Raw genomic sequence first — 72,089 nt, 5'->3', positions numbered from 1 at the left:
GCAAGAGGGATTGCTGCGCAGCGAAAGCAGCGATCCCTCTTGCTGTTCTGGCTTCTGGGATAGCTGTGCAGCCTGCATTCGCTCCATAAGACGCACACACATTTCCCCTTACTTTTTAGGAGGGAAAAAGTGAGTCTTATAGAGCAAAAAATACGGTAATTCTGCAATAGCATTAGCCATTAAGACAACCCACTGGATTGTGCTATCGTAACTTACGCTCAGTGCTACTTTTATTGTATTGTGTTGGAAGTTTGCCTTTCTTTTTCCCCCTTGAAGGACAGGGCATTAACTGTTTTAAACAATAAATGAAGCAGACAGAGCACAGTGTAACATTGGCCCTGCCCCATGTTGTTGAACTACAACTCTCATCAGCCTCAGCAAATACGGCTAATGGACAGGAATGCTGGGAGTTGTGGTTCAGTAATATTGGAAGGCCAAAGGTTCCCCCAGCCCTGCTCTGATGTCTTTCTTTTAGATTTACAATTCGACTAAGCTAATTCCCTTTCACAATGCCAACTGGATAGCAAGGTAAACCCAAAACACAATATTCACCAAGAATGGCTAGATGCAAAAGACAACAGGGCTGCTCCTGCACTGCACCTTGGGGTTTCCCCAGCATGTTCAAGGTTGCATGCTAAGTTGAATTTCTCTCTTCTGCACAATTATTAAAGGTGCAGGAGTTTGATCCTCCTTTGCACCTGCCACCTCCCTGAGCTAGAGGGACTAATGGTCTGACTTAACATAAGGTAGCTTCCAATTTTCCTTTGGGATGAAGTGGGACATAAATTTTATTAATGAATGGCTATTAACCCATTATGGCTTCACATTGGCTTCCAAAAGATAGCTAGTTGTTTGTTTGATGGGGGGGGAATGCCAGTACTTCCAACAAATAATTAGCCTTGGGTTCCGTTGAGTATCCAGGAATAGGGAATACAGCTGTACCTAAAAATCGGAGTTATCCTTCCTAACCTGAACTGGTGTAAACTGTCTCAGGGTCTACCACTGCCTGGAATTGCTATCACAGATGGCACCTAAAATTCAAATACAAAACTCAGTCCAGATCCCTTGGACAAGAGAAGGAGCTGGTAATGGCTGGGATCTGTGGATGGCTCCAGCATCTCCCAAGAACCCATTTGTATATAGCCGAAAATAATCTTGTGGATTAGATACTGGACCAGTGGACCAGTTATGTTACTGCATTTGTTAATTGTATATCTGACGTTATTGCTCAATTCACTCTTTTTACATGGTTTCGTTGCATTTTATGACCTCTCTGTTATTTACTGTACAGGCATTCCCACCCCCTTATGCGGGGGTTATATTCCAGGCCCCCGCACACAGAAGCAAAGATTGCATAAGTGGGGAGCCCCCTCTAAACACCCTCTCTGCTGCTCTCTCTCCAATCCAGTCCAAGAATACTGTATCCAAAATATGCACACCAAGAATTGAAGCTCTGGGGATGGCTGGAGGCTGGAGGATGCACAGAAATGTGGCTTATGATGCTTCCCTACTCTGTGCACATCAGCTGTTAGGCGGGGAGGCCGAGTAGCCTAAACAAAGCCCCACTGCAAGGCAGTGGAGCAAGCTGATCAGGAGCCTGGGGTGGCGCCCATGCCCTGCACCCAAGGGTGAGGCCAGCCGCCAGGGGGGGCAGCCGCCCATGGGGCAGGGAGCGCTGGGGCAGGACACTCCGTGGGGCCTCAGAGGAATCTGCCTGCCTTCTCCCACTCAGCCACCCTACCACTGAGGGGGAGGCGACAGGCAGACATTTTGGGGTAGCACAGAGCCTGCGGGCACCCAAGGAATTGTGTCACTCCCAGGAGAGACACATGCCGCCCGGCATTTTATCACCCCCCTCAGGGGTGACACCCGGGGTGCATCACCCCCACCGCACTCCCCTTCCTCCACCCCTGCCGCTGCACCTCCGATCTCTGTGGAACTTCCACCACCCTCACTGGCATCCTCTTGGGACTCTGGGAAGTGTCTCCTCATGAGCCACAAGGACACTCCAGCTCTCCTATAATTTCCAGGTTTGAATCTAATTATTTATTTCCCGGCACTGCACAAATACACATTTGAGTGCAAGTCAATGGTGTGTAAGTGGGAGGAACGGGGACACTTGTAATTGTAGAGAGTGAATTGTTGTTTCATTATTATTTGGAGAGTGAATTTTACGTGAGATGATACCCCAACTGAGCTATCCAGGCTATTATTCTAAATGCATAATTGAACATTACTTTATTTGATATAACTTGTTTATCTCAAAGTCATATTATTTATGATGACTTACTGGCATTGGATCAGATCGTTATAGGATGTGTGACTTTTGCTATATATTTTGTTGTTTCCACGGCTTGTAAAGCACCTTTAGTGCAGCAATATAGAAAGGCAGTATACAAATTAAAGTGAAAAGAGTGGGAGGGAAAAGAGAAAGAGTTCATCCTGAACACCTAGCTGTCACAGTTGTGCAGGATATAGAACTTTTCAGCGAGCAGAATCTATAGGAGAGAGAGTATTGTATTTTTGGAATGTATGTGATCCTGTTAAGGGGCCCAGTGAAGACGCAGAGAGGAGTTTCAACTGATGCCGGGTTCATTGGCTTGCAAAACAAATAGTGTGGAACTGAGGCCATCTGACATCATAAGCAGCCATCCAATACCCGAGTGAAGAACCAAAAGGGAAATCCAATCGCATGCCGTGGATCTTTGCTCTGACAGCTTTGGAGAAGTGACCCCTTGGAGAGAGAGGAGAGAGCGGCAAAAATCACTTAACAAGCGCAAAGTTCAGGCTGCACAAAAGCTGCCTCCTGTTTGCCAAAAGGGGTTACAAAACAACAGAGTTCTTAGAACAGCAAGTGTGGTCAGTGAGACTCTGTGATGCCAAATTAATATTATTATTCTTTTTTTTAAAAAAATCAAAAACCATGGGAAAGGGCAGACTGGAGACATTTTATAAAAATGTATCCTGACCAGGCTGTTTCGCCACAGTCTCCCATGAAGTTAGATGCACAATGTCCACATATGCTGAATGAAACCTCAGGTGAACCCTGCACATGACATACAGTATCTACCTACCATCTTCAGGTGGACTTGAATCGAGGACCTGTGCTGCAGGCTGCCAAAGTGATGTAATGTTTGATTCAGGATTTCATCAGCTGAACAAAGGTGAAGCCTAAAAGGTACTCTTGGGTGGTTATTTCTCAGTGATTGTAGCAGCCAACACAGTTCGCGATCAGAAGTTTTAAAAGAGGAGTTCGCATGATTATGGGTAGGATTGTGGTGCTTGGTGGACTGACCATCTCTCCCATCACCCAGTGAGCCTGATAATTGTCTGTTGTTGTTGTTTAGTCGTTTAGTCGTGTCCGCCTCTTCGTGACCCCCTGGACCAGAGCACGCCAGGCACTCCTGTCTTCCACCGCCTCCCGCAGTTTGGTCAGACTCATGTTTGTAGCTTCGAGAACACTGTCCAACCATCTCGTCCTCTGTCGTCCCCTTCTCCTTGTGCCCTCTATCTTTCCCAACATCAGGGTCTTTTCCAGGGAGTCTTCTCTTCTCATGAGGTGGCCAAAGTATTGGAGCTTCAGCTTCACGATAATTGTCTAGTGATCGGTAAAACACATATGTGAATTGCTCTGGATGTGCCAATTGCTCTCGACACACTGCAGTCAGTATTTAAAGAGCTGCTTAGTTTCATGCTACGAATTTCAGATTTCCCCCTCTACTTGAAGAGTGGAAAGTATGCCTTAAAAGAAGTAATGTTAGTGAGTCCTCTCTATAAGCAGAAACGTAATCTTGGTTGCATTCCTCTCGAATTGTCATTTTCGAACATTTTTTGTGGGGGAAAGAGATGTATCAGAGATATAGTGTAAAGCTATACTAGATTAAAAGGTAAAGGTACCCCTGCCCGTACGGGCCAGTCTTGCCAGACTCTAGGGTTGTGCGCTCATCTCACTCTATAGGCCGGGAGCCAGCGCTGTCCGCAGACACTTCCGGGTCACGTGGCCAGCGTGACAAGCTGCATCTGGCGAGCCAGCGCAGCACACAGAACGCCGTTTACCTTCCCGCTGGTAAGCGGTCCCTATTTATCTACTTGCACCCGGAGGTGCTTTCGAACTGCTAGGTTGGCAGGCGCTGGGACCGAAAGACGGGAGCGCACCCCGCCGCGGGGATTCGAACCGCCAACCATGCGATCGGCAAGTCCTAGGCTCTGAGAATTTACCCACAGCGCCACCCGCGTCCCCTAGATTAGATATCCAAATAATTATGCCGAAGGTCTTCTGAGTCTCTTGATTTTGGTTCTGGATACACTGCTTTTACCTTGTGTTCACATTCTTATCAGTAGTCAACAGGAAAAGTTAGCTGTGGCTATTTCTAAAATTAAATGGGAAGGAGGCTATTTCCGAACTTATTAGTCCTTCATGTAATAAGACTGATATACACACAGAGAACTCCTCGAGCTATATCTATCAGCTACATTCCACAAGAACGGGCAGAAACATTCTTGAATGACATTTTGCTTCATGTTCTCTGGTTTCTCAGCCCTGTCTTCCTTATGAAGGTTATCTTTCCCATCTTTAGGTGAACATCTCCCTTGTCACCTCAGCTGCGATATATTTATTTCAGAGACATCTGTACCGCTTTTCAGGACGGTTACTTCCCAAAGCAGTTTAGAACTGGTGAAATGCACAAAAGCAGCCCTCAGTAAGATATAACAATAAAGATGTAAGATCCCATGATTGTCAAGAGGCCCAGAACAGAGGAGATATTTTATTAAGATTTGAAACGTATGGAGATGCCAGCATTTTGGGGGCCTGTGGACACATTTGAAATCTTGAGTGTGTGCTGTGGGCCCTGTCTCCTCTGATTGCTTCCCTCATCCTTCCTCAAAAGTTAGAAAGAAAACATCACACACACACACGAAATAGTTCACTGGGGTAAAAGTTTGATCCAGTAGAATTAAGCAGATCTTCATAAATTTCTGTGATTATACATGGAGTCCCCTTCAGAAACAAACAATCCAGTTAAAGCTTGTAAAAAATACAGTAAAAAAACACAGATTCAGAGCCTGCTAGCACCATAAAAATATTCATTCAAGGCACTGAACTTTACATAATAGGACCACAAAACTACCAGCAAATCAAAGAACACATCTGTGAAAACAGAGATAGCGATGATAGTGGTTTTGAGGGGTTCGGTCTCTTATAAAAAGTGTGAAGACCTGCAAGGATCTGTGACTTGGATCCATGTTTTTGCACTAAAGGAGGCCTGGAAAGGGCTGGATCCATCTCTGTGGACACAGATGCAACCTGCAATTTGAGGGCCATGATTTTGAGGGGAAACCCATGAAAAATTGAAAAATTGAAATTTACTGGAATTGACATGCATGTGCACACAGCACATGGCCTTTCTGTCCTGTGCACACCATTCTTTATTCAGCCTAACTTGTGCAGCGCCCCACTTTTGTTGCCTGCCTCCTTCCCCAGCCCCTCCATTCCTCAGCCCAGTCTCCCAGATCACTCTGCTTTCTCTTCTTTGCATTGCTCTGTACTTGCCAAGGCACAGAGAGATGAAAGAGCTCCTTGAGCTCAGTGTACTTTTCAAGAAGGAAAAAAGGCCCTGTGGGTTGACAATCATGGGACCTTACTCTCTCCATTTCAGAAGGAAAGGGTTGAGGATGAGGAACCAGAAGCTTTGCTGGCACGAGGGGACATTCTCAAGGGCACAACCGTGTACGCTACAGCAGCAGCAAGAATACTCATTGCAAAGTATTGGAAGACACAAGAATGACCCACCTTGGAAGAATGGCAGATGCAAGTAATTGACTATATGGAAATGGCTGAGATGACTGGCAGAATCCGAGACCAGGGAGAAGAGTTGGTGGAAGAAGATTGGAAGAAATTTAAAATTTATTTACAGAAGTATTGTAAAATGTATGAATGCTGATGACATTGAAATAAAATGAAGGGGTTCTAGTAATAAGAGATAAAAATTTGAAATTATAAATTTGGGAGGTAAAATATATAAGGACAAAGTAGTAGGATACGAATTTGCTGAACTAATTGTTAAAAAGGGATATAAAAAAGGGAGGCGTGAGGAAGTCAGGAAAATAAGTTAATTGAAGATGAATAATTAGAAAAGAGTGATTTGTGTTTTTCTTATTTTATGTTTTGTGTGTTGATTGTTCTTTCCCCCCCCCTTGTTAAATGTTTGTATTTTATGTATTGTGAAAGTTTGTATTGTTGTGTTTTATATTTTCTCTGTGTTTTTATTGTTCTACTTTTCTACTGTTAAACTTAATAAAATATTATTTAAAAAAAAATCAAGGGCACAACGGAGGCCACAGGTGTCTGGCTGGCAACCCCAGAGATAGAGAATATATTTAGCTCTAGCTGAAAGCCCTTCCAGTTTGCCATTTTAAAGTCTCCCCTGAAAATTGTTCATTGCTTTGACTCTTGATGAATGTCTCTTTGGAAAGAGTTAATCTAAAATAATAGCTCTGTTTGCTAATGTTTAATAGCCACACAGTGACCTCACTGCTGAGGTTGAATCAATTCTAGATTATCCACTCTGGAGGTATTATTACAGGGTTTCCAAGATGCCCTTGAATGACCGTTGCACAAATTTCCTTTAATTAAAGTATTAAACTGTGTGGGAACTGTGTGCCCAGATGTGTATTACTGAAGCAGACACTTAAACAGTTATATTATCTTGGAGCAATATGCTTTTGGTTTGCTGATTTGTCATATAAATGCTTTGACATTAAAGACACAGGAGAACATGGCTATCCAGTCATTTGACTCAGACCAGATTTTTGTGACATAGCAAACCACCTCATCACTCATCTCTGACATGTCAAGGCATCCACACAACTAGTCATTATGGCAATAGGGAGCCCTAGTGACCTTTGTGTCACCGTTTGTGTCTGAAAAGGAAGAAGAAGAAAAAAGAATAATTATTGCATAGAGAGAAGGCAAATTATACCCATTTATATTTATGTTCCTAACATTCATATGCTAGGATATGCAAGTCATATTTCATTGATGAAATGGTTTGGGTACTTGCAAGTTACACCACTGGAAGTTGCGTTAAGTGCAGAGAGATATATTTCTAAACAAGCATACAGTAGATTATTCTTTAAAAAAAAAACTTGACAAGTTTATGATGTTCTGCAGGATTCAAACCTCCCAGTTGTGTTACTAGCAGCTAAAATATGCTGCAGTAATTACATATGATTATATTGTTGTCCGGGAATGCTGCAGGGCCTGAAAAGACAGTTTGTGTGAGGCTAAAGTTTAATGAAACACTGTCCAACCGAAGGTTCCTAGATTATTTAGAGAGTGAACTGAAGCCAAGCCAACGTTGCAGTGACCCAGCAAGAGGAAGCCAAGCCATACAATAGAAGAGGAGGTTTGTCTCAAGATCTCCTTTGCTATGTCTCTGGTCCTTTTGAACATCCTTCTGTGCCACTTACAGCTAGTACACAGAATTCTGGAGTTGGTTCTCAAAGTGCCGTATTTTTCGCTCCATAAGATGCATTTTTTTCTTCCTAAAAAGTAAGGGGAAATGTCTGCGCGTCTTATGGAAGTGGGTGTTGAAACAAAGCCACTGATCAACAGGCGATCAGGGAGGGAGATAAGGGACGCTAGCCATAAAGGAGGCTGCCTGGGAGGGGGGAGGTAAAGACAGCGAACTTGCAAGGAGAGGAGACAGGAAGGCTAAAGCAATGAGGAGAGAAATTAGAAGAAAAGGAGGAGCAAAAAACTGCTCCAGCTAAGGAAAAGACACTAAGGCAAGCAAGAGGGAAGGGAGTGTTGAAAGAAAGCAGCTGATTGGCAAGTGATCGGGGAGGGAGATAAGGGACGCTAGAGATAAAGGAGGCTGCCTGGGAGGAGGGAGGTAAAAGCCCATGGATCCTCAGGATTTTTGCACTGGGTCACCCCAAATTCACCATCAGATCACATAGCATGTCCATGGCTACAGCCTGCACCAAAAAACCACACATCCACTGTTTCGTGGGACCGCAATGTTGCAAAAATGTGGTTACAAAGCACGGATCCACATGGATCCTCAGGATTTTTGCATTGGGTCACCCCAAATTCACCATCAGATCACATAGCATGTCCATGACTACAGCATGAACCACAAAAATCATACATCCACTGTTTCATTCAGAATATATTTTTTTCTTGTTTTCCTCCTCTAAAAACTAGGTGCGTCTTATGGTCAGGTGCGTCTTATGGAGCGAAAAATACAGCATTTTCCCCTCTCCTTTCCTCATATTCACTTCCAATCTTTCAGTGCAAGTTTCTTCAGCCAGCTCAGCCTCTTTCTAATATATATATTTTTAAAAAACAACAGGTATGGAAATATCAGTGCTGTAGCCTTTTAGCAGGTCTTGTAACATCACCCCCACCTCTTATTCCTTTAACCGAGTAGCATCCTCTGCTCTGTTTTACCACGGCCCTCCCTTTTTCTATTTTAAAATAAAGATGAGAATAGTAAAGGATATTTCAGAGAACAGACTGATTGAATAACTGTCTCCCCATGTTGCCTCTTAATACTTTGAATTAAAGCAGAAGACTGCGGCGTTGCACCTTTCTTTTTTAGAAATTAAAATTCCACCTTTGCCTTCCCTGGCAGTATTCCAAGAATGCTGTTGAAATATTCGCTTGAAACTTAAAATGGCTTGGGACCAGAGGAACTGAACCACCTGTTCCTTTATGAACCTTCCCAGCTTCTAAGATCATACTCAGAAGTCCTTGGGCTGGTCCAAGACCTTTTTACTGCCTGAGAAGGAGCAGCAAATCCAAACACACACAGAGAGAAGTCAAAGCTCACCAAGTTATTTGGGCACCTGAGGCAGAAAATCTCATAAGCACCTTCCCTAGGGGTAAACAGATGGTATACAGCAGAGCTTCTGCACCTCCTTCCTGCAGCCAAGCTGGGACTCAACGTCTTGCTCCGCTTTCCTTTGGACCACATCAGCAAAGCTGAGAGGGAGGTCTTGTCATCTGGGCAGCCCAGGACTTCCAGACACACTGCCCAGGCTTTAGTGATGCTAAGGCCTCTCCTCCATCCGGAGGGGAGGTGTTGTGAGCGGGAAACAATTCCTGCATCATGCATGGGGCATTCTGCCCCTTGCCCCACTCACATGGCTGGTGCGCCACGCCCCCTGTTGAGCACCCAACCAGGCGGCTTGGTGGGGGCGTGGTTTGCTGCTCAAGATGCAGCTGCGCCAGCCATTCTGCCACAAACTGGAACGTGTCCAGAGGAGGGCAACCAAACTGGTCAAAGGCCTGGAAACGATGCCTTATAAGGAACGGCTAAGGGAGCTGGGCATGTTTAGCCTGGAGAAGAGGAGGTTAAGGGGTGATATGATAGCCATGTTCAAATATATAAAAGGATGTCACAGAGAGGAGGGAGAAAGGTTGTTTTCTGCTGCTCCAGAGAAGCGGACACGGAGCAATGGATCCAAACTACAAGAAAGAAGATTCCACCTAAACTTTAGGAAGAACTTCCTGACAGTAAGAGCTGTTTGACAGTGGAATTTGCTGCCAAGGAGTGTGGTGGAGTCTCCTTCTTTGGAGGTCTTTAAGCAGAGGCTTGACAACCATATGTCAGGAGTGCTCTGATGGTGTTTCCTGCTTGGCAGGGGGTTGGACTCGATGGCCCTTGTGGTCTATTCCAACTCTATGATTCTATGATTTCCTCACCTTTTCGCCGCGAGTCACCCACCCACCACTCCCTTAGGGCTTAGGGCTTAGCTTTTCTCTTGACCTTGCTATGGACCTATGGTTGGTCGCCCAGGTTGCCCAGGGGGCCTGGTAGGAATTTTTTTCCAACTGGCAAATTGGCACCGGCCTTGTGGTTTTTTTCGCCTACCTCGTAGCAATCGTCACAACTTTCTTGGTATTTGGCGGTTAGGCATTGGAATGTGTTGTTGGTGTGTGGAAGGGCAAGGTGTGGCCATCGCCTACCCCTTCAAATTTGGGTATTCCGTTAAAGGAATCCGGCGGTTGTGGATTCTGTGTGGCGGGGGCCATGGCACGACCCTCAGTGACATCAGGGGAGAGCTTATAGTTGTATTTGCATCAACAGGCACCCCCTACTGGTGGTTAACCCCTCTTCAGACTCACCCCTCTCCGAGTGGGTGGAGTCAATCTTCCGTGGTCCAATGCCTAAGCCAATATCTTCTCACTTGCTGTAATCAATAAAGTTGTGGCCTTTTCTTGCCCATTAACCTTATACACTGCGTCCACGAGTCTTTATTCCTCCAAGCAGGGATCTGGTCCTCGAACCACAACACAGCTGTTTGACTTCACCCCCAGAGACGCACTCCATTGTCTCTCAAAACAGACAGATGCCAACATCAGCAGCAGAGTTTTGGTTTTTGTTTTCAACGCAGCACATGCACACACAAATAAAAATGGTACCAAACATAAAGATGGTGCTAGGCAAATCTCCTGAGGAGCCAAAATTGGGGTGCAACAACAGAAAAGGCCCTTAGGGTGGCATTTCTGCCCTACGGATGCATTTTATGCAGGTAGATCATAACTGGACATATCCACTCATTCGACCATGGACTTCAGCCAGAAAACTCTTGAATGCCTTGGGCAGCTTCACATTCACACTCTCCCTGAGAGACTAAAATGGGGGGGGGGGGCTTGATTTCACTGTAAAGTAAGTTTTGCCTTCCTTTGAACCTCCTTTTGTTGCCAAGATCCCGTCTGTTCTATATCCATACAAAACGTATAAAAAGCCACCGACACAGACTTCGATGCTGCCAAGCTGGCTGCAATAGGAACCCTGGGAGTCACACCAAGTTTGCTCCAAATGGGCTCTCGGGGGGGGGGCACTGTAGTCCCAGTCTGTTTGGCTTTTCATTGGCTGCTGTGGAATCACCTCATCGGCAGCTGGGATGAATCCAATGGCCAAGGTTAGGGCACTGAACTAAACAAGACTTAGGAATTCAGAGCTGTGGGAGACAGGACAGGAACTCCAATGTCTTTTATTGTTGGTGAACGGAAGGTACCACACAGACACAGCAAGATGCTAAGTGCAAGCGAAGGTTTACTGCAACAGGAAATAGCATCTTTGGCAAAACAGCACTATGGTTGGGTGATGTGTTCAAACCACGAGGGTTTCAAGCTGCCTAAAAGCCAGGCGCTGCAATTCCAGTTGTTTGTGTGTATATCTAGAAAGACACATTTACTCTGCGCTGAGAAAGGCTCTCCGCAGGTGTTTAATCCTCACATTTACATTCTGGCTCTGAAAAACGTACATCTAGGATTTTGAGCCTCCTTAGGCTTACACAAGGAATTTGCACGAGCACAGTGAAATGTTTGACTTTTCCATTGAAGAGCCGGTGCCCTTATGCACACTATACAGTGGTACCTCGTGTTACATACTCTTCAGGTTACATACGCTTCAGGTTACAGACTCCACTAACCCAGAAATAATGCTTCAGGTTAAGAACTTTGCTTCAGGATGAGAACAGAAATTGTGCTCTGGCGGCACGGCGGCAGCAGGAGGCCCCATTAGCTAAAGTGGTGCTTCAGGTTAAAAACAGTTTCAGGTTAAGAACGGACCTCCGGAACGAATTTAGTACTTAACCTGAGGTACAACTGTATTGCTTTTGAAGTTATCCATTCCTTAAGCAGTATGCCATGTTTCCTCAACCTTGGCCCTCCAGATGTTTTGAGACTACAATTCCCATCATCCCTGACCACTGGCCCTGCTAGCTAGGGATCATGTAGGCCAAAAACATCTGGAGGGCCAAGGCTGAGGAAGCCTGCGGTATGCCATGTGACACCTGAAGCAGCTATTCGAGACAAGTCTAAAGTTCCCTTGGGCTCACACAACATGCTACAAAGCTGTTTGTTTTGGATTCTAGGCAGGTTTCAGATTCCTTCACTCAAATTTAGCCTCACCCTTATAATGTTCTGTCTTTTGCAGTATCTATACTCAAAAGGTTTATTAGCATAGTAAAAGAAAAGAAAGAAATCAGCACGATGCATATCTGATGTTGGGGCAGAGTTGCCCACTCACAGAACAGAGGAAGGCCAGATTCTGCTCTTATGTGGTGCCTTGATATTTGAAGCATAAAAGAAGGAAGGAAAGAAAAGAGAGCTGGCTGCAAGGAATTGGCAACCAGAACTTAAGCACAGCTCAGACCTTAGTAGGCTACAAAGGCTGCTTTTCTGAAGCTGCCTATTGTTCCCAAAGAGCCATGGATTCATTACTAACCCAAATTTATTCCCTGAGTAGAGAAAAGGGTAAGACTGTAAATGAAGGCAATCTCCTCTTCCTGTCCCAAACATTAACAAGCACTCCTCTCCACTCTGCCTGCAAGGTTACAATAAGTCCTTCTGTATTTATTTATTCATTTAGTTATTTACTGTATTTGGAAGTTTAGGACACGGCTAATAGGAAGTAGTTTGTGCACTTCTGTAGCCATTGAAGAGAGCACAGAAGATTTAAGCAGTTATTTCATCTGCTGGAAGTAGGTTTCTAAAGGACTAAAACCAGACATCTCAGGATGCAGAGAACACTACCACCTGGTGTTTAAACCGAGGTAACGCTCCAGCTTGTAATGTTTCGGACCAGTTTGATTTCACACTGAAGGAAGGATGCCACAGGCGCTGTGAGAAAAACCATTTCTTCAGATAAGGGCTGCCTGGCCTTCCACAAAAATGGATTCAGAAGGCCAGGGAATCCCCGAGAGAAGCTCCAGGGCCTGCAGAGACAGAAGCTAACTGGGGTCTCCCCATACAACCAGAACTGCATAGCAACATCTTTTGGATCCAAGATGCTGTAAGAAGTTTTTAATCCAATGACTCATCTAAAGTGAGGTCCCTTCAGTGACCCTACTTGACAGAGGTCGGCATTATACCAGTAATCAAAGGCGGTAGGCCAGGAGGCACCAGGAACCAGTTCTTTAATATTTCCAGTGCTGAAAGGAAAAGCTATCGCTTAGCGACTTCCAGAATTAGAAAGGGTAACAGCACAAGACTCTCATGCTGCATATATTATGCTTCTTTTCTTCCTATATACCGTATTTTTTGCTCTATAAGACTCACTTTTTCCCTCCTAAAAAGTAAGGGGAAATGTGTTTGCGTCTTATGGAGCGAATGCAGGCTGCGCAGCTATCCCAGAAGCCAGAACAGCAAGAGGGATCGCTGCTTTCACTGCGCAGCGATCCCTCTTGCTGTTCTGGCTTCTGAGATTCAGAATATCTTTTTTCTTGTTTTCCTTCTCCAAAAACTAGGCGCATCTTGTGGTCAGGTGCGTTTTATAGAGCGAAAAATACGGTACATAAACATGGAAGACTGTCATCACTCAGCTCCCACTGGAAGATCTGTAGTGCCTCATCACAATCCTGGATTCGCAGGAAGTCAGGATGGGGTAGGGAATCAAATAAGAGAAGGCAGGCTGCACAAAAACCAGCAGCCAGCGCATGAAAGTGAGAAGGGGGCTAACAAAAGTAGTTGCGATTTATGTGTAGATCACAGAAAATGTACTAGATATGGTGGGTAGAATTAACTGCACCATTTAAAACACCCCAACAAAGTTACGAGATCGGAAGTGCTACTGGGAGATTTCTTTCCTCTTCCCACATTCTCATAGCCCAGTCTCTTTTGCTCTCCCCTTTACACCAGTCAAATATTTTTTGTTGCAATTAGTCCCTTGCCTTGGACAAGAAACCACCCTTTTTAGGTAAGTACATGTGTTGTGGGAGGGGGTTTTAATTGGCTTATTTTTATTATGGTGTTTTTGTGTTTTTTATATTGTACTTTTACGGTGTGAACCATCTTGAGATCTATGGATAAAGGGTAGTATACAATTTTTAAAAATAATAATAATACTTGTGTAGACTCACCATTCAAGACTTGACAAGTGGGTAGAATATTTTAAGGGGTCAACTCATCCCCAGTGATGATTAACATAATACCCCCCCACACACAATAATACTGTGTGTGAGAGCCACAGTGCCAAATAGTACTTTAAAATACTGTAATATAAAACCATTAAGACTCTGAAGCTTACATTTCAGAAAGGGAAGAGAAGACCAGAGCTCTAATTTAACTCTGCAGATTAGTAAATTTTTCCTTATTGTTGGAAAACTTAAGTCTTGAAACGGTTATTCTGGTCTTCACTCAGTAATTCTATACAAGTACTAGTGATAAACATAATAATTATCATGCAAATGCAGTTTAAGTGGAGTAACAAATTTTAATAATGCATTACACCTCAGTACTTGGATGGTATTCTCAACAGGGGAATCAAAATGTTTCTAACGCTTTGCAAAGCAAATTGCTGGATTTTGCAAATCAAACACGCCCCAGAGCATTAATAAAACTTAGAAAAGTGAAGTCGTAACTTTAGATAGTGTTCAAGCTGCATCATAACAATAGATTTTAGCTGTGGTCGTAGTTGAGCTGCTTCTTGTGTATTGTTTCTGGAGTAACATCTCAATGAGCAATAATTACATCAATAATCACTTAGCATTTACATTCAACACAGAGAATATGGATTGAGCATGAAAAGGAAGAATGGAAAAAGTTGCCCCAGCAAACAGATCTGACAAGTGGTTGCATGCTACTATGTGCTCTTCATGGCAAGTTGTGGTTTTCGGGAAGAGTAGCACCCCGCTGCCTGGGAACTTGCAATTTGCTGCTCCCTGCCTGGAGCGGAGTGCAACAAACCACGAGCCTTGGTTTTACAGTGGTGTCTTTTTTTCAAAGAGGGCCAGATTTGATGAAGTGAAGGGCCATGAGGGCCGACCAAAGGATTGAAGTGGTTGAGGGGTGTTTTTTTTAGGATTTTACCCCAGGAAATGGAACTGCCACAGGGGCCGGATTAAACCGACCTGCAGGCTGGATTAGGCCCCCGAAACAGACTTTGGACATGCTTGGTTTAGCACTATGTGCAAACCGGTGGTGAAGGTTTCTCTCCCACCCAAACGCAAGCCCTGGTTCTAACATAATGCCAAGTCGTGGCTCATGGTTTGTGTGCTTAGAAGCACACTGCCTGTTCACTGTAAGCTGGTGTGTACCGTCCTAGCACAGGTTAGATTAATGAAATTTTTGGGTTAGTAGTGGGTAAAAAAATACATTCAGTATTTTTTTAAAAAAACACCACCACCACCTTTCTCATCATTTCAGCCTGCTGCTAGACTTCCCTATTACGAATGCAGTTTCCAAGTTACCACCTAGCTATTACCACCTTTCTCTCAATAGGAACCATTCTCAGAAATATTCATTTTCATTGGCTGGTAAAGTACAAATACATCCTAATAGTTTTGCTGAAACTATTTTTAATAACAAATCTATGTTCTTGCTCCCATGGCATATTGAAAAATGTATCCGAAACCTACATGTCATGAAACACACACACACTCACACAACCACAAACACGTGTGCATGCAAGCATTTGTAAAGCAAATCCTTTCATAATTGATATAAAATTGAAAAGCGGAATATTTGTTAGAGTATGTTAAATAAACATGCAAAATCAAGTTTCATCTTGCTAAATGATCATGAATATTTTGAAGAATTCCAGGGAAAGTCAGTTCAGGTAAAAGATTAGTTATAAATGTTTTACTTTTAAAAACAATAGAAAAAGGGAAATGTCATAAATTCTATTATCCAAGGATAAGATAATCCAGACTTGAGTATGTTACATCACAACATTGTTTATTATGTGACTTTTTACAATACAAACAAAAATACAGAAATGCAGTATATGAATACAGCTAAATGTAAAATTGTGACTTTTCTCTCAAGAGGCCATGATTCTCTTTTCTAGTAGAAGACAGACCGCACACAGGTAGAAACAGGTTGGTAGTTAACTCCACATTTTTTCCTAGAAATGACCTATAAATGCATTTTCCTGCTACTTACCATAAAATGTAAAAAGGGAGTTAAAGGAAAGGTTTTATCAACTGGTTCCTACCATATGAAAGAAACTACATTCTATTTAGCAGGGCCAATATATGGAAAAATATCTAAATTATATGTTATTACAAAAATGAAGCAGTAATGAAATTATTCTGGCTAGAGTAGTTACTAAATGAGAATAGCATATATTTAAAGAATCCAAAAAAAGTTGTTTTTTAAAAAAAGCTTTTAGGTGCCCCATAAGCCTATAAGTTTTGTTTTTCCATGTGTATTTTCAAACAACGGAAGTGTCAAAAATAGGGTCAACTGTGTTAGACTAAATTACATTATTATATATGCTGCACTGAATGGAATTTTTTTTATATAATAGAAGCATAGTTCGTATTATATTATGGCAATGTATCCTTATGGAAAACTTTCCCAAGTCCTTGTATACTGGAATATCCTGTAAACAAAATCAAACCACCAGAACATGATTGTACAACAGTAAAATGTTATTTTGCAGTAAAATGACTTGTTTTCCCCCCCTTTTTATTTTAAAGGGGTAACTTAGAGCTGGTTTGTTTTCCTAAGTATACAACACCCTAAATAATTCAAGGCATCTCAAGTGCCCTCAAAATTAACCAAAAAAAAAAAAAAAAATTTTTTTTGTCATGCTGTTAAATCCAAAGATATGGACACAACTGGTGCAAGATTGGTCAAACAGATCCAACACACACATGTCCAGGCTGGAATATTGGCAACTAATACATAACTGGTGGTCATAAGTATATTTAAAATATCTTCCCTTTCTTCTTGTTCTTTTCCAAAGTTCTGTAAAAGAAGAAAAGGAAAAATCATTATTCAGATATGTTTACATATGTGATCTTCTGCTTGTTTAAGCACAGCACATTACAGTAATTACCGCATTCTTCAGCGCATCAAGCAAGCAGTGTAGGGGTCCCCAAACTTTCTGTGGGCATTCACATAAAATTAACGTCATACAGGGACTTGGCCAGTCACAACATGGCTGCCATTGAAGGTGTATTATTGAAAGTGGCCCTCGCTCATTTACATTGTGTTTGTGTGTTTCTGGGTACTGAGAGGGAGGAAACACGCGAACAAAACACGGACCTGCAGACCCCAGAGAAAAGGATAAGCACAAGGGCACAGTCCCTAAGTGAATATGAAGCAAAAAGCAGAGGGGAGTAACAAAGCAGAAATTCAAGAAGGGCATTTTCGCTGGCCAGGTTTAATTCAAATCCATCAAACCTCCTTTGGGGAAGGTTCTCAGGCAGGGTGGAAGGAGAAAGAACTTGCCCATGTGAAGAGCACCTGGTGGAAACCTTTACACATATGGCTCTTAATTGTAAACTATATGCTGATCTCCGTCAGCAATTTCTAGATCAACTCTGTACCCCCAAATGGAAACCAGAGTTGGAGGTCATACATTTTCTATTACTGGGGAATGATCAGGAGCTCACCAAGTTACTGGCTAAATATCTCTATTTGGTTTTTTGTCGTTGAAATACACTGCAGACGTCTGATCTCCCTGGAGGCCTAGAGATGTGATGATAGACTGCTCTGCCTCCTTTCTTTTAGCAAATGTTTTGTTCCACTGGGGGAGTAGTAATGATGATGGTGGTGGTGGTGACAAAGCAAAGACCCTCAAAGAAGAGGGAAACAGCACCAACTGACCCAGAGAGGAGCAAAGGGGAGAAATACACAAACCATTCCTTTCCTTCTCTCCAACTGGTTGCCTGTCCTCAACCTACCCCCACTTTCCCCAGCTAGGTTCATCTTCTTCTCCTTTTCCTCTCATCACATTTTTTCTTCCTCCTAGTCACTCTTGTTTTCTACTGGGAGGGCAGCAATCTTAGCCTGGAAAACTAGTGGAATGAGGAAGGAGGAAGGAACAATACTTTGCCCTCTTCTCTCCGAACTCTCCATCTTTTCCAGGCTGAGATATACATCTGCGAAGTATATTTACCATGGCCATTTTCCAGGATAACTGTACATGTGGAGCAGTTCATAGCAAGGACAAATATGATATGTCACACGCGCGTAAGATGGCATTTTACCAAAATGAGCAGAGATAACGTAGTTAAATCTGAAGTGGGAGCTTCCTGTGATAGCACAGAACCAGATGGTGGAGAAGCAGAAAATGAGCTGGTGAGAGTGGTTTAGGAAGTACTGTTATGAGCAGGGTTGGCAGTCCTAAGGAAGGAATTGCAAGAAGTGGTTTGACAACAGAGGAGGAATGGCGATTCCAGGCATAGACTGGACAGAACGGAAAGTGGAACAGAAATGGGAATGGGCCATGGGGAATTTCCCCCTTCAACCAAGCAGCTTAAACATTTCTAAGGGGCTGCTTCTGGTGATACTGATATGGCCAATATGATGCCCTGTTTCAGGAGCCCTTAGAAACAACATAGGATGTGGGGGTTGGCTGGGAGGAGAAAGGCAAACTGGTGAAAATAGCCTCCTTCTCTTTTCTACTGAATGGAGCCTCTGCTGTATCAATGTGTCTTCCATCAGCAGAGGGACTCCACTGGGATGCAACCCACAGGACTATACACAGGTAAGCCATTACTTGCATGTGTTATCCCTGAAAGGGATTGTGCAGGAACAGGGTATTGACTCCTGCGGTGGGGGAAACTGGTAGGACCTAAAATCAGAACTCTTTCAGAAAGGACTGCAGTTACGACTCCAACGCACCTCGAAGAATTCTGTTGTTCCAAAATACGTTGCTGAGCTTCCCAGTTCGCCTTTTCGTCCTCGAACTGGCGGCGTTTTTCCTCTAATTCCTTGTGTTGTGCCTCCAAGTTCTTTTTCATCTGCTCATGACGCCGCTGGAGCTAAGGAACAAGAATGCAAAAGATGGTAAGGTTTCTCATCTGTGTTCAAGGGGTCGGTCAGAAAATGAAAAAGAGATCAGTGATGTTGTAAGTAAAAAACAGACAATAAATGAGCACGTTGGCTTGGACCCAGACCACATTACTTGCACTTAATAACCACTGAACTCAATGGAAGGTGAGCAATGACTAACATTTCAACTTTGATTTCAGGGGGACCCAAATGCAACTGACAATCTGGATCCAGCCCCGTATTTATTTTATTTTTAGCAGGCATTTTAATGTTAAATGCTATTATGTTCAGACCTTGGACAAAGCACTGTCTTATTCTCACCCCTTCTCCTTTGTGATCTAGTTTGACCTTTAAAGCAAGTTTCGCTACTGAATAATTTCCCTGTCTATCCAAAACAGGAAGAAAAGCTGCTGTGGTAGGTAAGACCAAGGGTCAAACCATGGCTGAACTCTACACTACGTACTGGCTGTTGCTTTTCAAGGAGATATTACAATGGATCTTAATTTAGGATGAATTTTTTAAAATCTCAGCTTAAGCAATCACGACAATCCTACATTCTTGAAAGTTATGGATCTGAGTTTCTCTTGGCTTCATGGAAGATCACTATTTGATACATAACACGAGTTAAAAAGGTGCATTCAGCTCAAGTTATATCAGTGTAAAAATAAAAATATTGCCATAATGGTAAAATCATGGCCAAGAACTCCACAATGTGAAAAGTCACAGAACATGATGTGCATTTACAGTTGTTGGGCACACACGAATAGGGATTTATTGATCACCCACATATATGTCCACTTGAGCTCATCTAATTTCCCCGGGAATCCACTTACAACTGATTTTCTATTGACTCACAGTGCTAAATAAATATTGTCCTGTAATTCAAATATTATAATGTTTGCTTTATCCAGTACATGCTGCCACAGCAATACATACCTCTGCTTCAGAGTCCTTCAGTTTCTGAACTTTTTCTTTGACCTTCATCTCAAAGACTTGCTCCATTTCCATTTCCATTTTCTTCATCTTTGCCACATGTTCTCTCCGCTCTTCCTCCATTTGCGCCAGGGGGCTCCTGCCATAAATGAAACAGATGCTTGGTTATTCAATTTTCATTTGGAAACACAAATTCAGTGAAAAGCCAATAGACACACACGGAGACAGGAAGCAAGCTACTTTCGGAAAGTGAAGTAGTGCCAACGAATAAATGAGGGTGATCAAGTGCTTCCTTGTCACATTTGTTTCAAGTTTACAAATTGGCGTGAACATCTAGTCTAACAGAGGATGAAACCACGTGGCTGGGGTCTGTGCTTCACCTGCAATGGTACAATTTCTTAGAAATAGCACTTTGTGAAGAAGGAAAAAACCACACAGAGGTAGTGAGATTTAACACCACAGATCAGGTGCACATGCAATGGATAACCTTGGACAACAATATATTTCAAGGAATAATTCAAGTGTGTTATGTTGAAACAGGGCTACATCCAGAAATGTTCTTTATGGGGCTCCAGAATTTCTGCTGGGGTGTATTTTAATACACATGCATTGCACATGCCACTAAAAAGAACTTTGTAATTTATATGCATGGCACACAACACTGAAAACCCATGGTGCATTTACTTTTTGTATTTGTGCACACATGCTTTGTCGCTTAAGAGTCATTTAGAAGCCTGCACAGAGTGGCAGAAAATCCTCAGAACTGGGAGGGCAGCCTGGACCATGTTCTTTACTTTTTATATATATTGTTAGCTGTTTTCATACCAGCTAACCATATAACTTTTTGCATGGCTTGAATTTTGAACTGCATAAGTGCTTCTTTGGAATGCTCACTATTTTCCTGGAAGCACACTCATTGTCTGGCTGTGGATTTTAAAATTCTCTTCTATAAAGAGAGCCAGGATAAGGCTATCCACACACACCAGTTGCCTGATTTCCAATGCAAAGCTGCTGTCACTTTCAAATTGGAGAGGCTCCCTGGCTTGGAAGGAGCATTGGGACATAGGATATAAAAGTGTGTGTGTGTGTAGGAAGGAGAGAGGAGAAAAGGGCAGAGAAGTGCCCCCGGGCGCCTTCCTTCTTGTCTGCTTCTTCTTTCCTTTCCCCCTTCAACCTTCCCATCACAGCCTCACTTCTGACTGCTGCATCCCTGTATGCCTGTGAATTATGCACATCAGGACCACCATCAGCAGCTGCTGGCACTGTAGTTGGGGGCAGGCTGGGTTGGGAAATGAGAAGGTACTGGGCAGACTGCAAAGCTGAGGTGCACCTGAAAGGGGTTTGAGGCCTACTGGTGGTTCCAGGCATGCAGTTTGCAAAACACGGATTTACAATCCTAAAGAATACTATCCACATGGCAGCAGCGTAACTCAGACCAAGCTATAACTATGTGCACTACAATAAAAGCAGCAGCAAATCACCTACATTCAGAAGCCACAAGAAAGTGAGCCAAGCCACAAGTTACAGGTCATATCACACAAGATATGCCTTATATGATGAAGGAATTACATACATAGAAGGTTTTTCTTTTTAGAAAATACATATCCATTTTAGAGATGGGGTTCATAACACCATAGCCCACCCTACTGCCAGCCAGCTCTCCTCAGTGCCCAAGGCCTATCCTGCACACTTGTTTTCCCCACTTAGTGTCATAGCAGAGGGACCTGTTGGTCTTCCCTCACTTCTTGCCTGAATACGTTCTTCAAATAGATTCCCTTCCTTCCATTCCCCCACTATATTCCCCCTTCCCAACACTCTCATGCCTCTTAAAATTATTTTCCTCTGCCCCTATCACAGAGTTCAGTGGGGCTCACACTGGTCCTGAGTAGAAGACTTCAGTCTTAAAGGATTTAACAGCGATCAAGAGATCAAGTTACATACGTACATAGCATTTTTATTTTACAGTTTGCCTTTGAGAGTCACTTCACATTAAAAGGTTCCATCTTGAAAACTACTTGGGATTTGTTAATGGGTCATTTAGAGCAGGCATAGGCAAACTCAGCCCTCCAGGTGTTTTGGGACTACATCTCCCATGATCCCTAGCTAACAGGACCAGTGGTCAGGGAAGATGGGAATTGTAGTCCCAAAACATCTGGAGGGCCGAGTTTGCCTATGCTTGATTTAGAGCTAATGGAATATTGTCCATCCCAAACTTTTGGAAAATATCATTTTTTTCGCTCATTTTGTTCCTTTCTAAGGACTCGTCTAAGGACTTGACTCTCAAAGGGGAATTGTGCCAGTGGTGGACTCTATGGTCACTGCTGCACTGTGACAGGGCAGCTTTAAGGGGACCATCACAAAGAAGTAAGACGTGGTGATGTAAGAGCACGTGATTCTTGTTGATTTGAACACAGGTGGACAATTCTTTGGCTCCAGGCTCATGGTAAAATAAATTACTCAATGAGGTACTTTGAAAGGGTTTCCAGACACTTCGTTTCGACGTTATAGAAGCTTTACTAGAATTGGGTTCTGGGGCAGCTGCTGCCAGAAATGCGGGAGAAGCAGTACACTATGTGCACATGGGCTGAAGTGTACTCAGGCCTCTCTAGGACCTTCTCATAACTCTAATCGTACGTTTAATAAACAAATCTGTGGCATCTTACTGACCCATATTCAACATATTTCATTTCTTACTAATTGGATTGGATTGCTAATGAATCCACTCCAGATTCCAATCAGAACATGCTATGATCTAGTAACATCTATATTATCTGAGGAGGAGGAAAAGAGTGATGTGCCCACCAGGCCAAGTGCACCAAATACACGTGTTTATCATTACTAGGCAGGACATTCATGCAACATAAAATGTGGGAGCAAACTGTGTAAGTGGACAAGTAGCAAACAACAAAATCAAATCCAGCCTTCACTCAACCACCTAGAATTATATACAAATGAGATTACAGCGGAACCCCAGACAGTATGATTCCATTTAAAACGGCTAAGGCGTGACAGGAGGGATTCATCAGCCACAATGAGACAGCTCTTCTGTTTGCTGTGGATGTGGTAATAGGAAGCACTGGTTTCTCAGTAATTCCACATCAGCCTGGATGCTAAGAAACTGATGGGGAATGTCTTCTTGAGCAATTTTGTAGTGGCCACTCTACTGTAAGAGTCCTTAAATTCTTCATCTGGTCAATACAGATTACTGTATAAGGAAACAACTTCAAGGAGCTAGAAAGAAGCAGCAAGTGAATTCAAACCAAGTTTATGAAGGACGGTGAATGGCGGACTGAGCTTAAGAGTTACAAAAGAAGCTAGAAAGGAAGACAATGTGAAGTTAGGAGAACCTAAAAGCAAATGATCATTTCATGGAAGCAGCCTCCATGAGTTCACATGTCTGAGGTTCTGCTGTAATATAAGTTAAACCACACCCAATGTTTATTTGAAAGATTTTGTACTTTTATCCAATGATGAAAGGGACAAGAAAATTAAAGAACTAATTAAAACCAGTCCTGCTGTGAAGAATTTGCACATGGAGAGAGAGAATACATGGTGTAATCTATTTCAATGCAGCTACTACGGTTAACTTATATTAATACAGAAACAAGCCCTCTCCATGGAATATTATCAGGATGCCTATTATCATCACTAAAAGCAAAAAAGGATTTCAATAAATGGAATTTTATTGCAAGGTTGCATGTTTACGTATTTGTCCAAATAAATGCTGTTTTTAAATGCACGCACTGAATATAGATGTTTCCAGTGCATTTAAATATGAATAACCCCCCCTCCCCAGTTCAAAAATGAGAGCAAACCTCAGGAACTACTCAAACAGACACACAACACCTATTTGAGTGTTATGTTCCAGAGAGGACACTTGACCTGGTGAGAGTCTCTGGTTCTTTAATGCTCCGGAAGATGGAAATGAACTAGGCTGTGCCATGCTTGAACATGGAATCTCTCAGAGCCAATCTGTTCCCTGGAAAAAGAGGGGTTAAAGGCAGACAGCTAGGGACATGCCATGTCCAAACAGGATGCAATACCACCCAATTCATCAATCACTACTTCCTCTCAATGGTGAGGGGAATGGGTGCATGTGCCTAGCTGACATTCATGCCATTTTGACTATTCTCTCTGGAACACAACATCTAAAAAGAATGAAATCTGAACCTCTGCAAGCTACCGATATGATATATCTACATTTTTGCCTTCTTTATCAGCGCTCTGATTTGATAATTTTGGCACTTTCAAATGCCGCGGTAACCAACTGCAGCTTCAGAGGAAAGAAATGAAGCTAACAAGTTCTTGAGGATAATTTCATATACAATCAATCACTGTGCTGAAAAGAAGCAAATTATGAGGATTTCATATCCAATTAACTGCTAAAATGGTCTTCTGCTCTGTGAATAAATGTGCTCTCACAGTAGATGTCACTAAAAATATTTAACTTTATGTTAGGGAATTTTATAATAAAACATTAAAAGCAAAACAAATGCAATCGCTGAAAATAAAAGTTTTGAAAATTACACTCAACATTAAAAGCCTTTTTTGTTTTAATCCTTGTCTTAAGTCTTTTGAAAAATTTAAATGACCACTTACATGCCTTCAACTGTGTCAAATCTAAAAAACAAAAAATACAGAAGCTTAGCATGCTCAAATAAAACCACAAAAATAAAAAGCAATAATTAAAAAGCAAATTCATTATGGATTTGAAGCTACTTTGGTTTGTATGCTCTCCAGCAGCAAGATTTCCACTGTAAAGTGACAGGTTGTTAGTTAAAGCTAGTTAAGTTTTTTGTTTTCAATAGTCTGTTAGTTCAAGTGCTCTACACAATTAATGCAGACCTGATGTGCAAAGCCTTTTACCTGTGTTTGTGTGCAAGGAATAATGCATGCTCTTTAGATGAAAACTTAAATATTTTAGTGACATTTGCTTAACTTTTCAAAATAAACACCAATTCACAACTGTCTCAAGGCCTACTGCTGCTAGTATGCATGGTTAAAATGGTCAATAGCACCATTTAACTCGCCAGCAGAGGTCTCAAAAGGCTTCTCTGGAAAATATTTACTATAATTAAGATCAGATGATAAAATGGCAACTGTAAGAGTCACTCCACTCTCTGCCTTGTATTTCAAAGATTCTTCCAGGTTTATAAACCATTCAAACTATTTCACAGATTACTTCTAAGTTCTAATATCATAGCTACTCTGGAATTTCTGAAAGGAAAAAAATCTTTTGATTCCGCCCCCCCAAATAGCTCAACCAGAACAAGGTAGAAACCATTCTAACCTATTCAAACAATGTCCCCATTTGTATGATCATATCTTGGCTTAACAAAATGAAGCCCCTTGCAACTGAACAAACCAAGAAGTCTTCAGTTAAAAAGTATTTCCTATTTCCTGTCCCAGCTGCAGAAGCCAGATAGGACTGTTTTAGGTAGGTGCTGTTGCACTGATGCAACACTACTAGGTACGTCACAGCTAGATACAAAACAAGATCTGTGAGCAAGGAGTTGGCAAGCTTATATAGCAATTTAACTTCGACACCAGGATGAGAACTATTTGTTGCATTGGCACAACACTGACTAAAAAAAGCTCAAATGCATTTTCAAGAATTTATACATGCGGGTCCCGCTGAATGCTTGTTATCCGAAATCTCAGTTACCTGAACACAAATAATTATACCCAAACCTAGCTACACAAATGGCTGAACAGGTAGTTCAGGTAGCTGAACAGTCAAGAGTTGTCCCACTTCCTTACTTGCTTGTGTTTTGCTGGTTGGCAGAGGAAGAGAGATCGGACAAATCAAGGATGGGGGAAGATGGGACAAATCAGTTTTTCCTTTTGTTTGGCTTTTGCCAATTGGCTGCAGCAATGTCAGGAAGGAAGCAGGGAAGCACAAATCACGGATTAGAAATGTTCCCATAGGAAATAATTAAAATCATCAGCTTGATATGCGAATGCTCACCTAACCAATTATCTCCTGAAAACGCACTGTGTTCAGAAAACGGGACCTGCATGTGTCTTAAATCATGTCTCATATGCTCACTGCTGCTCTCTAAATATTAATGGTTAAGAGATTCAAGTCATGTAGAGCTATGAAAAAATTCCACCCCGATCTGCTACCTCAGAAGAGAGATCCCATTCTTCACAGCATGCACAAGGACAGAGTCATCGTGATCGTAAGATACAAGAAACAACAGCAAACAGTTTGCCAGCACCACTGTATCAGATATATGACTCCTTCCCTTGCTGAAGAGTCATCTGAAGTTGCAGCAAAAGCCAAGCAAATGAAAGCTTGTGGATCCTGTCTAATGTACCTTACAGCTGTTAGACTGTAAGGGAGGGCAGAAATTAAATGAGGAATGTCCTACATAGTAGTTGCATTCTGCTGAACCTTAACATTAGTTATACAGTCATACCTCGGATTGAATGTGCTTCGGGATGAGCGCGTTCGAGTTGCGCTCCGCAGCAACCTGGAAGTAACGGAGCGCGTTACTTCCGGGTTTCGCCACTTGCGCATGCACAGACGCTCAAAATGACATCACGCGCATGCGCAGAAGCGCCAAAACGTGACCCGCAGACACGGGTTACGTTTGCTTCTAGGTGCGAATGGGGCTCCGGAACGGATCCTGTTCGCATCTAGAGGTACCACTGTACTGAGTTGCTGACTGCATATAGAGTATTAGATTGCATCACTGTAAGTAGTTATCTTAGCAGGATTACGTATTTCTTCTTCCTAGCTTTTAATACCTGAAGATCACCCTTTGATATTTAGTTTTATTAGAAAATATTTATAGGCTGCCTTTAGGAGCCAAACTCTCTCTCAATGCGGCTTGCACACAATTAGAAATTCAACAGTAATAAAATAAAATCCAAAACGTTCACTGTAACCACATTAAAAAAAACCATAATAATAATAATAATAATAATAATAATAATAATAATAATAATAAGTCCTTGCAACTCAGCAACTGATTTAGAACCAAAGCAGTATTAACAGATTCAGCAGCCAAAAGAAGAATAGTAGCAAGATGGAAAAAGTGGTTTGCCAGGACTTTATGAAAATCTGTAGTGTGGGAACACCATGCCTGACAACTTGGCTGATTTTGGTGGTGGGCAAACAAGGAAAACCTCTGCCCCTGATTGTCCTGTGTGGGCAGGTTGGTGTGGGCATAGGCAGTCTTTCAATTAACTCAGACCCAAAGGCTTTAAATGCTAAAACCAGCACTTTTAATTGGCCCCCAAAATGCACAACATGGTTACCTGGCTCGCTTCACACTTCTTTGAGATGCAAAGCAGAACTGGAAGCCCAGCCTAGACAGCTAAACGATGCAACAAACAGTGTGGGCTTTATGGCATCACCACTATGACATTATTTTCGGAAATTTCACAATGTATTGCAACCATTGTTCCCTTTGAAGCGCTCTGAACATTTGAAGAACCATGGGAAGCGGTCTCACGCTGTCAAATCAAACGCTTTGCTTCGTTAGTATACTGATCAAAGCAATGCAGGGAAAAGCAACACACCAGGAAAGGGACAATTTCCCTGAAATTATTACTTAAGATAGCTGAGAACTATTCAACTACAACCTTATTAACATGTGAAGATGCTGATCAAGCAGAAAGCATGGTATAGGCTTCCTGGTCCAGAATATGAAGTCATTTTCTGCAACGAAGTGTAGAGCAGAGCACAGGGATGACTCTCCCTGTGCATCTTCCTACTCAAGATTCAAGCAACATCTGGAGGGCTATGTGTTCCCCATCCCTGTGTAAACAATGCTTTGGCATTATGAGAATGAGCTGCTGAAAGCCTCAGCCTCGTATCCTCCTCCAATGAAGCCAGGTGGACTTCAGAAACTTTCACTTTTCAAACCAATTTAAGTATGATCTAAAAAACAACAACAATGCAACATGCTTGGAAGGTTCCAACTTCATGGGAGAAATGTGAAATACTATTAGAGTTTGTTCATAGTGAAGCAGCATAGATTGGGCACAGATGTAATTTACACTATGATTTATGTTTCAAAAAAATATACTGCAGACCAAAATATACTTGAGAGTCTGACTCCCAACTTCTGAATGGCACAGAAATGTTAACTCTCAAAAATGTTTAAGTTTGAATTAATTAATTTTATAATGAATGATTTTAGAATGTTGTTTATGCTGTACTTTTGTACTGTTTTATTGTTGTTAGCCGCCCTGAGCCCGGCTTCGGCTGGGGAGGGCGGGATATAAATAATTTATTTATTTTTTTTTATTATTATTATTATTATTATTATTATTATTATTATTATTGTAGTATTTGGGCACAGGACTAATGCCAGACCCTTTAATGGTCTTACCAGTCATCTTCATTGATGAAGAAACCATTGCAATTTCAGAACTGTATAAACTTAACTTAACCTTCCAAAAATTGATGTATGTTGCTTTAAAATAACTCCAAGAAGAGAAGTGAGGGTCCTCATAAAATTCAGAAACCAATAAATTTGAGTACTTTTTCCCAAAAGTGGGATGAAGAAAAAGCAAGGGACGAAGTCCATTCGGTGATGAAGCTTCAATTAATTTCCCCACTTTCCTGACACTGTGCATGCAGAAACTGCATGGGCTTGTTTGGTTTGACAGCTCCAAGAAGATAAACTCCTCAGCTGGCTATCCTGCAAACCTACTTGAGGGAGCACAGAAGACAGACATGTGCCAAAGAGAAAGCCAAAATTAACTTTTGAGCAAACATAAAAGTTCACTGAACTTAATAGTTAGGGAACAAACCTTGAGATTGACAATTGGTAACAACTGCAATTACTTTTGCATCTCTCATCATCTTCAGTTTGCATGTATATGGGAGCCAGATATTGCTGAACTTATTTCTACAGACAGCACTTTCTTAATGTAAGTATCAGAAGAAAAACCACTACCCTGTTGTAAGTTTAGTTACTAGAAATAGTCTCTACAGTAAAACAACTGGGTTACATTAATTACCTAATGCATCAATTGGAATACACTGGGTTATATAGAGATATATATCCTACAAAAATAAATCTAAGAAGCACACACAGTTTATTGTATGAATATAATACTTATTCAACTAGTCTCCATCAGAAGAGTAAAAGTCCATAAATACTTTCTGTGCACCTTAAGCTCAATTTAAGTATATTTCATTCTATTTGTACTCTTCTGCACCATGAACTGTGGAACATAAAATTCCTTCTACCTTTCAGAAACTTTAACCATGAAAATGTGCTTATATACCAGAGAGGAGGACACAATTTAATTTGCAAGTGAGGCAATAGCAAGGACATATAGATTCTTCTTACAGATAATGAATAGCAATGGGAACCAGATGGAACCCTGCTGATGGCAATACAGTATAGATTGGAAGTCAGTTAATGGCAGTACTACGTACCCATATATCGAAAAATGTAGCTGCTCAATTATATAAAATCGACATGCAAACATTCCCATAATGGTCTGACGTGAGCCCACCAGGCAAATAAAACTGCCTCAGCTGCCAAATTCAGGCTGGAAGCTACACTAAAAGCTTCATGTCAGCCAAGCGTACCTGAGCCTATGGTGCGACCAAAGACTATTATGTTTCCTATGAAGAAAATGTACAGTGGTGCCTCGCAAGACGAAATTAATTCGTTCCGCAAGTTTTTTCTTCTTGCGAGTTTTTCGTCTTGCGAAGCACGGTTTCCCATAGGAAGGCATTGAAAATCAATCAATGCGTTCCTATGGAGACCGTCCGGGGACAGAGGGGAAGCGCCGCGCGCCTTCCCCTCTGTCCCCGGACCTGTTTTAAAGCAAGGGGCAGCGGGGAGAAGATTGCTTCTTCCCGTTGCCTGCCCCGCAATCTCCAGGGACAGAGGGGAAGGCAAGCAAGGGAAGGGGCAGCAGGGAGAATCGCTTCTCCCCGTTGCCGCCCCTTGGTTCAAAAGGGGTCCGGGGACAGAGGGGAAGACGCGCTGCGCTTCCTCGCTATCCCCGGAGCTTGCGGGGCAAGCTTCGTTTTGCGAAGCAAGCCCATAGGGAAATGCATCTTGCAAAAGTGGCTAAGAAAACGAAAAACTCCTTCATCTAGCGAGTTTTTCGTCTTCCGAGGCGTTCGTCTTGCGGGTTACCACTGTACTTTGTTGACAATCCTCCCTCAACCATCAGGCACCAGCTCAGCTGACTGAACAACATCAGGTATGTTTCCACCAGCTCAGCTGACAGAACAACAACTTTCTACTCCTGCTGATATTACAAAAACTAAAAACTTCTGCTCACCCATTATTTAAAAATATTACGACCGTTGACTCCCAGCGAAGATATTTTGTGCTTCTATCGTGCGGGTGTTGCTGTGGTCTAAACCACAGAGCCTAGGGCTTGCCGATCAGAAGGTCAGCGGTTCGAATCCCCACGACGGGGTGAGCTCCCATTGCTCGGTCCCAGCTCCTGCCCCACCTAGCAGTTCAAAAGCACGCCAAAGTGCAAGTAGATAAATAGGTACCGCTCCAGCGGGAAGGTAAATGGCGTTTCCGTGCGCTGCTCTGGTTCGCCAGAAGCGGCTTAGTCATGCTGGCCACATGACCCGAAAGCTGTCTGAGGACAAACACCAGCTCCCTTGGCCTATAGAGCGAGATGAGCGCCGCAACCCGAGAGTCGTCCGCAACTGGACCTAACAGTCGGGGTACCTTTACCTATCCTGTATTTTTATCTTGTGAACCGCCCTGATATATTTGGATGAAGGGCGGTACACAAATTTAATAAAATAAATAAATTAAAATCAATACATTGAGTAATAAATTCCACAGCATCCTTAATGACCTGAAGTGCAGCAGATCAGACTAATGCACCCCAAAGGCCCACGTAAATACATAATTTTTCAACAAATCCTGGAAGCACACTACTGGTGGTGCTTGCGCTGGTGGAGGAGATTCCGAAGGATGGGCATGATGACAAATAAATTCCTCTCCCTACAAAATGGGCATATGAAGACCCAGGAGGCCCCCCTCTTTCTTCTCACTGGCTGGAATGATCCATATACAAAAAGGCACTTGTAGTTTAAAGTAAAAGGTAGGTTAATGTTTCTTGTAAACTGTGAGATATAAACGAACAACTGTAATAAATAATAGTAAGTTGTAACAATTACTTTGGTGGTGTATGAGCCTGTAAGGATTTGACTGAATGGCCAAATATGTGATCCAAAACAAATTTTCCATGAACTTGTGGGAAAAACCATATCACCACTTTTACTACCACTTACTTTGTTAACTGCCCTTTGTTTTTGTTGTTGTCAACTCCATTGTACGTAACAGCCGCCAATTTTCTGCTTCGGTAGTTCTCATAATGGACATTATTAGTGACGTCTTTCAGGTCCTGCATGTGAGTTCTATTTAAGAAAAAGAAGAACTTATCAGTAACTTTCCTTTACCGAATGATAGCTGATAAATACAACATTAATTTTAATAAGCAAAACATTTGGCATGTGGCTTTAAAATGTAAAAGTGCTTTATACAGTGCTTTATTGTTCTTAAAGAAATATGCAAACGACTTCATGTTTAGAGAATTCTATACATATATAATATACCCAATAGGGAGGATACATTAATATTTTGCATATGTTCTTAATAGATTTGTGGAACCAAATTATGCCTCACCCCCCCAAAAAATGTCTGATGTACAAGTATTTCCCAAGTTTAAAGCTTGATCCTAACACACAATTCAATGAATCCCTATCTAATTCAATGGAACTTGCTTTTATGTAAGTATACTCAGGATCAGACTGTGGTTTCTGCATCTTGCACCTTCTTGTTAAAACTCTAGCCCCCAAAAAAGCACCTACACATCCCACCAACTGACATATCAATTCCAGAATATCCAGAGGTATATTCAACAGCCGACTTTCACAAATTAAAAAAGAGATTTTCCTTTGCTTGCTTTGTTATGAAAATGTAGCCAAATAGTCAAAGCTATATCAGGAAATATTAAGTTTTTAATATTTCTTCCTGACCAGAAAAAATCCTACAATTATACACACTAAAAGTGGCCACTGAGTACAGGCATATTTTTTTAATATATATTTTTTTAAAGTTCATCGTTTATTCAGATGACCTTCGGTTAAAAAGAGAAAGTATTACAATATACCAGTTTCTTTTCCAACAGAATTCACGAAAGGAATGGGCCTACTTTGCTAGTCTTCCAATGAGGTCCAGCAATGTGGAAGGCCTCCCAATAGATGGAAGAAGCGCAACAGAACTTGAAGGAAGGAAGGAAGGAAGGAAGGAAGGAAGACTATTCCCAAAACCAGTGCTGCACATCACTTGCTTACCTTATCAACATATTTCTTAGAATTGTGAAGTCACAGTGTTCACCATTTTCAACTGTAGGGGGAAAATGTCACATTTTTTAAATACAGGAAACAGACATCTGCCAGTAGCAGATGGGGTGAAGGGACACTATGGAAGCCAACCCTCTATTTACTATCGTTGCTACTAACTTTGAAGGAAAAACAGCAGAAAGGGAAGCCATTCTAGCTATTTAATGTTGCACTACTACGATGTCACTATATGTATCATGTGTTCAAATAAAAAACCACAAAAGCTACTGTAATAACGTTATATTGTTGGCTGCCTTGAGTGTACTATTGGAAAAACAGAATGTCATCAAATCACAACCCTATTAATGTTTTTTGGGCTTACAGGGAAGATCACACATGGCCTTTTGTGCACTTACCTTCTGCAACACCCCAAGGATATTGCCTTCCTCTAACCCTCTTGCCGTTGACTTCAATGATAGTATTGCTACCTACTACAGCAAGAGGTAAACGGTCCTGGAGGACAGAAAGAGTATATTTTGGGGGTGTAAGTACATAGTTTTACTCCTCTGAATACACGAAATATCCCAGTTGGATATAAACAAAAGGGACTTTTGAAACATTATATGGGAAAGGCCATAGCTCAATGGTAGAGCACATGTTTTTCATGCAAAGAGCTCGGGTTTAGTTCCCTCCATTTGCTAAAAAACAAACAGAAAATAGATGACCATTGTTCCATTGACCCTAGTATTTTCCAAGTGGCATCATCTTTGCAATATCTCAAGCAGAAATCTTTCCCTACATTTCTATCTGAGATACGTTCTCCATTACTATGCTTTTGTAATTCCACAGAGCAAGCTGCCTCATACCAAGTCAAACCATCCAGCTATTTTCTACGCTGGCTGGAAGTGCCTTTTCAGTATTTCAGACAGATGCTATACCATTGAGCTATGCCTCTTCACATTAGAATAGCCCCCACGAGGCATTCCCCCTGTATCACACAGCAGAAAGACTGAAAGAATTTACCACAACTGCCCTAGGTAAACCACAAGTACACACCCCATCAGAACCAGCAAACAAAAGGAGAACAAGGTTGTAAAATAAACGAGGAAGAGAAAAACTGAGATGTTAGAAACCTTCTGAGAAACATATTAAGATTTCCAAGTGCTGACAGAAGCCCAGAAAATGACTAACCATAGTTGAAATTAGCCAGTTTGTCCAGGTTTGGGCCAACAACAAACTGCAGATTATCTATTAATTGAAGCAAAAGCATACTTCCCTACAAAGCCAGTGTTATTACACAGCAACGTCTGGTATGTTCAGGCACTTGGGGCGGGGGGTTGCATGCACCCACCCAGTGCCTTCAATAGAGTAGGTAGCTCTGAAAGCACAGAACAGCTCTTTCTACCAAAGCAAAGAAGGGAGTCCATCTACAGAGCATTCTGTGTTCAAAGTATAAAGCTCAAGATGAGATGTTATACCAATTTCTAAATTTTTGTACCTTTATCTTTTTAACCAACTTATTTTCTTCTTCATCATCTGTCTCTGGGAATTCGTATATTTTAATTTTGTGCTCTTGAATTTCTTTCATTATCTGAAAAAAATATTAATAGAGAACAGAAGCAATGTTTTTGGCATGCTTATGAAGCATACATAGATTTGCAAGTTACTTTAAAAATAAAATAAACAAAACAACCTGCCTGACAAAGGACCTGTGAGGTTCCTGGATATATGAAATGTATGTGGCAAATTAACCTGTCAGAAATACTAAAAATAATTCATCCAGTTTTCTGAAAACCAAACTTGCTGATTCACATTGAACACCAAATATGGGAACTCCTGTCTGTGGTATTAGCTCTGCGGGGATGAGAAGGACATGTTTCTGTCTACTACAGTTATGCCAGACTCCTTGGATTTCTCCATTGTTCTTACTTCCTAATCATAAGTTGGCTATACTGCACACATTCATTGAATGTATTTGAGCTCAAGAGGCATGAGGCATGGAGACACATGAGACACGGAGTGTTATGGTGCTGGTTGGGGAAATAAAAATAAAAGGGAGGGCAGAGGGGGTAACTGGCCTAGGCAAGCCCCTAACAGTTTAAAGTTAGCATCTGGGGGGTGAGGAGAGGTGAAGTGTGTTGGAAGATGCATGCTCGGATATTTAGAATACAGTGGTGCCCCGCAAGACGAATGCCTCGCAAGACGAAAAACCCGCTAGACGAAAGGGTTTTCCGTTTTCCGATGCGCTTCGCAAGACGATTTTCCCTATGGGCTTGCTTCGCAAGACGGAAACGTCTTGCAATTTTTTTCGCTCCCCTCCCCCTTTTCTAAGCTGCTAATAGCCTTTTAGCCGCTAAGCCGCTAAGCCTTTAATAGCCGCTAAGCCGCTAAACCGCTAATCCGCTAAGCCGCTAATAGGGTTGCTTCGCAAGACGAAAAAACCGCAAGACGAAGAGACTCGCAGAACGGATTATTTTCGTCTTGCGAGGCACCACTGTACAAGGATATTTCAAAGATGAAGTCAAAGAGAAAGGACACTCTATGGCATCAGAATGCTCAGCTTCAGGGCTGGATGCCAGCAGCAAACCTAGGTCCTCTAGCACTATATAGCACAACAGAGGAATGTTTGGGGCTGGGTGGGGGGGAGGTGTCTCATTACACTTGCCTGAAACTCTGCCCTTCTTTCAAAGGCCTGAACAGCTTTACATGGCTCCTGTCCCAATATGACTGAAGCTTTGAACAGGAACCTTTCTATTGCAGTATTTTGCTGCAAGTCCCACTTGCAGTTGTGAATTGTTTATTATCTATGTTAGCCAAATGCATTTCATAGGATTTGGAAGCTTTCTAGGTAAAGGTAAAGGGACCCCTGACCGTTAGGTCCAGTCACGGACGACTCTGGGGTTGAGGCGTTCATCTCACTTTACTGGCCAAGGGAGCCGGTGTACAGCTTCCGGGTCACGTGGCTAGCATGACTAAGCCGCTTCTGGCGAACCATGGCAGTGCACAGAAACGCCGTTTACCTTCCCGCTGAAGCGGTACCTATTTATCAACTTGCACTTTGATGTGCTTTTGAACTGCTAGGTTGGCAGGAGCAGGGACTGAGCAATGGGAGCTCACCCCGTCGCGGGGATTCGAAGCGCCGACCTTCTGATCAGCAAGCCCTAGGCTCTGTGGTTTAACCCACAGCACCACCCATATCCCTTGTGAATTGTTTATTATCTATGTTAGCCAAATGCATTTCATAGGATTTGGAAGCTTTCTACAAGTGCTGAAATATGTTCTCACTCTACGGTAGTAAGCCACCATACCATATTTCTGCACGCTGCCTTCTTGTTTTTATTCTTTTTAGAATCTTTTTATTTATTTTTCATGGTACAGAAGAAACATTTTGAGAACACAACTGCTACAACAACGAACAACTGGTCCCAATACAATTACAGGTTTTTGCCATGCCATGTAATAAAGTTTCACTTGATTACTCTAAAATATCATGCTACAATTTCCCATGAGCATTGGGTGGATTCCTGCCACAGTCGGAACAGTTTATGTATTCAACAAACATTTGCCGTACATTATGAATACCCTGCCATCTCTTGAGAGATGCATTACTTTTGGTTTTACAGCAGGCACCCTTGCTGTATTCTCCTTAGGGCTTGAAATATGTTGCAAGCTGGATTTGAGGGCGGAGAGAATTATGTTTTCTGTCAGTGAAGGAGATTTGACTTAACTATGCTTAAGGTCTCCAACCTGCCTTACAGGTAGTTACAATCCGGCATACAGAAACCACAAGTAAGTGCAATGTATCATTTTCAAACCACAATTACATTCCAAGTGCACCACTACCTTTTAAATGTAAACTTTACAGCAGTGATTAAGTATTACTGTGTAACAAAAACAAAAAACATACTGACAAATCCCTAAAACCCTGCACAAGCCTGGCAAAAAACCAAACAAGTTTTAGATTGAGAATGTCATATTTATTCTACCTGGTAATTAAGAACATTCACTTTTAACAAAAATGGAAAGAACTATCATTTTCATTGTTCAGATCAGTGAACACATTTCCCTTGTCAGGATCTGTATTCATGTTTTTTTTACTTCTGGGGAAAAATTAGCTTACCACTTCCAAAATACATATCTTGCTGAGATGCTAGACATCACTTTGAGGATTAAATTCTTAAATTACACCGTGAAACATAGTATGTACACCCACCCACCCACCCCTATTTAATATTAGTTCAGTTTTTTCATAGTAAAAGTTTCTATTCACCTGTTTTTTAAACTGCTGACATTCTTCAGGTGTAAGCGTGTCTGCTTTGGCAATAAGTGGAATGATATTCACTTTTTCATGCAGGCGCTTCATAAACTCGATATCCAAAGGCTTGAGTCTTTAAAAAAAAGTATTGCGATTCAGCAAAATATGGCTCTCAGTTAAGAAAGTCCCTTCTGAACACCCACACTGCAAAATTTTGTATAACCATATACACACAACAAAAGTAATGAATTATCAGAATTTCATTTTCCTATTTATTAGCTGCAATAATATGTGTCACAGAGGAATAAGCCAAGCATTTTTTCAAGCATTGCATCTTTAACATTGAAAACTAGCTTTGAACATAGAGCATTGTATAATACTGATACTACATTTCTGACTTGGATGTTTCCTGTATCACCCAACTGATTAAGTACTAACATGGGACTGAAGACAAATCACAATCCCAGAAGTAAAGTCAGGAAAACTGACACAGTCCCCATCAAGTCAATTTGGATAAAGGAAGAAAAGCTTGTTCAAATTCTGAGACTGATGCAAATTTCTAAGGAGGTGTGCACCATTCAGAAGGGAAGTTCCCATTTCACTGGAGAAATAATACAACATAATTCAAAGAGGAACCAAAACAGTCTATAAAAATGCCAAAACAAGTAAGTAATTTTCTTTATTAAATCTAACCACATCATCAGCATAAGGTTAAGAAAGCAGATTAATTTTAGACAGTTATTTATATTATGCAGTTGATTAAGCCATTATTTAGTAACCTTTTTTAGTAAGCATCTATTAAATAAAAATTAATAGGCTTCAAAAAGGTAGCTTTCAGTGAGCCACTTGCTTTCTATCATCCAGCTCTTGCCTTTTTGAGGCTGATGCTGCAAGCCTCACTGTCCCTGCATCTGGCTCTACCTAGTATGGGGACTGGAGGAAAGAAACTGAATGAAGCTGAATCCACATGGAGCTGAGAAACGAAGGTTGGCAGGCACTATGGCCTAGGAATGTGTTCAAGAACCAGTGACCTAGGTCAGCTCCATGCCAGCAACTTTATCCAGAACCACAGTATATTTTAGATTTTGTATCAGAAGCTATTACTTTAAGCTGCAAGTGCTAAAATTAAAAACTACAATGATTTGAGCATTTGGTGTTAACAATACCAAGACAAACAAGGAAAGCTGAATCTTGTGCTATTCGGATGGCCCCTTGAACAACCATTACATCTGTGCTGAAAAAATTAGTGCAACCCTTATAGCAAGCCTGGTGCCTTCTGGATGTTGTTGGACTACAACTCCCATCTAATGGGTGTAGGAGTTTAACATCATCTGGACGGAATAAGGATGGCTCCTATAAGACGTCTTGCTTTAAAGATAATAGCATGCCAATGACGCTGTAAAAAGGACCCCTAAATAACAAAACAATGTAGACTGTTGAATGGGATATTAGAAATCGCCAAGTTAAACATGAGAGAACCCTAACAAATTCAATGGCTTTAATTTTGGTAAAATTAATGCTAAGTTGTTCCAGATGTTAGCTGGCACATCAATCTGCTTTTTCTGAGATAATATAACCATATCATCTGCATACAGGATGATCCTGACCTTTCTATTTCCTATGCATCCAGTTTCCCAAGCAATTTAACCAGATCATTAACATAGAGGCTGACACTGAATGACTGAAAAACACATCCCAAGCTACATTTCCTACTGACCCGTGTCCTGATGGAGCAATGAAGTATAAACAACACTGCACCCTGTTGTCTGGCATCTGACGTCTGTTCACACGTGATTCTGCATTAAGATAGTCTTCAAACTTGCTGTCAATGTAGTCGATAACCGGCTGCCAGCTAGAATATGCAAATACACATTTTTAAGAACCATCATTGACTTGTAACATCAATAGCATCACAGCAAATTGTTTGGCTTAATATTAACTAACCTATATATTAATTAACCTGTTGATGATATACTGATCACAAACATATAACTGATTCTTTTAATTTTAATACAGTGGTACCTTGGGTTAAGTACTTAATTCGTTCTGGAGGTCCATTCTTAACCTGAAACTGTTCTTAACCTGAAGCACCATTTTAGCTAATGGGGCCTTCTGCTGCCGCCACGCTGCCGCTGCATGATTTCTGTTCTCATCCTGAAGCAAAGTTCTTAACCTAAGGTAATATTTCTGGGTTAGCAGAGTCTGTAACCTGAAGCGTATGTAACCTGAGGTACCACTGTACTTCACATTAAGGTGTTTGCACTCACCTGGTTTGCACTTATTTTCAGTAAATAGGAAGTGTTATTATAAAAGCCATATGATTTTCCAGTTGGGTGGTTTACCACAGGCAACTCTCAAGTTATGCAGGGTAGCGTTCCAGGGATAGTTCAAAAAGCCAAAATAACGTTTAGTCGAAACACTCTCTCTCTGCACCTCCGAACACTCTCCCAAGGTGAGTGCAATGGCGATTAGGATTGCCAAAGTTCTTTTCCTTGGACACCTAACCTATTTCTTACCTTCTTTATTTTTTTAATGGCCAAGTGTGTAAAGCAAAATGCATACAAGTTAAATATGCTTAAGTTGCGAATCAACTGTAGCAACTTGCTACAGTTTACTCCCATGTAAATGACTAACTTCACGACTCCAACCACATGTAGAGTAGAAGTCCTACTGAAATTAATGAGGCTTACTCCCAAGCAGAATTAGAACTGCAGCCTAAGTGCCTAAGAAGACGTGTACTCCATGTGCCCTCTATATTTTCTCCTTCTGCCACCATCTCATGTGTTGTCTTTCCCCTCTCCTTCTTACAGTTGCTACTGCTAGAATGCAGAGCGGTTCTTACAGCAGAAGACGACCATTTTCTCTCATTTCCACCAGACTCAGGCTTTAAGGTAGGGCTGGGGGAAACCTATGGTCTTAAAGGTGTTGTTAGATTGCAAGTCTCAACATTCCCAACCATTAGCCATTCTAATTGGGCTTGAGGGGAGTTGGGAGTACAACACTATTGGGCACAGGCTCCCACCCTGCTTTAAAGTCAGGAGGGAGAGCTTGCACAGTATTTCTCTGGCTACAAATATAGGGCCAGCTGCTGCAATAGAAAAAAAGCAACCAGCTGTGGCAAGAGAGCCAGGTAGGAGAAGAGGTGGCTGCAACAAGAAGCCAGTGGTGCAAATGAGCACATCTGCCTTCAGGTTATTGACAAGGGTGTGGGGTAATTCATAAAAAATAATTAAAGTTAGCTATCTGCAGTTACTAGTCCTGATGCACAACATATGGCAGCAGAGTGAGAGTTTACTGTTTATGATAGTATTTAAAGAAGAATAGTTAAAGTAACCAAGGGCGTGTTCCTAACCACTTGTAATGAAATTATTGGTGTTCTAAATTAGTAGCCGCCACTCTTAATATTAGAATATGCTTACCAATTGCTATTATCCACAGCATCACCAAATCCAGGAGTGTCAACTATTGTTAGTAGCAGCTGAACGCCACCTTCTTTAATTAGAACTTTAGACTGTTCAACCTGGAAATTAAAAAAGAATTAAAAATTAGATATATGAAAAAATCATATTTTAAACATATGAAAACGGTACTTCTTTTAAGTAAAAAACTGATGAATGAGACCACCTTCCAAGTACACTACATTCCTATTAACTTATTCTAAATAAATATTAAAGCTCAGAGTTTGTTTTTATTTCTGTTAACTGGAAAGCATTTTTATGGAGCTCCTGCTGAGTTGAAAAATACAGAAGGAGGGAGGAAGAGCAAATTCAGTTTATGGAACTGCCTCAGATCCATTTTCCTGAGATTCCCAGTTTTTATTTTAAAAAGGGAGCAAGATATGTTTCGTGAAGGTATGCTTGAAACCTTATGGACCAATCATGGCTGCCGAGAGGAATGGACTGAGCGTAAAAATGTTCTGGGCCCACAGCCAGCAGGGGGCCTCGATTCTGAGCTCAAAGTCCCCTTATGGAAGGAGATATAAAATGGCTGCATATCTTCACAATGGACATGTGAGATAGGTTCAGGTAACTGGCCCAAGGAAGGAATGTGAAATTGCACATCTTCAGAGCATCTTTGTTGCTGGTGTTTATCAAAGATTGCCTAACTTGTTTAGTTGTGTTTTGCGGTAAAATATAAAGAGTGGAATGAAAGGGGATGCTTGCTTTCCTGGACCTGTGTGGTTTTATTTCTATTGTCTCAGCACCTCCTTTTGCCTCTGAATGCTGTATTGCATTTATACAGGTGGAAATGTTCATTTTTAACATTTTTAATTTAAAAATAGGTCCTCAAGTTGCCCAAATGCAGCACTGCTGTTTTTACTCTAAGTTGGGTTCTTTGCTCAGGAGTCAGTAAAGATGCACTGCCAGCAGCCTGCTCCTGTACTTAAAAGAAGAAGCACCAATCAGTCTTGCTCAGGGCAGAGACAGACAGATCCCAGCATTCTGGGGGTAACCAGAGGAGGAGTGGAGGCACCAGAGCTGGTGTCTGATGATACTGGTGGAGGGTGTGCCTGCTACTACTTCTAACAGGCTGCAGTGCTCGGCTACTTAGGGGACAGTAGCCTAAGAGAACCTCCTGCTCTTCGCACTGAGGTTATCAGATACATCCTCTCTTAGGGATGTCAACAATCTGAGCTCCCTGCTCCCCTCTTCTCCCAAAAGGAAAGACCCCTGACAGTGCCCATTGTCTCTTCAAATAGCTCCCCAACAGTTGGAACATACTTCCTCCTCCCAACACCATGAGCAGAACAGAATAGCCTGACCATGCGTGAACCAGTCCGACCACTCATGCTTCTGCTACTGTCAGCACCTCTGCTGCCACCACGGCTGCTATGAAGATGCCTCGTTCTTTGTGCTGCGTAATGTGTGTTGCTGCACTGGCTCTGTGCGTGTGTGTAATGCTTGGTGTACTCACACATGAATTACACAATACACACACATCCAAAAGAAGAAGCCACTAAGGCACAGATAACAGAACACAGCTATGACTGGAGAAAGGGGATGAAACACTAAGATAAAGCACAGGAAGTACACATTTTCTTATTTTAAAAATTACGATATGAAGGATGAAACTGATTCATTGGGAAGGCACCCAAACAAATTGACCAAGCCCTTTCAAGTGTTCTCTTTAAAGAACTAACAAAAGAGTAAAGCCAGTGTGTAGGGGAGAATAATGGTTTTAAGACTTCACCATATCTCCCTTCAAGTGGAGAGTGTGAAGTTTTCTGCCCATGAACTGGAAAGCAAGAGCTGTCTCAAAAAGCTCCCCACTCTGTTTTAGCCCTGGATTGGAAGGAAAGCTTGTCAATAGGCGAAGCCCAACTCCCCTCCTACAGAATTTACAGAGATTTCTCTATTCTTTTCTATAAGATCAATTAGATGATTTCAAAATTAGAAATTGTGCTTCTGAAATATTAGTCATTATCCTGAACACAATATCCAATTTAATGTTCAAACTGGAGTTCATCACCATTTCATTCCTCATAGTAAGTTTATTTTTTTCCCTTTACTAATTTTAAGGAATGTGTGTATCCATACATGGTCAAATTCTCAGAAAACAGCCTCAACTGGAAAGAATCCAGAAAACAGCTGTAAACTAGTGTCAATCTCTTTTAAGAGCTCAAATGAATCCTATCTAGTTTTAGAAGTATTCTCAAAGGGTTCAGGGAAAATAAATTAGCTCCAATCCTGGAATGTAAAACTTTCCTTAGCAATTCCATTCCAAATGGCTATTTTCCCATGCACCGCACTTAAGCAGGTCACACAGATCAAGTTCATGTTAACAATATTACGCCAGACTGTGGAATATTAAAGCTCTCTTGCTTGATCACCCATTTCCTAAAGGATGACACATTCTCTGGTGACCCCCCCTTTCAAAAATAAGTTTCAAGTGTCTTTTTCACAGGATATGAATAGGTTCATGTTCAGTTCCCTGCTATGAAGTCAGTTCTAAACACATCCAGGAATTTGAATAGTCTTAAAACCCAGGGGAAAGCAAAAACCAATTTACAGTGAAGAATAAAGGCTTATTTTTTATGTAAGTTGCATCAGCTTAAAAAAATACTTCATGCAGTTTCAAATGTACTTCAAAATGTTTCTCTTCTTAAATTTAATATCTACTTATTGCCTGGGAATTAATGAAGCAGCAACAGAAAGAATCGGGACTTGTTTTCTTTCAAAAGCAAGCATGATCAACATACAGCCTTTCTAATGTTTAGATTTACCAGCTTTTTCAAATACACATAACAATATGTTGCATCCCACATTCTCCCCCATCCCCATTTCCTTATTATAAAATATTATAAAATATTTCATAGCAGCATCAAGGGTAATGCAAATGAGGAAAGACTAAATAGAATGTATAGTTGATAGAATAACTGTCAAGTGTTGAAAAGTAAACAGAATTTTCCAAATATCTGCAGAAGTACCTCTTGAGCCAATAAAGCTATTACAATCTGCAGGAGACAATCTTCTTCTGTGTGATGTCCCCCAAACTGTGAACCCCCCAACTGTTATTTTTATTGCCAATTTTAATGTAAATTTTATATTATTCATAAACCACTTATGTGGTATACAGATTACATTAAAGAAATGAAAATTGAAGACATTTTAAAAGCACAATTTCCTATCAGCTAACAACACAATTCTGGCAACATCTATTCAGAAGACAGTCCTACTGAATTCAATGGGTGTTACTCAAAGGTAAGCAGCATTAGGATTGCAGTCTAAGCCACCAGTAATCACAAATGATTGATTAATGTAGTCAGAAGGTACTCTTCAGATATCTTGAACAATTACTTCACAGCTAAGATGCAATTGCAGTAATATATATGCATATACATTTTCATTTATACGCGAGAGATCAACATGCTACTAGTAGCCTCCATTTACAGACCAACATATACGGTGGTACCTCAGTTTTCAAACGTCTCCGTTGACGAACATTTTGGTTTTCGAACGCCGTAAACCTGGAAGTAATAATGCTTCAGTTTTCAAACATGCCTTGGAAGTTGAACATGCCACGCGGCTTCCGCTGAGTGCAAGATCCTGAGGCCTAGCTGAGTTTTCGGTTTTCGATCATTTCAGAACTCAAACGGTCTTCCAGAACAGATTATGTTCAAAAACGGAGGTACCACTGTATTAGAATAAAAATACATTTTTTTCCATGCAAACCTGCACAGTCTTTTTAATTCTATGTGAAGGTCCTGGATACTCTGGAGAATACAGGTCTGTCAGGAATAACGAGTTGATTAGTGTTGATTTCCCCAATCCAGATTCACCTATTTAAGAAAAAAAGTTAATATTAATGCAATTAGAATAATCATGTAGTTAGAATTATCACATAAATGCTTACTGACTGGCCTATAAACAGCTCACAGAAAATAAATTTGAATGCAGTGGAAAACAGTTGAAGGCAACATCCAGCTTGATGTAGCTGAGAGGGAAACATTGTGTTAACATTTAAAAACAAAACAACCAATAAGACTATAACAACCTTTCCAAACATGAGACATTTCTGTACTAAAAAGGGTTTATTGCAGCTAGCTCATACATTACAGTGCATCCCTAACCATATATGCTCAAAAGTCCTATTGAATTCAATGGGCCTTACTCCCAGATAAGTGGGATTGGGACTGCAGCCTTATTTTTTCTATATAAACAGAGGTCCTCTAGTTTTGAGGCCCATGTTTATTTCCTGTTAGCCAGTTGCAATATCCAATTCCACGATGATACTGATAATGATGTGGTAACAGACTTTCCTGCTCACTTCCCCTTTGTTTATAATGTAGAATCCCTACTGGCTCTGATTAGCAGTGATAATTGGTCCCTCCCACCCCCCAAGCAATTTGCCCAGCTTTCTGCATGTTTACTATAGTAAATTTTATGAACTACCTCAGCCTCTCAAGCTAGGGCAGTTGCTATGGCATCTATGGCGCATGCCTTTGTGGATAACTGATGTACTCTTGCTTCTTTCGCATCTTTTGAAGCAAGGGGAAGGGAGATTTTTGAATTTTATCTTTAACAAGATCCATGCGTTCCAGACGTCATCTGAAAATCAAATTCCAGATCCCCCTAGTCTTAAAATTCCAATCAACAGGAAGAGGATGACTCGCCTTGTAAATAAGTCAATAAAAGTTCCCAGCATGCAAAAATGTTTTTACTAGTTAGCAGCTGTCAGAAGGAGGACTAAAAGCCCCATCCCTCCTGCAGCATACTTTTCTCAACTTGGGACACAGCAGGGACAGGGATGGAGCCCCTCTCATATGCATGCAATTCTTTCTTGCCTATTGTTACCAAGCTATAACCAATAGACGGCATTTTTCTAGCCTGATTTTGATGTTGAAGGGTGATGCCACGGAGGTTACAGCTGGGGAAGGGAGAACACATTTGGTGCCCACAATATTTTTCTGGTTTATAAATATGTCTGTGGGCTCAAAAATCAGGTGGCTCCTGATTTAAATACACAGTAGAAGCGTAGCAGAACCAGTATTTTGTGTGCCAGTAAGAACAAAGCCTCAAGGTTAGGAACAATATATCTTTTCTCTAAAATATGTTGCATTTCTAATAAAAAGTGTGTGTGTGCAAACTCCAAGCCTGCTTACTGGGCCACTGGAATGGGGTAGTCCTTTGCATTCAGCACTCCTAGCAAAGAAGCGGGTCATACTGACTGAGATGGAGATATACTGCCAGGTGTTAGCATATTAAGTAAAGAAAGAAGTCATATTAAGTCAGAAAGAAACAATGCATCTTGTTGAGAGGTGTAGGCTTTCTGCCCTAGATTCTTTTAAGTCATTAGAAGTTGGGGCAAACAGCAATCTGCACTGACCTGAAGAAGCCACTAACTTGACATTTGGACTGGCCAATTTCTCTACAAGTCATCCTTTTGTGGCTTTGATCACAGAGGTAGCGGTTTTCAGATATAAAACTTAAAGCCTCAGATGGATCATTGGAGAGAAGTTAAAATCACAGGCCCATGGAGCCTCAACTGCTTTGGCAACCAGGTTACCTACCATGCACAGTTTGCTAGGCTATAAAGGTAAAGGTACCCCTGACTGTTAGGTCCAGTCGCGGACGACTCTAGGGTTGCGGTGTTCATCACACTCTAAAGGCCGAGGGAGCCAGCGTTTGTCCATAGACAGCTTCCGGGTCATGTGGCCAGCATGACTAAGCTGCTTCTGGTGAACCAGAGCAGCACATGGAAACGCTGGTTACCTTCCCACCGGAGCGGTACCTATTTATCTACTTGCACTTGAACTGCTAGGTGGGCAGGAGCTGGGATCAAACAACGGGAGCTCACCCAGTCGCGGGGATTCGAACCGCCGACCTTCTGATCGGCTCTGTGGTTTAGACCACAGTGCCACCCGCGTCCCTTGCTAGGCTATAGTAAGGGAATGAAAACAAAAACAACGTTCTTTTTGGAATCTGAGTTAGATATGCACCAGTCAGCACTATTTATGTAGCAATTCTACAAACATCTTTTTGGCTTTCCTACGTACTGCGAGCTGCCTAAATCTGCTGAGTCAGCAGAAAGCCTTGTTTGAGAAAGTAAAGTTTCAAGTTATCCAATGCAAGGCTCATATAAAAAGTTTACTAATATTCTAGGCATCATACCTTAAACTAGCAACAGTAAGGCCAGCTACTGTCATTTAAATTCATGTTTACTTGCCTACTGGATGCAGTCTGATTGCTTGGGATATGATTGTATATAAGTAGCCAAAAGATCAGTGTCAAAGCCTGAAACACTTTTCCAGCTGTAAAGATACCCATTCCCTGTCCCTTCAAGCAACCTATTCATGAATGCCTTCCAACAGTATACTAATTTCAAGTATGATCCAGGTTATTCCCAGAATTTTTTCCATCTGGGGAAAGCTATGATTTTTTCAGTAGTCTCTTCTGCTGCTGCTCACTGGAACTGTTCTACTAAACTGGTTAGACAGGTTGATTTGATTTTCTACAACTCATGTAGAATAGCAACCATACCTTAACAGTGTGACTGCACCTAAAAAAATACATTTTTAAGCTACAAGTGCAAATCCTCAAAAGCAGTTCACACTTGTAATTTGTTGGCCAGTGTAAACACAGTTGCTGCTATATAAAAATTCGATGTAGGTTTTAAGTGTTATATATACACTGGTTAACATAGTTTGTTTTTAGATTGGTAAATTTCTTTAATTATGGAGCAAGATGACTTGCACTGCAATTACAGAATTACTCTTTGAACAAACCTATGCTTTTGTGGACACTATATAATTTCCCACTGCCTGTTAGAGAAAAAATGTACACTTGTATTAGATTAGCCACCTTTTTAAAAGAACATCTTATGAATTAATTAGAATTTGGATTGAGACTTACTAGAAAGCAAATTGTATGAAGTTAGACTTACAATATATAGCTGAAAGAGTGCAGCTGTATTTGAGATAGTACAGGCAGTGATCATTTCACACAGTGGTGCCATTCCCGGCCCCCGCACATCGGCAGAGCACATATAAGCATGTTCTTCCCCACATTCTGCCTTATTCCGGGTCCAAAAGGATCCACATGTCAATTGGACATGCCTAAAATGGTTGCTCCCTGTATTTGAGTGAGTTCTATCAAGCTAGATTTCAGCTCTGCTTTTGGGTGTCTATTGCATGACTGGACCGTTTGCAGTCACAAAATCCGAAATTTTGCACAAGTTATAGTACTGAACTGTTTATCACATTTGCTGCATATGCTTTATATAAAATACAACTGGTTAACAGTACTAGCACATGAGGACAGGAGCGAGGCCTCGTCAGTGTATAACACCTTTGTTCAGAGATCAGGACTGGTTGCCACATCAAATTGTTAGTATTAGCATATAAAACACTTAACAACTTGGCACCAGTTTACCTACCCCACATGCCCACTCAACTGTTTCCACATTTGTAAGAATTAAATTGTGAAATTGTGGCAGCACCTGCACCTTGGAACTCCCTGCCTCTTGAGTTCAAGAAAGCACCTTCACTGTACTCTTCGGTACCTGCTAAAAACATTCTTGTTTAGACAAACCTACCCAGATGCTTAGAAAGTTGAGGCAATTTTAATTTGTTTTAGTATTTTAACTTTTGTATGTTTTAAAGTAGGACTGTGAATGTTTCTCAGTTTTATTGTTTTATCTTTTTGTAAACCGATTTGAGGGTGTTTTTTTTACAATCAAGTGGTGTATATATTTTAATGAAATAAATAAGAGTCAAGCCTCTAATTTCTCTCCATTGCTTTCGGTAAAGTGATGAATGTTTTGTTTGTTTCTTAAAACAAGAATAGCAATTCAATTGGCTGCCAGTTACAACAATGCAACATAACTATCTCACAATTTTAGAATGAGGGAACACTTGCACACCACAAGGAAACCATTAACTTAGCTGAAATAGGTTTACTTCAGAAAATTGTCATTCCCCATGGATCTCAAGTTGTATTAATGACTTTAATGTTCCTTTACAACCGTCCCACAGATTTGTCCTCCCATCATGTATAACTCCAGCTACTCCACTGGAAAACCTGCACCATTCTTCCTCGCAACAAACCCTGAAGAAGGGATGGGGTAGAAAGGAGCAGAACAGGGCATAACCCTGCAGACCTCCACAAACAAGAGAATCACAGGAACATGTGAAGAGTGGAAGCTCACTAAATTATCATCATCTAAGAAACTGTCCAAGAATAAGTAGGAAGCACTCAAGGACATTCCCACAAATAGCTATCGCTTGGCCAAGTTTCATTTCTATATGAACAATAGTATGAAATACTGTAATTTTTCTTTTAAGGCAGAGGCACAATAACCACCTGTCTGAGGCAATTTTAACATCCTGATATCTCTAAAAAAAACCACTATTTAAAAAATCTAATTACAGGGGAACAGCCACCTATGCTGGGGTTCCATTCCCAACCACTGTGAATGTCACCAGGATGCATGGGAGTGGGGATTCCCCAGTTCCACCCCATTCCGGGGGTCCCTACCCACTTTCAGAGCAAAAAATGGCACATGTACACATTCGTGTGTGAGTGGGGAGTTGCCTATATTCCCAAATGGTTTTCAATAGCCAGGTTGGGAACTAGTTCTCCTTGCATTCATTTGCAAGTCTCCATTCCTCCAGTTTGAGTGACAATATCAGCTTAAATCAATTCAAAGTAGACAAGACAGACCCATATATCACACTGAAAACGTCCGACTACAGAGTTTAAAGAAGAGCAGGGGTTTTTTTTTGGGGGGGGAGGCAATTTCACACATCATTGTGGGGTGAGTAACCAAAAGGCAGAGAGATCCCAGACTCAGCAAGTCATGCATTACATGGGGAATGTGGCTCTGCATGGCACTTTGCATAAGTAGAGGCAGCAAATGATTTACTAACATATTATGCCTACATCTTCTCATCAGACAGCTCCCAAGAAACACCATCATTCATCTACCGACACCAGTTCCATTCTCTTCTCAGTAACTTCCAGTGCATTCCTCTAGGTCTAGATATACTGGGATGATGGGTAGCAAGAACAGTTATCCCTACAAATCCACTGTTCCCAGTAATGGGTGTTCCAATTCAGCCAAGTGTTTGAGAAAGCGAGGGCAGGAAACAAGAGGAATATAATCCATTTGAATCAGGATCCAATCCTTCCTTCGAATATCTGAAACACTGCAAGAAGTGCCCATCCCAAAACTGAGAACCATAGCATTAAACTTTTAAAAATGTACACTACTAGATAAGCTTATGCCACACACGTACTATGTGCATAAGAGAGCCTAAACTGCTCAATAAAAAAGTGATGCTAAAGAAATAATTTAGCTAAGGCGCCAAACAATGTATGGAACTGACCAGCTTTGATGTTTAAAATCAATGTTAAAAAGCCACCAATGTTATGTATTTCAAATAACTGGAAGTACATTTATTAACAAACTGAAGAATGCAGTTCGACAACTACAGAGAGTGATAATATGCAGCTTTTCTAGATAAAAACATCTGAACAAGTTATTTGGCTCCACTACAGTTCTTTTGCACACAGACATTTTAGCTGACCTTTGCCTCCATCACAATCCTTTCTCTGCTCTAGTTTGAGAAATTGAAATGCAGGAAGTTCACACCCCTAACCAGAAAAGCCTGAAGAAAGTGATCCAAGTAAAACTACTCCAGCTTCTGAATGAATATAAATTAACAATTTTTACAGAAACTAAATGCAGCCATCTAGGCAACTATTAATGAGCGCAGGACAACTGGCACAGATGAAGAAATTCTTGGCAAACCTACAATCAACATTTCATGCATCTTTTATGCATGGACAACAGCCAGTCAGATCAGGGAACTTATTCACAAACAGAAGAAAAGTGGATTTAAAGTAGTTTTAACACCAAACTCTTGTAATTGAAATTCATAGCAAGATTATATGCAATGAAAAGTTGCAATTTTGCCATTTATTCACCACTTTGGAAAAACGGGGTTGTCCATTTCAATGCCCTGATGAAAAGCACTTGAGCAAGTCCTCCATGATGTTTGTTCATGAAACAACATTCAGCCATGTCATTTTGAGGTTTTAATACCCTCTACAGCATTGAATGCCTGCTGTCAGGTAGTAAGTGACAGCCTACACCACCCATATAAATTGTAATATTGTATACTTGAAATATACTTGAAGTGAATACAGAGCCATTATTGGCCTGGTTCACATGTCCTGCTAAGCCAAATTATGGCCTAGTATATGGGTGGGGAACCTGTGGTCTGCAAATCGCCAGTGGGTCCACTTCAGCCTACAATGTCGTTTCCCCCAAACCACATTCAGCTGCCCATCAAGAACAGGACTGTGCAGCCAAGGCAACAGGATTTAATCCCCACCCATCAAAAGTGAAATTAGAAGCAGCCCTGCACTTCTCCTTCAAATGAGTGAGTGGGTAACACCTCGTCTCAAGCACCCACTCTGCTTAAAAGAGAAGTGCAGATCTGCTTTAAAGAGTGCTTTTGCAAAAGGCTTTAATATAGCCCCCATGCTCCTGTTTCAGCCTCCAGAGACTCTAAGGGGGTGGGGGCTGCTTTAAATACCTCTGCAAACAGCAAAGGGCTTTGAAGCTGGTTGTCAGGTATGTGGAAACCCCACATAAGCAATTTTGAGAGGTGGGTGGGGCTGCCCACCTCTCAATCACGTTACAGTGATGTAGTTGGCCATACATGGGCAGGGCATTTGGAGCCGCAAAGATTCTCGTAGCTTAGTGGTGCTACACAAGCATGTCGGTTCCCAGTGAGGAGCTTGCAGCCACTTGGTGCCTTCTTTGTTCTTTCTGCTGCCACCCCATGCTGAGCTAAGCCAACCTTTATCCAAACCCAGCCTTGTGGTTAAGCTCTCTCTAGATTTGCCACAAACTGGTTTGGCTTAGTGTGACACATGAACCAAGCCAGAATGAAACAATGTTTTCCCTTCCTTTGCATGCTCTGATAGCTTCCAGATTGGATTACTGCAATGTGCTCTATGTTGGGATGCCCTTGAAGACAACTTGGAAGCCAGATTATTTCCCGGGGTCCCACTAATATCTCATAGAACCCCTGGTTTAAAACAACTGCACTGCTTGCCACATCATTTTCAGGCCCAATTGAAGTGTTCATGTTGGTGTTTAAACCCCTAAACCACTCAGGCTCCAAATATCTGAAAGACCACCTCCTTCCCTTCAGACCCTCTTGAAAACTGGGACCAGCAGGGGACTTCTTCTTGGTAGTTCCTCCACCCTCAGAGGTTTGGCAGCAGCCTGGGAGAGAGCATTCTTAGTGGCAGCCACTAAGCTGTGGAACTCCCTCACCACAGAGCACCTGGCACCTTCATTGTACAGCTTCCACAGAATGCTAAAGATGTACCTCTTTACCCAGGCCTTTGACATTTGAGGTGTAAATTTACAGAACCCATCTTAATTTTATGATCGTAAGTTGTTTCAAGCTCTTTTTAATATTATGTTTTAATGAGACCTTAGGGTGAAGAGCAGGCAATAAATAAATAAATAAATAAATAAGCATTATAAAGATTCAAGTAAATGTCTGTTCAAAGCTTTTCAACTCAACTTCTCCATTCCGCAAAAATCTAAACCTTGAAATCATCACAACCTGAATGTCTCGTGCCACTTGCTAAGAGCAGGGCAAGCATTTTCAAACCCTGCAATACACACTGTAACCACATTTAAACTTTCTTCCTTTGCGTACTCAAAGCAATGAATGTCCAAAGTGGAATTTAAAGTATGACACAGGCAATTTGTTAATATGTAAATCAACTTATTATCTATTATTTTTAATAAAGAAGGCAGTCACCATTTGACACATGCTAAAGTACAACTTACCAACAACCATGAGCGTGAATTCAAACCCTCTCTTCACTGACTTTCTATAAACTTGATTGGGGAGATTTGCAAACCCCACATATCCTTCAAGGTTCTTCTGTTGCTAAGATAAAAATATATAAAATCATATTATCATCTAGGACAATTATAATTTCACACTGATTATGGAGAACTGTAGTAGTGCTTATTCTACACGTTAGTTACAAAAAGATAGTGCCTTCCCAGCACCTCAACTTGTATACACCCCCCTCCCTACTCCTTGTAAATATTTTTAGTCAATCACATAATTTTTGAAAATCTGAATACACAGTGCAAGGGCATTCAGGACTCATGACACTTCTGTTCATGGCATGAACATACTGCATGACCCCAGAAGCAAACAGCAATGACTTGGAAGGTTATTCCCTGCTGGGAATGCATATTTTCAGATACCGCTCATTCTATCATCTGCAATAGGCAGAGAACTTCAGCCATCTGTAAAAAATTTGTGGCTCCGTCATTTGACTGGCTCTGGCAAATGCTTCAGAAAAGCCTAGCAGTTGCCCAGGGCCAGGTGATTGGCTACAACTGCTTGTTGTGAGCCAGCTCTCATTTTAGGAAGAACTAGGAGAGTCTCAGCTGTGTGGTTTAAAAACAGTGGGTGGAACAGCATAGTTATGGCTTCCTACTATCCATTTAACTGTTATTTTAGATTGAAGAAATAAAATTCAGAAGTTAACAAAGCTCTGTTTGCTAACATTTCCTTAAAGCATTTTGTTCTCCAGAAAGCCTTTACAATGCCAGCTCAAGATTATGTTTTAATACATAAAGCAGGAGTTGTCAATTGCATGAGCTTTTTCACACAATACAGAACTATACCTCGTCACTTATTCTCATGCTGGCAGCAGCAATACAACTTCTCATCCCCATTTAATGGAAAGCAGGATTAAAATTGCTGAAAAGGAACTATCCTGCTCTCTTTCCTGAAAGGGGAGGAAGAGATTTTTTTCTCTCTCTATTTTTTTGAGGACTGTACAACTTTCAAAGACTAGAGGAAAACTTTAAAAAGAAGCACAGGTGTATGTGATGGAATGAACATCAGTAATGGGGTTTTAGCTCACTGGCAGGCCACTCACAGCAAGTAAGAAGCTCTTACAGATAACCAAGTACATAAGGTAATTCCAATGTCCTAAATATAATGAGACGCTAACTCGACTTACATTAGCAAATGAAAACCAAAGAAATATGTTGTGTTGATTTTACAAAAGTTTCCAGCAGCCAAAATATATTTGAACTGAAAGGTTCAATTAGGAAAAAATAAAGTGCACTAAGAACTATTAAGGTATTAAGCTTACTACATCTGAAGTGATTATTATTAGATATAATTGAATATGACATTTATTTGGTCTTATTATTTATCTTGATCTGTCCACATAACGTGGGGAGGGGGACCAGGACTGTACCCACTGGCTCTGCCCTCTACTTCCACATATCAAACAAAATGGTATCTAGAATACTATGCATGTATTAGCCACCACAGTTGTACCCAAGTTCCTAACTGCAGGTACAAACCCTCTATAAATGTTGAGGTGAAGGGCAGGGGCAGCAGAAGCACAGTGGTTGAGGGTGGGGGGGAAACCCTGTAATTCAATCTCCTTTTGTTGATGGAACAAATGAAGAAGGCTTCAATAACACTGCAAATTTGAAACTATCTAATGTTATCATGCCCATTTATTAAGTTTTATGAAAAATACATTTTCAGAAATGGAATATTTTCTGGGAAATTTTACTCCCAATGAGCATGTAAGATGACACTATCACCTGCCTCAAGTTTTTTTTTTTTTTAAAGTACAGACTATTAAAAATGATAGGTGTGGGTAAAGTAATGTCACTTTTCACGAGTAATGTCATTGATATTAGCCAATAGGTGCCCAGTAGCACTTCTACATAGCATCATAGAAACAGACATACTGAAGGGGTAGGAAAGGGGGAAAGTAAGGTTCCTAAGAGACAGATATGTTGTCTGAGTGCTGGAGAAAGGCAATACCTGTACAAAGAATAGCTACCTTGGGAAAATCCATTTGGATCCCTTGTAACAAAGGCATAAATGAAGGAGAATGGGCTGCAAACAGTTGCTTGAAAAATCAAGATACTTACAGCTACTTTGTAAACAATGTGTTTCCATCATTCCAACCATCCAGATATAGTCAAGACACAGCCAAAAGTCATAGTAGGTGATGAATTCCAGCAGTTCAGCAATATCAGGCAGGTGCAGATTTTCATATAGAAGAAAGAGAGGTAAAGAAGAGTTACTTACAATTGTTCAGACCACACAGTTAGCTATACTCTGTTTTTTTAGTACATTATCTAGTACCCAAACTACTAGTACAAAATATGCATTTGTGCACAGTTCTAGATCTGTTGCAAGAGGGTTACAAACAAGAAAATTATAGAATTGTAGAATTGGAAGATACTCAAAGGATTATCTATTCTATCTCCCTGCAATGCAGAAGTCAGTTAAATAATCCCTGATGGCCATCCAACTTCTGTTTAAAAACGTCCAGTGAAGGTTTTTAATGGCATGCAGTCATCACAAATGCCAAATCAGTAATTATATTATGATAAAAATATTATTTGTGCCATTTTTCTTCCTAGGACTCACCTAGTGAAAAAAGTTTGCAGGTACTCTGTGGCACCAGACCTTAAGGGGGAATCCTCGGATTACATTCAATGAACACAAGTCAACAATTTATGTAAGATCAACATAAAACAACTTCAGACAAGGATACCTGGAACGGTGCCTTTGTTCCTACTGATTTACACAATCACTACAATTATAAGCTCTCCAGGTCATGTTGCAGCCTATGGAAGCATAACTAGCGACCACTAGAGGAAGGGTATTTTCTATGAAACTTCAACTACCTTCCCCAAGAACTTCTGAGACTATCCACATTAATGATGTTTAAGTGTCTTTCAAAACACATTGTGCTCCGTAGTCTTCATTTAATCATAGAATTATAGAGTTGGAAAGGGTGCCGAGGATCATCTAGTCCAACCGCCTACAATGCAGGAATGTGCAGCTGTCCCATATGGGGATCAAACCTGCAACCTTTGTGTTAGAAACACCACACTCTAACCAACTAAGCTATCCAGCTGGAGTCAGACTTGATTTAAATCACTAGTCAGTAAGACATGATTTAAATCTTTTTTTCTTTTTTTTTCAGAAAGACTTGTTCTTGCTGGTATAATCTTCATATTTACAACCAGAGGAAGGTTTTGTTTTTAGAATATTAAATTTTCAGAGTAGTTTTTACAGTTATATCAAAAAATACTGATTTGGTTATGCTATTAGAAACACATAGACAGATAATTATGAAATTATGGTGAGGTTTAAGAACTGTTTATATTTGGATAACTTTTCTGCTGTATTTGATTGGAAGGAGAAAAATAATCATTGCCTTCATAACAATTTAAACAATTTATTTAACTAAAACAGTAACATATTGATCCATGTTTGTTAACTGATGTGGTTAAACAATTGAAAAACTTAAAACAAATCCTTATTTCCTGATGAATAGCCTTTGGACTATAATGTCACTTAAATAGAAAACTATCTTTGGAAATATTTTTCCTCCAAAAGCATTTTATTTTAAAAATCCAATTTAATTTCTTTTTAAAAATCTGGTTTTTATTTTATTTTTAAATCATTGATTTTTATTCACCCTGTTGCATTTTAAGATTGTTGTACAGCTCCCCAATATGAGCAGTGCTTTTAATAAATAATAAAAAACGATAAAGGGATTGGTAAGATCAAACCGCTGCAGGGCAAAGACAAATAGTCAATGTTACAGCTATCATAGTTTTCTGTGATGCTCCAGATGATTCTGTATGCTATTCACTGGAAATTCTCATGAGCTTTCTAGTACTTTGTTTCACTAGTTTGATCATGGTAACATACAATGTAATAGGTACATTTTGAATAGTTCGGTTCCTTAAACATAAAAGTGCAGTATGAAGAATCCCATAACAGTCATAATTTGCCTTAAAAATTAAACATGGAAACAGATTGAAAGAACAACCTGCACATTATGAGAAGATCATAAATATGATGCCAGATGAATATACATAACCCTGTACCAGTCTCGTAAACCCTTGAATTATCTGACAAGCAAGTCAAACTGCATCCTCTACTGGCAACTCATTCAACCCTTTCCATCTATTGACTCCTACACATAGCCCTTGTGTTTGGCTGCCAAGCTTTTCCCACAATAAAACCCAAATGGAGAACTTAGTTAATATAAGCCCACAATAAAGCCCAAACGGAGAACTTCTTAAATATGCTGCTTCTGAATGGCCCTATATTAGCCAGCTACTTGGTTTGCGGCACACTACCTCCACATATAGTGGTCAAAGGGATGCCACAAGCATCTTCTAGGTAGTTGGGCCAACATTTATCCTTTTTCTCTCACTACTTAAGTCTACATCAAGCTTAAGGAAATAACACATTTCATATGCATTTTAGAATGAGTGAGTGAGCATATATGTCCATCCATCTCTCCAAGCCTGTGCTTCAGCTGTGAACTTGGGACAAAATGCTTGTACACCTCAGCAACAGAGAGCCTATGTTTACAGAACTCTCAATTTCTCCATATGTGCAGCACCTGAAGTATGCTGTTTATGCACATGTAACTGGTCCATAGTCATAAAGCCTTCACCAGCTTAAAAGTTCTACAGCAGCGGCAGCAAATTAAGACCAGGAAGGTGGAACAGTATTTTTATTTCAATTTTCCAAACTATAAAAGAAACACCTGCCAAGTTACTAACAGTTCTATCATTTGAGCAACGAATTGCAGCGAGTAAAAAAAGTTAGCTGCTACAACTGCTACAACCTAGCTTGCAGAGTTAAAATGTTGTCATCTTGCCTAAAGTCAAGTCCAACATTTCCCAAAGTGCCTGAAAAAGCAGATCAGTTGGTTGCCTAGACAACCAACAAAATGGTCTACTTCTGAAAGTCCTAAGGCCTTCCTCAATTGGTCACAAGGCTTCTTGTGATTTCTGTTGAGATCTTCCAATCTGAAGTAACTCTCTGACTAAATCACACATCACTTCAAAACTAGAATGAAGGCTGAATTGCGTTTTAACACGTAGGTCCTTCCCCACTCCTGCCTAGTCTGGGAGCAACAAATCACAAACTTTGACTTGTGGTATCAAACCAGTTATCCCCAAACAACCAAGTGCTAACCAAGGTTTGTTCTTGGCTTAATGATGATAGTTTCTTTGGGGGAAACCATGAGTTCAGGTTTGGACACGGCTTGTGGCCCCAGAAGCACCGAGGAAGCAAAGAAGAGACTTTTGATCACACTGATTATGCTTTATCATGAGATGCAAACAGCAATTGACAATAAAAATAAATCATCATCAACTCAATCATTAAAACTACATACCAATTAGCCATGTAAAAAAAATCTTACATTAATAAAAAAGTCAATTTAAACCCCAACTGGCTATCTAACTGAAGGCAGACTGAAAATGCATGGGGTCAAACATAGTGTTCAACAGGACAGAAGCCACAACACAAAAGGCCACGTGCTCATGTTCCCAGCAGCCTGACCAAACCCACCAGCAGGCATGCAAATAGGGCCTCAATGGGTGATTTAAGAGACCAATGAAGATTATATGGTGTAGGTATGGCACGTTCCTGTGTGATAGCCTCAACTATACTTTCAACTCCTAATCCCCTTCCTCTCAGCATGACTCATACAATTTAGATGGTACAGGGATATGAACAGTGATGTGAGTTTTCTGGAAAGTTTTCTATTTTCTTAAATTTAAAATCAATCAAGATTTAACCTACCATATTCATTTACAATGGTTTGACTCAAACTAAGTTAGTTTACATCAAGGAAAAAAATCAGAGTGCGCTTGGTTGGAATGAAACATTTCCACACTGATTCAAAGCTTCACTTGGAAATTACTGAATACTTTACAACATGACAGCTTGATACGTTATTTAGATTTTAATTTTAAAGGGGCGTTGAAAACTATTAACATGCTCATTTGTGTGTGCATTTCCTAGGAATAGTCATTTTACTAGTACTGTATCAATTCAGTTGTTGATTTTTTCATGTATTAAATTTACACCCCACATCACTAGATATGAACCTTGATTATTTGAATAAAAATAAACTGTAACTTATTCTTTTCAAGGACGTGGTTACTATGAAGCCTACCATACCCCTCTTGGGACTAAGAAGTTGCAAAATAAATTATTCCAAAACAATGCTTAAGAACACAGTGCTATGCCTACTTAGAAGTCCCACTGAGTTCCACTATCACCAAATAAACGAAGCGTTTAAATCGGACAGTAAAATTGGCTTCCAGGTGGAAAAATCAAAATTGGAGACAGAATTGTTAGAACCCAGTACTAAGAATTTGTCGAAACGGTTAAATCAGCTATGATTAAATGGGCCCAGGACATTGGTCATAATATTTTGTTTGCTGATTGGGAAAAGTTGTGGACCACCGGGATGAAATTTACGGCATGTAATGCCTTAAGAGAAAATATTATGAAAATGATATATAGGTGGTACATAACCCCAGTCAAGCTTGCAAAGATTTACCATTTGCCTGATAATAAATGTTGGAAATGTAAAGAAAAGGAAGGTACATTCTTTCACCTTTGGTGGACGTGCCCGAAGATTAAGGCATTCTGGGAAATGATATATAATGAATTTAAAAAGGTATTTAGATATACTCTCCCAAAGAAACCAGAGGCCTTTCTCTTGGGTATTGTCGGCCAAGGGGTGTTAAAGACGGATAGAACTTTCTTTATGTACGCCACAACAGCAGCTAGAATACTTATTGCGAAGTACTGGAAGACGCAAGATCTACCCACACTGGAAGAATGGCAGATGAAGGTGATGGACTACATGGGCTTGGCAGAAATGACGAGCAGAATCCGAAACCAGGGAAGAGAAGCAGTGCAAGAAGAATGGAAAAAGTTCAAGGACTACTTAAAGAAATACTACAAAATTAATGAAAGCTAGAATGATGTTGGACTGGAAGTTAAATGGTTACTATTAGTAAGGGTTAAGACAAGGAGAATAAGGAAGACTAGTTTAAATGTAATTGAAAATAAGGGAAGATTTGCTGAGTAATTGATAAGAATCTGGAATACAGAAATGGGAGGCATGAGGAAGTCGGGGAAGAAAGGTATAAGAAATTAGGATATGAAATGGTACATGTTTTTTGTTTTGTTTTTGTCTTTGTGTGTTTATGTATTGGTTGTATTTATGTTATGTCTGTATGGCTATAAAAAAACTCTCTAATAAAAAAATATTATAAAAAAAAAAATAGAAGTCCCACTGAGTTCAATGGGGTTTGCTTGCAGGAAAGCCAATATAACACTGAAGTCTTAGTTGAAATTAGTCACTATGCTAGCAAACCTCTACCTTACTGCACAAAATTCCACTTTTCAATGCTACCGGGACTTGAAAACTAGTTCAAATTCCTAGAAGTCCAGTTAATCAGTTTCTTGGGATTTATTCGGCCTTGAAAAGCACATCTCAAGTCAAGAGAAATTTTCTCTAAAAATAGGAACATAAAGCAAACAACTTTATTATTTGAATTACAAACCAGCAACTGCTAGGACAAATCCAATTTGGCAGTGCAGAATGTAAAAGGTATGGAAGGTCCAGAGGTGACAATGGAACCTTCAGGAGGGAGAGAAGATGACTCATGCCCTTTCAATCTCTATTTTGTCCTCTGACAGAGACTTACTGCTGACCAGGAATTAGATGTATCGTCTGCATTGAGTTAGTGAGTAGTTGCTTGTTGCTCCTGTATTTAGTTTTTCATTTAACAGCTTCAAAAATCTTCATTCAATAGAGAAAGGGTAGTACTTGCCCCCACTGTTACCCGAGTTTTATTAAAATCAAAACCAAACTAAATCAGGAAAAGGAAGGAATAAAGTTGCACTTTGTTCATCTTTAATGTTCTGTTAGCATGGTGTACATTTTTAGATGATTCTACGGATCTCCAAAATTTCACTTGCTGAGTTTGCTAAAGCAATTTACATCATTTCTGCTCTGGCCAAGTTGTCTCACAAACATGAACTCACAAACTGATCATTGAATCATCAATGAACCATAAATGTCCATGCTCTTCCACTGCACAACATGCAAATCAATTAAGAAAATCTATGCAAAAACAGGAAGCAGAGAACTTGCAACATTAGTGGAAGGCAAAACAGTACAAAATACAGAAGCAAAGACCTTTAACAACTGCTCTAATGAAAAAGAGACCAATAATTTTCTATATTCATCCTTTCCTCAACTTCACATTAAGCAGATATTCTGAAAGAAGGAAAGGTAAGTGCTAGAACAAAGCTGAAGTTGCTTAGCAACTTGAAATAGACATTACTATAGTTATTAAGTTGCTGTCATATAAACCTTCAAAGCTTATTTTCTTTATCAGAAGTAGTTTTCTAAATCCTTCCAGCAACACTTTCCCTTAAAGCAATGGGCAGAGAACTAGTGTGTGTGTTTGTGGGTATTTTAGTATGCATTATAAACCACAGCAAAACTGCACACAAAGTTTTATTGGCTCACTCCAGCCAGGAAATGAGTTTGGCTACGGAACGTCTTCCTTCCCCCAGTTGCCATGTCAGGTATTCCAGAGTGGTGACCATAATCTAGGTTTAAGGTGCCATTTGACAATAAGCTTACACAGCTGAGTTTCTAACACTGATCAGGAGCCTCCAGTGTAGCCATGAACCTCTTCTAACTGAAAACATCACAAAACACGTCACTAAAAGGGTGAAACAAGGGTGGGACATAATGCACTTATACACGCTACAGCAACGCATGCAGGGGGCCGGGAACAGAACCCCAGTGTGAAGTGGTTGCTGATTCTACTTAGGATTGGTTTCTATACATTTTTTTCTGCACAAGTATTCTACCTTTACCAAAATGTGTAAAAAAAAAGTCACATCACTGAATAAAGGGTCCCATTTGTACTTCAGACATTTCCAAGCAAAACTAGATGTTTATTGGTTGCTATAATAATAATAATTTATTATTTATACCCCGCCCATCTGGCTGGGTTTTCCCAGCCACTCTGGGTGGCTTCCAACAGATTATTAAAATACAATATAACCATTAAGATATATTTACAACTAATCCCAGTGTTTACACTGGTTAGGATTACAGTTTATTATCTCTTGCTTAAAATGCATGCTATATTGCTTATTAAAAGAACCTTTTCTCACTATTAAATCAATCTGTGCTAAGAAAATTACCGTACTTTTCTCTCTATAACACGCAGATTTTTTCTCCTAAAAAGTAAGGGGAAATGTCTGTGCGTGTTATTGAGCGAATGTGTGGTCCCTGGAGCCGACTGGCCCGAGTGCAGGGGCAAAAATCAGGCAAAAATCCAATCGCGAGAGAGAGGAAGCTGTTGCTTTCCTTCATTCTGCCTCAGGGTCTTACTGCCCACCCTCTTCTGTTTCGGTTGCTATTTGCTCAAACGGAACAAAGAGCAGGCAAATCCCCTCCCCTCCAGGCAAGCAGAGGGGAAAGGAAAGGATCGCGTCCTTCCTTCTAATTTCTCTCCGTGCTCTGGTGCTGCTGCGTCCAGGGAAGCATTTTAGGGACTCGCAGGCAGCCGGAAAACATGCAGGTGAGGGGGGGGGGCTGGCTTGGGTGGGTGGGGGAAAACTTTTGCCTTCCTTTCCTCCCTCCCGATAAACTCCTCTCCTTCATTCTTAGCCAGCTGCTTCTCTGCACACCCCTCTCATGCGCTTTGTCCCTTCTGTGTTTTTCCTTCCCTCCCGACTTAAAACCTGGTTACAAAGCACGGATCCACATGGATCCTCAGGATCTTTGCATTGGGTCACCCCAAATTCACCATCAGATCACATGTCTGTGGCCACAGCATGAGGCACAAAAATGATACATCCACTGTTTCATTCAGAATTCCCCCCCCCCTTGTTTTCCTCCTCTAAAAACGATGTGCGTGTTATGGTCAGGTGCGTGTTATAGAGCGAAAAATACAGTACTAGAATTATACAGTTGTACCTTGCTTTTCGAACAGCTTAGTTCTCAAACGTTTTGACTCCCGAACACCACAAACTCAGAAGTGAGTGTTCCGGTTTACAAACTATTTTTGGAAGCCGAACATCTGACGGGGCTTCCGCGACTTACAACTGATCGCAGGAAGCTCCTGCAGCCAATCAGAAGCTGCCCTTTAGTTTCTGGATGTTTTGGAAGTCGAATGGACTTCCGCACTGAATTCCATTCGACTTCTGAGGTACGACCGTGCATGCAATTTCTATGCTTAAATACAGCACACATTTTGACATTTCTTCATATCATACTCATATACACACCTGAGCAAGCCCATTTACTTGTGAATTTAGTGCATAGTACTTCTCAGAGGCATGAGCAAATAGATACCAGTTAAAACATTGTCTTCCCATTAGATGGGAAGTAATTGTTCCTCTTTGGTTGGTAGATTCACAAGCACTCATAATTTGAGCTTTGAACTAAACATAGTACTTGACATACAGGTGGCAAAAATATATATAAGATCAGCGGGCTCAGCAACTTAACCTGTTAAGATATTCTTTGGACTACTGTGTGTCTCTTATCATGTCAGTTTATGTGAACTAGATCAGAGAAAACTAGCCAACTGAAAAGAGCCAAGTTCCCACGCCTTGTAAAATATGTCTACTAAATGCACATGCTGCAACTGTACTGTGTAATATATGCATGTGCAGAGAGGGTGGCATGGATATGAAGCCAAGATCCGGTATTTAACTGAGAAATGAACTTGTACACTGTACTGCAAAGCTACAGATAAAGGTGATCTCTTCTCACAGAACAATTAGGACAATACTTAGTGTGTGCTTCCAATTCTTCTTTTGAGGTCAAATCACCTGATGTCATGTGACAAGTGAGTGACAGGTGAACAGCCCTGCTCACTTGTCAAAGTGATCTACAGGGGGTGGGAAACTTTTGCCTCCAGCCATCACTGCAAGATAAAGTTTATTGTGACTTCTGTATGCAAATATCTCTATATATCATAAGTCATTCCAGCTAACTACAGTGCATAAAATCTTTGTCAATTTTAAGTTCCAATGAGTTATAATTAAAGCAATTTCACTATTCAGTCTGCTTTAACTACCATGTGATCTTCATGCTGGAATCTACTTGAGACTTTGAGATACTGGAGACTGCCAAAAATAGTGGGGTTTTTTGCCATCAAAACTAGAATTTTAAAAATGAATAAAAAGAGGAAGTACTGTATTTTACAGGTCAACAACTTACTTATGTCTTGTTTAAATATTATGAAATAATTATCTGCTTTGTACCTGGTGCTTCAGGAGTTTTAAGAAACAACAACATGCAGTTTTAAAATCAGTGGTTGAAATCAGTGCAGTTTTGAAAGATTCAGCTCACCAAATTGATTCAAAATGGTGCCCAACTGTATCTAAGCAGACAAAAACCTTTTCCTTGATCTTAGCAATCATCAGGCAAAATCTGCTTATATCTTAAGAGGTGCCCAAATGCACATCAAACAAACAACTTTCCAACATATACAGCAGATATCAGTCAATAAAAATGCTACAGGAAAGGGTCTAATGCATGTTTTTAAATGTTCAATTCAACAGAGGGCCACAGAGTTTAGCAAGAAATGTCAGTCAGTTAAACAAAGGTGACGGGGGATACGCAGTGGCATGCAATTCAGTATTAATTACTTGGTTACCTACTGCTCTGATACACTGATCAGATCTTCTGTCTGCAAATTACTTACCAGTGCAACACCTATCAGAAATGCAATTCAACAAGCACAGGAAAAACACAAAAACTATACTGAATTAGAAAAAAACAGCACTCTTGCTATGTTAGACTTCTATGACTACAATCCTAACTATACTGGTCAGGGAACAAATCCCACTGAATCCAAAAGGACTTTTCAATAAACTTGCTGAAGATAAAGATGCATGCTTGACCAGAAAATGTCATCCATCAGAGCAACCAAATAAGATTCAGCCCCATGGCTGGGCCTGAACCTAGACTGGAATGGATCTAAATAATCTGATTATCCAAGAATGCTTGCAGATGCCCTGGAATCGCCTTCCTCAAGAAGTGGGTGATAGGTATGTAGCAGGTATTCCAGTCCAAGGGGTCAAGGTTTATTTAGGAGTGGTCACACCACCACTTCTTTCAAGGCAGCAGGAACCATCCTGTCATGCAATGAAATTTTAAACACATATGCTAGAATTCTGACCTGAGTGTACTTCAAGACAACTCTTTGACTCATAGTATAATGCAGATTTTAGATCAGGGACAACAAACCTCATGGCTCCAGATGTTGTTGGACTACACGCAGGCATGTCAAACTCCCAAGAGACTGTGATCTACTCCCAGTATAAAAATACTGGCAGTGATCTACCCATTGTCATTGGAGGGAGGAGGAGCATTCGTGGAGTGGATGGACTGCCCAGAGTTGTTGAGCTTTTTTGCAGAGGATTGCCCAGAATTGTTGAGCCCAGGGTCATTGAGCTTTTTCAGGGTAGGATTGCCCAGAGTTCTTCAGCTTTTATTTGTTAACTTCCAGTAAACTTTATTTAATCCCGCAATCTACCAGGATTAGCCGGGGATCTACCAATCTATTGGTTGGACATGCCTGGACTACAGCTTCCATTGTTCCTGATCGCTAACCATGATGCTGGCTGGAGCTGATGAGAGTCCAACTCTGTTCATATCAACAAGGACTTTTGCAAGGACTGAAGTACAGGGAATTAAACTGTCAGGAAATTTTGTAGCAGGAGTCTTAGATAAAACAAGCACTTCCTCTAAAATACTGAGGAAAATCCAAGTAGATATTTAGGACAAACAAGTTTGTACAATATGGATCAGTTAAAAGTAGGAATCTTTTTTTAGCTGGTGTAGGCAGTCCTCAACCTGCAGGCCAACTTTAACATGTCGACAGGACCATCCACATGGCAATTATCTAATTAAATTTTCTGATCAGAAATAATCTATAATCAAATTCAAATAACAAGTAGAAAATACTGTTTTGCTGTTGAAATGGAGTACTGAGGAAGAAACGGTAAAATCTGCTATGATTAAATGGGCACAAGATATAGGACATAATATTATGTTCGCTGACTGGGAGCAGTTGTGGACCGCTGGGATTAAATTCACGGCATGTAATGCCCTAAGAGAGAATATTATGAAAATGATGTACAGGTGGTACATGACCCCAGTCAAGCTTGCAAAAATCTATCACACGCCCAATAATAAATGTTGGAAATGTAAGGAAACTGAAGGTACTTTCTACCACCTTTGGTGGACGTGTCCGAGGATTAAGGCTTTCTGGGAAATGATTTATAATGAAATGAAAAAGGTGCTTAAATGCACTTTCGTGAAGAAACCAGAGGCCTTTCTCCTAGGCATAGTTGGCCAATTGGTGCCAAAGAAGGATAGAACTTTTTTTATGTATGCTACAGCAGCAGAAAGAATACTCATTGCGAAGCATTGGAAGACGCAAGATCTACCCACCTTGGAAGAATGGCAGATGCAAGTAATTGACTATATGGAAATGGCTGAGATGACTGGCAGAATCCGAGACCAGGGAGAAGAGTTGGTGGAAGAATATTGGAGGAAATTTAAAATTTATCTACAGAAGTATTGCAAAATGTATGAATGTGGATGACATGGTAATAAAATGAAGGGGTTCTAGTAACAAAAGATGAAAATTTGAAACTATAATTTTGGGAGGTAAAATATTTAAGGAAAAGTACTAGGATATGAATTTGCTGAACTAATTGCTAAAGAAGGATACAAAAAAGGGAGGCGGAAGGAAGTCAGGAAAATAAGCTAATCAAAGTTGAATAACCAGAAAAGAGTGATTTGTGTTTGTTTTATTGTTATTGGTTGTGTTTGTATTGTATGTATTGTTGTGTTTCTTTTTTGTATGTGTGTTTTTTATTGTTTTAAGTTTGGATGTAAACCTAATAAAATATTATATTAAAAAAAAAGAAAATACTGTTTTAATTAGAACAAGCGAGCATGCACTTATAAAGGCTTCCTGCATGTACAAAGTGAACAGTTTAAGCCAGGGATAGGCAACCTAAGGCCCGGGTGCAGCCCAATCGCCTTCTCAATCCAGGCCAGCGGACGGTCTGGGAATCAGCAAATTTTACATGAGTAGAATGTGTCCTTTTATTTAAAATGCTTCTCTGGGTTATTTGTGGGGCATAGGAATTTGTTCTCTTTTTTCCAAAATATAGTCCAGCCCACCACATGGTCTGAGGGACAGTGGACTGGCCCACAGCTGAAAAAGGATGCTGACCCCTGGTTTAAGCCATGGTGCTAGCAAGACAGGAGTTAAAATTGGATCAGAGCCATGGAGAAAACAATTTAAACTCCAATGGGGCTGAAAGTTACTATTTGCTCGTGTCCAAGTGTTATTCACAGTGACTTAGAAGCTATCCTCAAGGTTACATTAGCATGCAGAATCTTCACACAAATTTTTCAAGAACAGATATCACAAGCATAATGCACAACATTTTCAAACAAGCTAAGGTTGTTTGGCTTTGTGGGTAAACTGAAGAAGAGGATGTGGTCTTAAAAGTACATTTTAGAGCTCTACTAAACACATCCATTCAACTTCAACGTGGCTTTCATCTTCTGCGATTCTTGGCAAAGATGTTCTGAAAGGCACATACATCTTAAGGAACTTAGAACTTGGTCTGATCCTCTAGTAACCTAATACTAGTCATAAATTGTTGACTTCCTGGGAATAATCTAAGATCTACCTCATAATGACTTATACCAGCGTACCTAACCTGAAGCCCTCCAGATCTTGCTGCAACTACAACTCCCATCATCCATTACCACTGGTCACACTGCCAAAAGGTGATGGGTGTTTCAGCCCAACATCACCTGGAGGGAACCACACTGGCTGCCCCAGATGTTCAAACTGGATTTCATTATGCTACTACAGCTTTACTATATCGCCTACATTAGCTGTGGGTACTGGGTTGGGTTTTTTATTTTATTTTATTTACACACACACACACACACACACACACACAAGTTTACTGCTAGCAGAGATTTAATGTGCTGCCAGGGCATTAATGTAAACTCACAAGCGAGTGGCTGTACCTCCTCAGCTACTACAGTAGTCTTTCTCTGGTTGGAAAGTATGTTTCAAGTTGCATCTCCTGGTTAGTTAAAATCCAACAATACTAGTTAAAATCCAACAAGGTTACAATCTTTCCAACCCTGAAAGCCATGCAGTACTTTCAGCTGTACTGTACTGTATAATACCTGATGAAACAAGCAGCTTTGGCTAGAAAGAATCATCGAGCTTTCTAGCCCACTGAGTATGTTGCAGAAAATCAGGAGTGGGGCTTTACAGGCTTCATCCATAAGCCACCTCCCTTAAGTTACGTTATTCTGTGTCCAAGCAGAACAGAGTAGCAGCTGAACTACACTGCACTTCTTTTCCCGCTCCCTATGACATGAAAGCCTGGATTCCCATGATCAGACAAGGCATGAACCATATGTAAAATTTGGAAATATGCCAATACAGTCACACCATCACGTGTCTCTGATCTTCTCTTAGTGCTCAGCTGAAACCACAACCAGAAATAGTCAGCCAGCCACTGACGTTCTGCAGGTAGGGCAGGACTTTTGTATATGGCTGCCTCAGCCACTTGGAACTGCTCAGTAGGCACTGCTTCTCCTTGAGCAAAGTTCTCAGGAATAAAGCACCTGGTGTGCACCAAAACCACCAAAGATTTCAATTTCTTTTCAAGGACATCCCATACTCCACTGCATGACAGTCTATACACCATAATGGGTATGCACATTTACGATGCTACCAGTAATCACATGATTTAGCTGGATTAATTTAGGGTCTGACAATCATATGTACAGCAACCACAACAAAGTGAGTTGCAAGCTTAGCTCATATTTGAAAATGTAACCCAACTGAACAACCTTGAAGCACCCCACCAAGCAGAGTGTAAATCCAAGACACAGTAATAAATTACCAAAGTCTGGTTTAACCAGACTTGGCATGGATTGAGTAGGACAGGATCAGCAGGACAACTGAGGAATGTTCTCATTTGAATGCTAGGTATTAGGTCAACACCACTGTAGATAGCAACCTTTTACAATAAGGCCTTTTGTGGTCACTCTGCCCAATGTATATACAACACCAAGGAATATCTGTGCATGTTTTTCCAACTAGAAAAAGTGTAAGCACACAAACTGAAAACTGAGAACAAATGAAGTTGTATGCCAGATTTTAAAAGCTGCCATGTGAAAGCAGATGTGATGCTATGCCATTAATGACCAATTCTTCAGAATACCAAAGCATTCCCCAGGGCTTTCCTGCCTGTTTATTTCCTGCTAACTTGCTGAAATGATGAAGCATATCTACAGTTATTTTTCAGAGCTGACTGATAATAAGCAATGCTTGTGTTTTAATTTTTAACTGAGTTCAGCAGGGAAACTTGCTTTGTTAGAAATCATGCAGTTAACATGAGCTGCTTTGTAACTGATCTTGAGTCTACAAAGTTAAGAATCGTTTTCAGCTTTTGCAACACTGAAGGCAAAGCTTCAAGCTAAAGGACAGGCATTGAAAACATCTCATCTCTAAAGTTATTACAGAGGACAAACTAAGAAATGTGATTTCTACAGCTAGGAACAACCCTAAAAGTCAGGTAACAGAAAGTTACTCTTGAAATTATGGTTTTCTGAAGCCAATCATGGAGAATCCTTTTCCGTAGCTTAACTTTTAGTAGCTCAAAATGCAGTTAGATAACAAGAAAACATGAAGCAATTTACCACGTCATAACTGCATAGCCTTCAAAGCATTCCACTCCCACCCAGCCCCCAATTATATTCCCATGGCCTACATGGAAAATTCTGGCATAAAAGCACATGCTACAACCCTGTACAAAATTTAGTTACTTGAGAGGACAATCCTTATCCACTTTGGAGTAAACACCTTTTAACTCTGTAATACTTCCAAACAAGCATAGTTTCACATTTCACTTCTGTTTATGTGCTTAGAAGTAACATAACTGCTGCTATGATAGCCACAATCTCTCAAGCATCACCTGTACAAACAGCCTCAACGGCAGCAATTTTGTGAAGGTATAATTGTATTTTTCTGCTGAAAGTACAGGTCTGAGATATAACTATTTATAAATACCCCATAAATATCTCAAAGATGAAATCTCAGCAAAGACGTAGACCTGTAAAAATATTACACCTTTAGGTTTAGGAAAAGTAAGCGCTTAGTCGCTGTATCATGAAACAACTGTTTGAATATGGAAACAGTATTTTTCAGTCCTACAAGAAATAGCTGTCTTTTTCTTTAAAAATTAACATGTGTAAATTTTTACACATATCTTTGAAAAGAAGAGTGTCAAAAACCACCATCTTTAGGATGGCAAAATGAAGCAAACATTTTCGCCCGTGCAATCCTAATCACTTCTATATAGAAGTTATATAGCAGTTAAATTCAAAGGAACTTACACCTAAGTAAGAATGTCAGTACTGAGCTCTTAAGTTTATCACACTTTCAGCAGATTCAAATATTTGAACATGGCCACATACACCCATGAACATAGTGATATATGCACACTGCTTCTTCGTGTGCAGCTGCTTTTTCAGGGTGGGACCAGAGAACAGGAGCAAAATCATGCTTTCCGTCTTCAAAAAAAAACAAAAACCTGCTTCCCTCCCAAAGAAGCATCTTTCAACACTGCAGCTGCTTTTATTTAACAGAAACCGGGAGCATCACGCTGTTACTGTGTCCAGCCCCATTCACTTCTGACTAATACACCTTCATTCCTGCCCTTCCTTCTTTCCTGTTCTGAGATTTCTTTTTTTCCCCGGTCCCTCCCAGCTCGCCTCATGCATATTTCCAGCGCTCCTCGATTCTTCCCATCAAATTCCATCCATCCTAAATTTGGGGACTAAACTGGGGAGGCCGTGGGGGGGGGGAGAGATAATGATGCAGGGAACGAGAAAGCAGCTCTTTTTCCCCAAGCGTTTTTCGTTTTACTGCATTAAAAAAAAAACGAATAGGAGGAAAAGCGCGGGGTGGGGAGCAGTAGAAAAGGAGCCCGCTGTAAAATAAGACGCAGGAAATGGTGTGTGTGTGAGAGGGAGAGCGAGAAATGAGGTTGCAGCCAGCATTTCTTGCAAGGGTGAGAAAGATAGAGAGAGCTGCATAAGGCTAGAGTGGAAAGCGTTGTAAAAAATAAATGGAAAAAGGGGGGGGGGGCTTCCAGGCGTAGAAGGGAGGAAAAAGAGAGAGAGAAATGAAATAGAAATTTTTAAAAAAAACGAGAGTTCGTGGGGAGTTGGCGGCTGCACGGGGCTTGGGACCCCCTCTGCAAAAATAAAACCAAAATGAAACCCCCACGAAGCGGATTTGGGAGGGGGAGCGGGAGGCGGGCGGCGTGGACGCGCTCAGGCGAGGCGAGGCGTCACCTTCCCCGTCTCCGCCAAGAGGGCGAGCAGGAAGCTTGAGGCACGGCCACCATGTCACGGCTTCTCCTCCTCCCCGCTGCGGAAGAAAGGCGGGCGGGCGCGCCTCAGGGAGGGCCGGGAGACCCCGCCGCCGCCGCCATCGCCCCTCCAACTGTCACAGGCGCCCGCCCTCAGCGCCACCCGGCGCCGCCATCCCTCCTTCCCTCAGGAGCCCGGGCTAGAGACTCACCCATGGCTGCTCTCCGAGGCGGCGGCGGCGCTGCTGCTGCTGCTCTCGCTGGCGTTCGTCCCCCTCAGCCGCGGCGGCACGGAGCGAGCTGCCCGCCCCCTCAGTCCGTCGTCTGGCGGTGCTGCTGCTGCGGCTGCTACTACTACTACTATGCCGCCGCCGCCCTACCGATTCTCCAAAGCCCCTACGCCGTCTCCGGTGCGTAGCCGCCAAGCAGCCCGACGACGCCTACGCACACGTAGGGCTGAGGGGAGGCCTGAACGAGCGGGCGGACTGCGCTCAGCTCCCCGTCCGCAGCCTCTTCCGGCCTCGCGTGAGATGTCGCGAGAATTCTTTCCCCTCCACTCCCTCCGTTTTTCATGCGGCCCGCCGCCGCCGTCCTCCCGCCCTTCCTCACCCAATCGCTTCGGTGTCGATGGGGTTCCGTTTCCGCCATTTTTGTCACGGGCATTCCCCCTTTCTCTCTCCGCCCCCCCCAAAAAGACACCTTTGTATATGCTTGTGAAGTCCTTCCCCCCCGCCCCTCCGGCAACACGCCTCAGGTTTCAGTTGTTGGTCTTCTGTTTCAATCCTGAACAAGGATGGGGCTTCAAGGGCTTCAGGCTGAGGGAACCACTTGCCCGAAGCAAAGATGGCCGTCGGAGCTGCTGCGCAAGAGCCGCCTCGCCTACGGCGCGCGAGGTATTCTCGTACACGCATCTGCCTCGCGGGCCTTTCGGCTTCGGCCGCCGGCTAACGCAAACGGCGGTTCCTAGTGGGAAGGAATTTGCAATCTTATGGCAGTCTCTTAAACCCGGTCACGATTCAGATCACACAAGCAGGGTGGGCTTAAATTCTCAAGTCAAATTCAAGGAGCGAGCATGTTTATGTAAGATCTGTGGCAGCATCACCAGGCATACCAATCTCCTGCCATTTCAATACTCTAGTCCTTCCTGGAAAGAACAATACCCTCCAACAGATTTCCAACAAAAAACAGGGACTCCTATTCCATAATAGTAATGATAATAATATTTATATGACTGGGTTGCCCCTACCACTCTGGGCGTCCTCCAACATATAGAAAAGACAGAATAAAGTATACATTTTTTTAAAAAAAACCTTCCCTATACAGTGCTGCTTTCAGGTGTCTTCGGTAGGTTGTATAGTTACTGATCTTGGCTCCAACATTTCTCTGGTGAAAATGAGGATGTCCTAGGGAAAAGTGGGACATTCTGGGATAAAATCAGAAACTGGGACAGCTTCTCAAAACCTGTGGCTGTCCCTGGAAAATAGGGACACTTGGAGGGTCTGAAAGAAGCCTATCAATATATATTTTTCCCCAGCTTAACTGTAGTATAAATCTAGTATAGCCTTGATTTTAAGACTTTAAGTAGAAATACCTTTTTTAATTTAAAAAAATCAAACGCACATAATGTATATGGGTTCCCTTATCCTTAACCCCTTTGCTGCTGTGCAAAAGGTATGGATTGCTCAAAAAGTTTGAATCTGTAGAACAGAACAGAACTCTCAAACTCAGCATGTAATTTGGGACTCCTCTACAATGCACCAGATGTGTCTCTTTGCTTTATATTTTAACCTCTAACAATATATAGAAATGAATTTATTTTGAAATTAGGATGTGGGGCTTTGTTTCTTCTGAGGTTTCTCTGAGGATTTCTTCAAGGGCCTATATTGTTGGGCGCGACAGTCCTTCACAAATTGTATATTTTACTGTTATTTTACTGTAGTTGGCCTGAACATCTTTCGTTGTCCTGAGCATTGACAAGGGAAATCGTATGATCTGTTAGGAATACCTCCTAAAGCGC

General features: G+C 41.1%; 1 protein-coding gene and 1 long non-coding RNA gene across 3 annotated transcripts; one reads left to right on the top strand and one right to left on the bottom strand.

The window, feature by feature from the left end:
• Positions 1 to 15,673: 15,673 nt before the first annotated feature.
• On the bottom strand, positions 15,674 to 53,624 carry SEPTIN7 (septin 7). 2 transcript variants are annotated; one of them, XM_053410518.1, is made up of 14 exons: positions 53,595 to 53,624; positions 51,550 to 51,652; positions 43,404 to 43,510; positions 39,651 to 39,751; positions 37,949 to 38,083; positions 36,247 to 36,364; positions 33,475 to 33,567; positions 32,393 to 32,489; positions 31,989 to 32,040; positions 30,924 to 31,049; positions 24,278 to 24,298; positions 19,682 to 19,817; positions 18,596 to 18,735; positions 15,674 to 16,711 (listed from the first exon to the last, which is right to left on the bottom strand). In XM_053410518.1, exons 1-14 carry the CDS (start codon positions 53,607 to 53,609, stop codon positions 16,672 to 16,674), a joined length of 1,284 nt encoding a protein of 427 aa, XP_053266493.1. In that variant the 5' UTR covers positions 53,610 to 53,624; the 3' UTR covers positions 15,674 to 16,671. The 2 variants fall into 2 exon arrangements, with proteins under 2 accessions (XP_053266493.1, XP_053266495.1); XM_053410520.1 differs by lacking the exon at positions 24,278 to 24,298.
• On the top strand, positions 51,560 to 70,464 carry LOC128424416 (uncharacterized). Its single transcript, XR_008333012.1, has 2 exons — positions 51,560 to 51,648; positions 70,303 to 70,464. It is a non-coding gene; the product is annotated as an uncharacterized LOC128424416 (long non-coding RNA).
• The last annotated feature ends 1,625 nt before the right edge of the window (positions 70,465 to 72,089 follow it).

The sequence above is a fragment of the Podarcis raffonei genome, chromosome 12 (genome assembly GCF_027172205.1).
Source record: "Podarcis raffonei isolate rPodRaf1 chromosome 12, rPodRaf1.pri, whole genome shotgun sequence".
Taxonomy (NCBI): Eukaryota; Metazoa; Chordata; class Lepidosauria; order Squamata; family Lacertidae; genus Podarcis; species Podarcis raffonei.
Note: the sequence above shows the minus strand (reverse complement) of the source record. Positions and strands in the feature narration are given on the sequence as shown.

Excerpts from the sequence above, each read along its gene's own strand:
- SEPTIN7 (XM_053410518.1), bottom strand. Across the intron at positions 43,511-51,549 it reads ATTCACGCTCATGGTTGTTG|GTGAATCTGGATTGGGGAAA; the intron begins GTAAGTTGTACT and ends TTTCTTAAATAG. Across the intron at positions 32,490-33,474 it reads AGTTGGTTAAAAAGATAAAG|GACCGTTTACCTCTTGCTGT; the intron begins GTACAAAAATTT and ends TCTGTCCTCCAG.